The sequence below is a fragment of the Plasmodium sp. gorilla clade G2 genome, assembly GCF_900097015.1.
Source record: "Plasmodium sp. gorilla clade G2 genome assembly, chromosome: 3".
In the NCBI taxonomy this organism is placed as follows: Eukaryota; Apicomplexa; class Aconoidasida; order Haemosporida; family Plasmodiidae; genus Plasmodium; species Plasmodium adleri (nom. inval.).
Genome location: NC_041695.1, coordinates 499,102 through 560,049, shown reverse-complemented (window position 1 = coordinate 560,049; position 60,948 = coordinate 499,102). Strand labels below are relative to the sequence as shown.

The 60,948-nt window shown below is 18.2% G+C and overlaps 15 protein-coding genes across 15 annotated transcripts; 6 read left to right on the top strand and 9 right to left on the bottom strand.

Moving 5' to 3' along the window:
* Positions 1-1,661: 1,661 nt before the first annotated feature.
* On the top strand, positions 1,662-8,864 carry PADL01_0315100 (conserved Plasmodium protein, unknown function; the record flags this gene model as incomplete). The annotated part of the gene is made up of 2 exons (XM_028684448.1): positions 1,662-5,679; positions 5,806-8,864. The coding sequence occupies 2 exons, from the start codon at positions 1,662-1,664 to the stop codon at positions 8,862-8,864; spliced, it is 7,077 nt and encodes a 2,358-aa protein (XP_028536565.1).
* A 247-nt stretch (positions 8,865-9,111) lies between these two features.
* PADL01_0315000 (mitochondrial ribosomal protein L27 precursor, putative) lies at positions 9,112-9,819 on the bottom strand (the record flags this gene model as incomplete). Its single annotated transcript, XM_028684436.1, has 1 exon — positions 9,112-9,819. The coding sequence occupies one exon, from the start codon at positions 9,817-9,819 to the stop codon at positions 9,112-9,114; it is 708 nt and encodes a 235-aa protein (XP_028536564.1).
* Positions 9,820-11,541: 1,722 nt separating this feature from the next.
* PADL01_0314900 (microneme associated antigen) lies at positions 11,542-12,573 on the top strand (the record flags this gene model as incomplete). The annotated part of the gene is made up of 1 exon (XM_028684425.1): positions 11,542-12,573. One exon carries the CDS (start codon positions 11,542-11,544, stop codon positions 12,571-12,573), a length of 1,032 nt encoding a protein of 343 aa, XP_028536563.1.
* A 600-nt stretch (positions 12,574-13,173) lies between these two features.
* Positions 13,174-14,111, bottom strand: PADL01_0314800 (conserved Plasmodium protein, unknown function; the record flags this gene model as incomplete). The annotated part of the gene is made up of 2 exons (XM_028684414.1): positions 13,174-13,689; positions 13,794-14,111. The coding sequence occupies 2 exons, from the start codon at positions 14,109-14,111 to the stop codon at positions 13,174-13,176; spliced, it is 834 nt and encodes a 277-aa protein (XP_028536562.1).
* A 1,497-nt stretch (positions 14,112-15,608) lies between these two features.
* Positions 15,609-16,631, top strand: PADL01_0314700 (zinc finger protein, putative; the record flags this gene model as incomplete). The annotated part of the gene is made up of 1 exon (XM_028684403.1): positions 15,609-16,631. The coding sequence occupies one exon, from the start codon at positions 15,609-15,611 to the stop codon at positions 16,629-16,631; it is 1,023 nt and encodes a 340-aa protein (XP_028536561.1).
* A 119-nt stretch (positions 16,632-16,750) lies between these two features.
* On the bottom strand, positions 16,751-19,823 carry PADL01_0314600 (conserved Plasmodium membrane protein, unknown function; the record flags this gene model as incomplete). Its single annotated transcript, XM_028684392.1, has 2 exons — positions 16,751-16,833; positions 16,970-19,823. 2 exons carry the CDS (start codon positions 19,821-19,823, stop codon positions 16,751-16,753), a joined length of 2,937 nt encoding a protein of 978 aa, XP_028536560.1.
* An 835-nt stretch (positions 19,824-20,658) lies between these two features.
* PADL01_0314500 (conserved Plasmodium protein, unknown function) lies at positions 20,659-22,350 on the bottom strand (the record flags this gene model as incomplete). Its single annotated transcript, XM_028684381.1, has 2 exons — positions 20,659-21,587; positions 21,879-22,350. 2 exons carry the CDS (start codon positions 22,348-22,350, stop codon positions 20,659-20,661), a joined length of 1,401 nt encoding a protein of 466 aa, XP_028536559.1.
* Positions 22,351-24,277: 1,927 nt separating this feature from the next.
* Positions 24,278-24,979, top strand: PADL01_0314400 (mitochondrial ribosomal protein L29/L47 precursor, putative; the record flags this gene model as incomplete). The annotated part of the gene is made up of 1 exon (XM_028684370.1): positions 24,278-24,979. The coding sequence occupies one exon, from the start codon at positions 24,278-24,280 to the stop codon at positions 24,977-24,979; it is 702 nt and encodes a 233-aa protein (XP_028536558.1).
* Positions 24,980-26,396: 1,417 nt separating this feature from the next.
* On the top strand, positions 26,397-27,167 carry PADL01_0314300 (conserved Plasmodium protein, unknown function; the record flags this gene model as incomplete). The annotated part of the gene is made up of 1 exon (XM_028684359.1): positions 26,397-27,167. The coding sequence occupies one exon, from the start codon at positions 26,397-26,399 to the stop codon at positions 27,165-27,167; it is 771 nt and encodes a 256-aa protein (XP_028536557.1).
* Positions 27,168-27,413: 246 nt separating this feature from the next.
* Positions 27,414-34,205, bottom strand: PADL01_0314200 (conserved Plasmodium protein, unknown function; the record flags this gene model as incomplete). The annotated part of the gene is made up of 14 exons (XM_028684348.1): positions 27,414-27,470; positions 27,663-28,355; positions 28,487-31,629; positions 31,772-31,891; positions 32,005-32,078; positions 32,180-32,234; positions 32,402-32,447; positions 32,517-32,707; positions 32,796-33,189; positions 33,307-33,382; positions 33,475-33,527; positions 33,676-33,730; positions 33,812-33,879; positions 33,993-34,205. 14 exons carry the CDS (start codon positions 34,203-34,205, stop codon positions 27,414-27,416), a joined length of 5,238 nt encoding a protein of 1,745 aa, XP_028536556.1.
* Positions 34,206-34,900: 695 nt separating this feature from the next.
* On the bottom strand, positions 34,901-41,155 carry PADL01_0314100 (circumsporozoite- and TRAP-related protein; the record flags this gene model as incomplete). The annotated part of the gene is made up of 1 exon (XM_028684337.1): positions 34,901-41,155. The coding sequence occupies one exon, from the start codon at positions 41,153-41,155 to the stop codon at positions 34,901-34,903; it is 6,255 nt and encodes a 2,084-aa protein (XP_028536555.1).
* A 2,941-nt stretch (positions 41,156-44,096) lies between these two features.
* Positions 44,097-44,780, top strand: PADL01_0314000 (translation initiation factor 4E; the record flags this gene model as incomplete). Its single annotated transcript, XM_028684325.1, has 1 exon — positions 44,097-44,780. One exon carries the CDS (start codon positions 44,097-44,099, stop codon positions 44,778-44,780), a length of 684 nt encoding a protein of 227 aa, XP_028536554.1.
* A 672-nt stretch (positions 44,781-45,452) lies between these two features.
* Positions 45,453-46,113, bottom strand: PADL01_0313900 (zinc finger protein, putative; the record flags this gene model as incomplete). Its single annotated transcript, XM_028684314.1, has 2 exons — positions 45,453-45,952; positions 46,044-46,113. 2 exons carry the CDS (start codon positions 46,111-46,113, stop codon positions 45,453-45,455), a joined length of 570 nt encoding a protein of 189 aa, XP_028536553.1.
* Positions 46,114-46,717: 604 nt separating this feature from the next.
* Positions 46,718-48,628, bottom strand: PADL01_0313800 (conserved Plasmodium membrane protein, unknown function; the record flags this gene model as incomplete). Its single annotated transcript, XM_028684303.1, has 1 exon — positions 46,718-48,628. One exon carries the CDS (start codon positions 48,626-48,628, stop codon positions 46,718-46,720), a length of 1,911 nt encoding a protein of 636 aa, XP_028536552.1.
* Positions 48,629-49,499: 871 nt separating this feature from the next.
* On the bottom strand, positions 49,500-52,565 carry PADL01_0313700 (conserved Plasmodium protein, unknown function; the record flags this gene model as incomplete). Its single annotated transcript, XM_028684292.1, has 2 exons — positions 49,500-51,350; positions 51,555-52,565. 2 exons carry the CDS (start codon positions 52,563-52,565, stop codon positions 49,500-49,502), a joined length of 2,862 nt encoding a protein of 953 aa, XP_028536551.1.
* Between the last annotated feature and the right edge of the window lie 8,383 nt (positions 52,566-60,948).

Below are 60,948 nucleotides of genomic sequence, written 5' to 3'. Positions count from 1 at the left end.
AAAATTAAAAAAATTAAAAAAATTAAAAATTAAATGAATAAATAAATAAATAAATAAATAAATAAATAAATAAATATTGATATAATGAAAAGATAATATGTGTATATATATATGTAAATAATTATTCATACAAACATATATTTATTTATTTATTTATTCATATGTTTCTCATATGTAAATACAATTTGGATTAATAAAAAAAAAAAAAAAAAAAAAAAAAAAAAAAAAGTCGTTTTATTTTAATACAAAATAGGGAGGGAAAGCATATCAAAAATAGTTACACATAATAAGTAAAAAATATATATATGCAATATATAAATATATAAAAATATATAAATATATAATATATATTTTATATATATTATTATTATTATTAATTCATACTTTTACACTTTTATTAATAAAAGATCTCATCTTCATTGGAGTTATTACATTATGCTCTCGAAACATATTACTCAAACCTTTTTAAAATAAAAATGAAAAAAAAAAAAATAAAATAATTAAAATATAAATTATTTATCTATACAAATATTATATATATATATTTATATTATATATATAATATATACATTATAAATATATTATATATATATATACTTTTTATTTTTATTTTCATTTTATTTTTATAGTATACTTACCCATAGACATACATAAGAATATACAAAAAAATATATATATATACATGTTTTTATAACAATAAAATAAAAACAAAACAAAACAAAAAAAAAAAAAGTTTATAAATATATAAACATTTATATTTTCATATAATTACATTGTTAACATGTAAACTAATAAAATGGTTACAATAAGGAAAAAAAAAAGAAAAAGAAAAAAAAAAAAAAAAAAAAAAAAAAAAAAAAGAAATTTATTTTATTAATTTTTTTTTTTTTTTTTTAAATGTGTTATATTAAATAAATTATATATGATATATACATATATAAAGTATATATTATTAATATATATACAATATATATTTATATATATGATATTTTATTTATTTATTATTTTTTTTTTTTCTTAATAAATTCTAGTAAATAATATAACCAAAAAGCACATATATGTAAAGATCAATTCCCAGTTTTATCAATTTTTTATATTCTTATTTTTTTTATATTTTATATCAACACAAATATGAATAAAAAATATTAAACATAAATAAATAAATATATATATATATATATATATATTATAATTATATATTATTTTTTTTTTTTTTTTTTTTTTTTTTTTTTTTATAAAATGAAATAATTATGTTATAAAATTCTCTATACAATAATTAGGATTAATTGTAATGGATAGGGAAAATAAAAAATGAAAAAATAAAATATAAAGAAAAAAAAAAATAAATATATACATTTATTTATTTTTTATATGTATTTATTCATTTCATAGAAGTGTGGAAAAAAATTATTGTTTGCATACCTACCCTATGAAGAATTTGTCAACAGATTATTTGTTTAATCGTTTTATTTTTTTTATGCTTTTTATTTTTTTTGTCTTTTAAAAAAAAAAAAACAGAAAAGGTGTATAACATGTTACACAACTTGAGAAAAGGTTGACATATACAATATGTATATGATATATATATTTATTTATTTTATTTTATTTTATTTTATTTTATTTTTTTTGTGAATAAATAGGAAGAAAAAAAAAAAAAAAAAATGACAACGTTCGATATTTATAATAAACGTTTAAACAAGGGAAAACCTTGTTTTAAATTAAAAACAGATTCTTCTTTATCTTTTCAAGAATGTATTGAAATATGGTGTGATATTGAATTAATTAAATATAATATACATGATGAAAATCTTTTAAAAAAGTTAAGATACGAAATAAAAGAAATAATTTATTCAAATATATTATATAAGACAAAAAAGAATTTTGAACTTTTTCATATGTTTTATAATTATAAATATAATTATAATGTAGAATATGTAACAGGTCAATGTATTCTTAATATGAATGCGAAAGGTGATGGTAGTTATTATGATTTACTAAAAAGATATTATGGAGAAAAAAAAAAAAATAAAATAAAATATGGAAATGTAGATAATAATAACAATAATGATAATACTTTTAATTGTGATGATAATTATTTTAATTGTAATGATAATGATGACAAGAGTAATATAATCCCATCATCTATATACAATAATAATAATAATAAAAATTTTTTTATTTTTGATATAGGTGAATATACAAATGATTATAAGAATAATAAATTATTTTGTTTAAGTAAATTATATACATGTATGATATATTGTTGTTATATATTAATAAAAAATAAATATTATCTTGACTTTTTGTGTTTATATTTATTATTGAGATCTTATTTTTTCATAGATAGTTTAAAAATAAACAAACATTTTGTGTTACCAAAATTTACTTGTCATAAAAAATTTCTACGTCTTTTATTTTTATTATCTGATATTTATAATTATAAGGATACAAAAGAAAATTATAATTCATATAATGAAGAAAAAATACAAGACCCACATAATAATATATACAATGATTTATATAATTATAATTGTAGGCATAATATAGAAGATTGTTCTAGTTATAAGAAAGATATGAATAATATCTCATATAATTATGAGAATAATATAATGAATAGAAAATATTTTTATTTAATAAATAAAAATGATGATGATATTAATATTGGAAATATACAATTATTATCATTTAATTTATTATTATATATACCAATAAAAATAAATTTCAATGAAATGAATTTTATAAATCTAGATACTTTAAAATATAAACCATTATGTAATTTTATTTTATCATTTCAAAATTCTTATACAAGAAAATTTTTATTAAATATAAACCACTTAAATAATATAACTTCAAAATGTAAAGAATATTTTTTAAAAAAAATAAATATATTTACAACAAAAAAAAATAAAAATAATATATATGATGAATATGATACTATTAATAATATCTTAGTATATAATTATCAACAAGCTATACGTTCTTCTAATATGAATATGGAAGCTACACATTTTAATGAATATGAAAACAAATTAAAAGAAGACACATTTAATAACTTGAATACTATATTTTCTTCAATAATATCAATACGAAATGATAACAATGATAATAATATAAATTTGGATTATAATAATTATATTAAATATAATAATTATAGTAATTATTGTAACAGTGTGAATAATATATATATTAATAGTAACAAAAATAAATCCATCTTTTTATTAAACAATAAAGAAACAGGAAACCCTTTCTGTCTTAATAATGATATTATTCAAGATAGATCTTTTAATATGAACAACAAGCAAATGTTGTATAGTTTTATTTTTAATTATTATTATAAAAATAAAATGTTGTCATTTCATAAAAATGATATATATAAAGATGATGATGATGATGATGATTTTATAAAAAATATTCTGTGCATAAATTATTCACCTACAGATAATACGAACATGCTCACATGTTCTTCTTATAATAATAAAATAACAACAAAAATAATAGAAAGAGGAAAAATAAAAGAAAGAACATTAAACAGTTCTAATAAATCTCTAATCTCAACTTTTAAAAAAAATGAAAATTTTGTCTGGAAAAAATCATTTGATAACGATATTAATGTATTAAAAAAATTAAAAAATATTATCATGCACACTAAAAAAGAAAAATATAAAAACGCTTTCTTCACAATAATTAATAGCATATATGTATCTGTACACGCTAATATTGTTAATAGTCTTAATAGTAGAATTAATGAATACAGATTTGTAATATTCAATAGATTCACAAGCATATGTAATTTTATATCAAAAAATTACAACAAGAAAAATGAAAATATTAAGAAAGATTGCCAAATGTGGAAAATGGATATTTTAAATTGTCTTCTTGGATACGAAGGAAATATATTTGTATCTGGAATGAAATCAGACACGTTTAAAAGAAAAAACGCAGAAAGGGGGGACAAGGGATATATTAAAGGTGTAGAGAAAAAAAATAATGTGGAAAAAAAAAATATTCTGAACAAAAAAAATATTATGAACAAAAAAAATATTGAGGAAAAAAAAAATATTATGAACAAAAAAAATATTCTGAACAAAAAAAATATTCTGAACAAAAAAAATATTCTGAACAAAAAAAATATTCTGAACAAGCAAAATATTCTGAACAAGCAAAATATTCTGAACAAGCAAAATATTCTGAACAAAAAAAATATTCTGAACAAGCAAAATATTCTGAACAAGCAAAATATTATGAACAAACAAAATATTGTGGAAAATATAAACATTTTTGAGAGTGTAAAAAATGTGGATGGATTCCAGGGTAAGGATTCCAAAAATGAACTGAAAAAAGATGGATACCTATTAGGAGAATCTGCCCAAAAAAATATGCATTCTTTGAATTATAAAAAAAAATCAGCGTGTATTTACATAAGTAAAGATATCATTTGTATTAATAGCAAGCTAGCCATATGGTTAAAAAAGAAAAACAGAAATAAACTACGTCTTTATTTTAAGCCTTTACAAAATTATTTCTGTACTTTTTATTATCAAAAATATTTGCATATCCTTATGTATTTTTCAAGAATCGGTAGTTTTATAAGATATATAAAAATATTCATATATGTGTTTACGGGTATAATAAATAATGAAAGAGTTACATTTGAAGAGTTGAACAGAGTTAAAAAAGGCACAAGTAATAATAAAAAAGCTACATATGAAAAAGAAAAATATATAAAAAAAAAAAAAAAGATGAAAATAAATTATAAAAATATTATAGAAGATGAACATATTCCATTAGGTAATATTTTTTTTACATATATTAATTGTATTAGAAAATATTTATTAATATATGAAAATGAAATAAGAAATATTATTAATGATAAAGATGTAAAGAATCCTTTCCATATATATATACGTATAAAAAAATATTGTGATTGTATTGAATTTTTAAATTTTCTTTGTTCATCTTATATAAAAGATAAAGGAAAGGGTGTGTTTTTTAAAGAACGTTTTAATTTTTATAATGCAAATGATAATAATTTATCGTTTTCATCATCTGTTAATAATAAAATGTGTACAAAGAATAAACTCATAAGAGATTATAATAATCTTTCGAATGCTATATATGGTTTGTCTCGTTATAAACATAATAATAATAATAATAAGATTAATAATAATAATAATATATATAGAAATGTAAATTTATATAAATATGAAAAAGATGAATCTAAAAACGTTTTAAACGTGGATAATAGAATGATGATATATAATAAACATAAACACATTAATAAATTAAATAAAGAAGAAGAAAATAATTTATTAAGAAACCAAAATTATATAAATAACAATTCTTTATTTTTTTATCCACGTGGTAATGAATTATTAAATTATATTTATTTTTATTATCATATTTGTGTGAATGCTGAAAAAAAACACCTTACTAAATTATGTAAGTTTCTTTTTTTAGAAATGATGAAACCATTATTACATTTTCTTTTTACATATGTATATATGGGTATAAATAAAGATTATAATTTCGAGTATATAATTAATTCAAATGAAGTTTCTCATTTCTTTTTTATTTATCATAATGGAAACAAGTATTACGACCCTAAATATTTAATGTCGGATGTGTGTATATATCTTCCGATCTTTTTGGGTTATTCTATGGACATGATATATAATACAGGTATGACAACACAAAAATGGGTTCACACAAATGTAAATGTATATATATATATATATATATATATATATATATATATATATGTATGTATTTTATTTTATTTTATTTTATTTTTTTATTTCATTTCAGCGTTGCTATCCAGCATTTTACGTGTAGCTAGCGAAGAGTATTTTTTTCTTGCCATTCCAAAAAAAGACAATTCAGAAAATGACAAATGCACAAATATATATGAAAATAATAATAATAATAGTTATAGAAATAATGTGATTAATATTACTAGTACATGTAGTATTTCTAATGAATATGCTGATGTTGTGAATTTACTATTTTGTAGCTCGATGAACAAAATAGCTAGCTTCTTACAACTTCATAATAACCCCAAATATAAAATAAACAGAACAAAAAATGATAAATGCGAAAATGTGTTCATCAAATATTGGAATAATGAAAAGGAATGTGAAGCTGCTTATGAAAAAATAAAATCGAATATTAATAAAAAATTAAAAAAAGATTTTGATATATTTTATAATATGCTAAGTAATCATGTTACAGGCATGTATATGTATGAACAGAGAGAGTGTGAACCTTCTTCTGAGGAAAGACAAAAAATAGATCCAAAAAAAAATGAAGCAAATGATATATATGAAGTTCAAACAAGAAAGAATAAGAAGGAAGAAAATAAAAATAGAATAAATAAATATTCATATAATAACAAAGAATATATTTTAAAAGATTTAAAACATTCCCAAAAAAAAATTAAAAAAAATAATAAAACAACAATTATAATAAATAATAAATATAATTTGAATATTATGAATAATAGAATATTAAGAAAATGTTTTAATAATAAAAACATAAAAAATAAAATAAAAAATAAAATAGAAAAAAAAAAAAAATCCTGTTCATCATATTTAAATATATTAAATAATAGTTTATATACAAATGAAAAGAAAAATATGAAAAAAAAAAATAATTTGACTTATAAGGACAATATATCGAATTATAATAAAGAAAATAATAATAATAATGTAATTCAAGATATAGAACAATTGTATTCATTATCGAGCGCTCATAATATGAGAGATATAGAATGTGGATATGAAGAAAGAATGAGAAAGGAAATGTTAAAATTTGATATGGTATATGAGGACACTAATAAGTTAATAAATTCTTTTAATTTTAATTGTGTAGATAAATTTTCATTTGGCTTGCATAGTAATAATAAAGCATGTGAAAAGAAAAGAAGAAAAGATGGATACATACAAGATGATAGTAATAAAAATGAGAGTAATAATAACAGTGAGGATAATGAATATATTTATTGTAATAATGATTATGATAATATGAAATATGTTCATAATAATAAAAGTGAAATTTTAAAAAATGCGACTGATGATTTTCAATATAATAATGAAAAAAAAATTTTATATAAAGAAGAAAGATATAGTTTTATAAGAAATTTGGAAATAGAAAATATAAATTATTTTATTTATAGAAGTATATATATCCCTATAAAATATCACTTTGATATAACAAATAAAATATTGGTAAATTCTTATTTAATAAATATGAATTTATTAATATACTTATATTTATTGAAATGTATATTATTTGACGATATGCTTGACAATCATTATTTTTTATGTAGTCTATTATATAATAATAAAAAAAATAAAATAATGAACACAACAATAGAGAGTGAGGATCATAGTGATATTTGTTATGATAATAAATTTTTTAATAAAAATAAAAAGATTATACAATATTTTTTAAACAAACAGTTTTATAAAGCATGTAATATGAAAAATAAATGTATGAATAAAGACAAAATATTTTTTACAGATATATCAACAATATTTTTTTATATACATTTTAAAATTAAGGTACCTAAATATTTGAAAATATTTTTTGATCAAAATGTGGTTAATTATTATAATAACATTTATAGATTAACATCCTTATTATATTTTTGTATATCAAATTTGAATAATATATTTTTAATATTCTCAACTTTATCTCATCCTACAATTTTTCAGTTTAAAGAATTAAAAGGCCAGTCATTCAAGAGGGAGGGCTTAAATATACGTGGAAAAAATAATAAGGTTGCAAGGTTAAAAAATAATAAGGTCAGAATATATGAAGATAAAAATGATAATGATAATGATAAGGATAATTATTTGATTAGGAATGATATTTATAAAAAGGATGATGTATATTCTTATAAATATAATGATGTATATTCTTATAAATATAATGATGGGCATTCTTATAAATATAATGATGGACATTCTCATCATAGTAGTAATAGCACTCTAAGCAGTGAGAATTTGCTAATGAAGGAAACGTTTAAAGAAAAGGATTTTAAATATATGCATATAATTAATAATATTAGAGCTAATAATTTATTTGAAAATGAAGATTATATAAATTCATGTGCATGTTATATAACAAAGAATACATGTAATGTTTCTTTTATGACTAAAGAAAGATATATAAATGTAGGATTTCATAAAAATTTTATACATTATAAGAAGATAAATAGATTTCTTGAAAATATAAAAATATTTAATGACATTTTAAATGATTTATATAAAATAAGATCAGAAATGCATTTTATAATAAATGTTATATATGATTATTTAATGTATATGAATATTTGTAAAAATTATTTTATATTTTTTCAAAAAATTTTAAGGATTCAAAACTTTTATGATTTAATAAAAATTCATCAGTCATTTATACAACATATATTTGAATTATCATTTTTATCACCAAAGGATTATGCATTTATTCAAATAATATTTAATATTATAAATAAAGTAGATACATTTAAATATATAATGAAGAATATTATTCCTTTTTCTGAAAATATAAATGAAACAGATGTATTTAAACCATATAATATAATAAATACATATAATGAACATATATTATTAAATAGTGAAGAATCTAAACAACATACTTATAAGTCTTTTTCTTTTATATTTGAACATAATTATAAAATCCTAGAACATAATATTATTCTTCTAACATCTTCAGAAACACAAGATTTTATAAAAAATTTCTATATAAGCAGAAATGATTTCATACAATATGTAGACAAATTTAAACATACAAAGATTAATTATATATATAATAAAATTTTTTTTAATGAATACTATTATGATTATTTAAGTGACGATAATTAAGAAACATAAACATAAAAATAAAAATACATATATATGTATATATATTTATATATATATATTTATATTTATGTTTATATTTAATTTTTTTGAGTTGTTTTTTATAATGAGAAAAAAAAAAAAAAAAAAAAAAAAAAAAAAAAAAAAAAAAAAAAAATTTTTTCACTTTTAACTATACATAATATTTATTACACATTTCACTTGTTTGACTTGTAAATATTTTTTTTTTATTTTATTTTATTTTATTTTTTTATTTCCTTTTATGATATAATACAGGAACCTTTTGTAGTGTTGGGTTATCATATATATCATATTTTGTTAAGAATTGAGGTTTAAGAGGTGGTCTAATATATTGTGTTTGTTTAAATTTTGGAAATGAAATAAGATTTTTCATTCTAAGATAGATTAGACTTCTATTTTCTTCATAAGATTTTACATGTTCAGTTCTATATCTATATAAATCATGTTCTTTTAATTCTTCTAATTCTTCTGGTATTATATTAACAAGAAAAATATTATGTACAACATGAAAAGTATATTTAACTCGACCATTGGTTAAAGCGATGAGACTAGTATTTTTAGCAACTTTAACATTTTCTCCAGGATAATATTTAAAATTTCTTCTTCTAGTTTTATTTTCATAATTAAAACAAATAATTTTTCTTTGTTTAACAAGCATTTGTCCAGTTCTCACATATTCACCACTTAATCGTTTAATTCCGATTTTAGCTTTTTGACCTTGTCCGTTAGGTGAGCTCCTTGCTTTTCTTCTATAAGAGCTAGTCTTCACCATTTTATATCTTTTGAATGTTTTTATGAAATTATTATATCCATCATAATTACAATTATTTATTTTATTACTATTATAAATATTTTTTATCATATAAGTAGAAAAAGTATTACCATATATATTATTAAACATATTTCTTTTCTTTAATGATGATAATAAAGTCTCCATTTTATTTACAATATAACTTTATATATATTTATATATATTACTTATACATTTGAACTTTACGTATGACAAAAAAAAAAATTTGAGATATTTAATGGACTCAGAAAATTATTTATAAACTTATTATATAAAATATTATTACACAAAGAATTACCACAGAACAATCTTTTATTCATCATATATAAATATATATATATATATATATATTTTATAAAATCATAATACCTTATACATTTTAAATATATATATACTAATAATATTTACTTAACCCGATCCAAACATATAATCTTTATATTTTTACCTTGCAATAATATTAAAAAAAAAAAAAAAAATCTACATTTTTGAATTATAAATTTTGTTTTTTCTTTAATTATTTCATTCAAATAAATTATTATATATATATATATATATATATATATTTAATTGATGGTACACATTATTTTTTTTTTTTTAGATACAGTTCTTTTCAGAGGAATTTCTACATATTTAATGATATAAAAATGGAAACATATACATAATATATATAATATTACATATACATCCTTTTTTTTTTTTTTTTTTGTTTTTTTTTTTTATATTTATTTATTAGATTCCATCTGATATTTGTATATGTTTATATTTTATTTTTATTTTGTCAATGAGCACACATACAAATATTATAAATATTAAATATATATATATATATATATAATAATTTTGTGCGTGCCCCTATTTTTCTTTAAACCCCAAATAAAAAAATTATAAATACACATATATATATATATGTATTATATATATATAAATATGTGGATATATATTTTTATTTTAATACATGAAAAACAATTCTTCATTAGATTTTTTTTTAATGTGTGTATAAAAAAATAAATATGAATAAATAAATAAAAATATATACATATATATATATATATATATATATATATATTATATATATTTTTCCTCTTTTCATATAAGGAGGAACCAGTTCTAGCCTTTTTTTTTTTTTTTTTTTTTTTTTTTACAAAATCTACATATATATAATATATATATTATATATATATATATTTTACATATATATATTTTTTTTTTTTTTTTTTTTTTCCATAAGGCATTATTAAAATTAAAAAAAAAAAAAAAACCTAGAACTGTTCGTTCTCAAGAACATTTTGTTATTACATGTATATTATATATATATATATATATATATATATATATATATATATATATATATATATGTATATATTTATATATTTATATATTTATATATTTATATATATATATATATTTTTATTTATTACCATAAACCTATAGAGTTTGTCGTTTTAATTTTTTTTTTTTTTTTTCCCCCCCCAAAAAATATATATTTATACATATAATATTATGTGTATATTTATTTATATGTTTTATTTTTTTTGGTGTTATTATTTGAAGTTTCTCTTGAGATGTGCTATGCTTAATAATTAAAATATTATATATATATATATATATATATATATTAATTAAATATTCAAAATTCTATATCATATTTAATATGTATTAATATTTATACATATATATAACCATTTAAATTTTATTTTTTTGTTTTTCTTGTGTAGTGTTTAACTGATAAATAATTCACTCTACATTCTTCACACATATAAATATATATATATATATATATATATATATATATATATGTGTGTGTTTATATATATTTTTTTTTTTTTTTTTTTTTTTTTTTTTTTTTTTTTTTTTTGTTGCTAAAAAAGAATGCAGGATTTTTTTTTAAAATCCAAATTCAACTTTCTAAATAGCACCTTATTCAACACTTTTTATAAAAGAAATAACGAAGATGAATATTTTAAAAAAGATAAAAATAATATTGAAGATTCAAGCATGATCGAAAATTATGATTATGAAAATGAATGGAGAGAAAATAATAAGAAAAATAAAATGGAAAGACCAAACACTGAATTGAATGAACAACTTATTTATTCATATTATAATCATTTTAATAATAATTTTGAACAATATAATAAAGGTACACAAAAATTAAAAGAAAAATTAAACGAAAAATTAAAAGACAAATTAAAAGACAAATATAATCACGATGAATATAATCAAGATAAATATAATCAAGATAAATATATTTACGATGAATATAATCAAGACAAATATATTTACAATGAATATAATCAAGAAGATAAATATGAAGGAAGTACTATATTTCAAGATAAAAATAAACTAAATGACATGAACAATTTTTATAATAATTTTAATAAAAACAATTTATTTAATTATAAAAATGTTCAAAATTATGATAAAAATTTTTTATATTTATTAAACAAAAAAAATAATAACAATTCAACAGATGAAATTATATTAGTTGATGAATTTAAAAAACTTAAAAACCATGTTCTTTTTTTACAAATGATGAATGTGAATCTACAAAAACAAATTCTAGCCAATAATTTAATAAATACTCCTAAAATTATGCCTCATCATATAATAATAAATAATAAAACTGAAGTTTCTTCTAATGCTGTAAGTGAAATTCAAAACAATAAAGATAAAAAAAAATATACAACCTTTTATATGTTATTCAAAAAAATATTAAGTAGCAGATTCAATCAAATGATCTTTGTATCATCCATTTTTATTTCTTTCTATTTAATTAATAAACATTGGAAAAGGGCTCTTAAAATTTCACAGCTACAAAAAAAAATTAATTCAAATTTTTTATTAAGAAGTGTAAGATTATTTGAAGAATCTTTGGGTATAAGGAAAAATAAATATATATAAACACATACCACAAATATGACAAATGAAATAAAATATATATATTAAGAACATTTTCATAAAAAAATATGAATATTTACATACACACAAATATATACATATATATATATATATATATATATATATATTAATGCACCTTTTATTTTTAATGGTTATTTTTTTTTTTTTTTTTCTACATTTTAATAAATAATTAAATAAATATTCATACATTTATATATATATATATATTAAATATTTCATTTGAAGTTTTTTTTTTTATATATTATTTTTTAATATTTTTATATCATGCGACTATAAAATTAATAATTAAGAAACGATGCCTACCAAGATACATAACATATATATATGAATATATGTATATGTGAATATATATATATGTGAATATATGTATATATGAATATATGTATATATTCATATGTTTTATTATTTTATTTTTTTTTTTTTTAATATTTAAGGCCAAGTTTATTATTAATTAATTATCAAAAAAAAGAAAGAGATAACATAAAAGAAATATATATATATATGTAATATATATATATTATATTATGTGGGTCGTAAAAAGTTGAGGGGTAATATATAACCCATTTCTATCTTATTGACCATTTAGAAAAGATAAAAACATGCAATGTATGTATGATTTACTGAGTAATAATAATATAATTCATCGAAAAAAAAAAGAATTTTGTCTTTTTCTATATTTTGATTAAAGTTATCAAGAAATGCCTTTAAATAATCTATATAATTAGACTTATGTGGTTTCTTATATGTCTTCATAAAGTTTTTAAATAATTCAGTATGTTTAACATGTTCATCAAAAGGATTAGTAATTTTCTGATAAAATTCTTCTAAACAATGTGTTATTTCATTAAATCTTAAAAACATTATATTAGGTTTATTTTTGTAAATATTTACAATTGTTGTTATATCATTTAAATGAAAAAAAAAATAATTTTCTATAATTTTATCAGTAGTAACTCCTCTACATTTTTGTATTTTTATTTTATATTCATCATCTATATCATTTAAAAATGAAAACATTTTTTCAAGAGACGAACAAAATTCGTTATACGTCGTAACTTCTTCAACAATTGCTGGTAGGGATCGAAGCATGTGTAATATCTATGGAAATTAAAAAAACGACACACAGATATATATATATATATATATATATATATATATATATATATATATATTACAATAAATGCATTATATTTAATTCATACCGATTCGCTTAAGCAATTCAAAATAGATGTTTTAATATCTATTATACTTTTTAGCTTTTCAAATTTCAATATTTTCACTACTTCATCATGTATATTATTCACGTCTATATTAGATATTTTTTTTTTTATATCATCATAAATATTATTATTAGGTTTTAATGCGTTCAAAGATAATTCTAAAAAATTATTAGACGAAGATATTCTGCTTATATTTAATTCGGTGTTTGAAAATATATTTTCAGCTCTATTTAATAGGATCCAATGCTTATTTAGAAGGATGCATATGAAAAAGAAAAAGAGAGAATATACACACGTCATTTAAAAAAAAAAAATTAAAATGAAAATATTAAAATATGAAAATGTGAAAATATTATATTTATTTGTTTTTTTGTATAGAAAGTTTTGTCAGAAAGAATAAATAAATATTTTAAACAAATATATATTTTAAACAAATAAATATTTTAAACAAATATATATTTTAAACAAATAAATATTTTAAACAAATATATTTTTTAAATAAACATATTTGTATCTTTTAACAACCTTGGTGAGTTTAAATTATTATTATTTTTTTTTATAAACAATTTACAACTTTTCAAATGATAATATTACTATGCCTGTTTTTTTATTTTCATTATACAAGTCATAATAATATTATATATATATATATAATTAAATAGATGCAAATAATAAAAGCAGACAAACATTTTGAACCTTCATAAAAGCTTTAAATGATATAAGTCTTATAGAAACATGAACTAAATAAAAAAATTGTCTCACAAATATATTTTTTAAAAGATAATACGATAGTTCAAAAAAAAAAAAAAAAAAAAAAAAAAAAAAAAAAAAAAAAAAAAAAAAAAAAAAAAAAAAATTTACATATAATATATATATATATATATTTTATATGATTATTCTTAGTGATAGATCCCTTTTTGTTTTTTTTTTTTTTCAACCAATACAAACATGCATTTGAAAAAATATACAACTGAACCTAATTTTTGACATATATATAATAAATTGTTTATAAGTGAGGTATATTATTTGAAGACTTTAAAAAAGGAAGAATTAAAATTTTAATTATATCATAATAAGAATCTTAAAAAAAAAAAAAAAAAAAAAAAAAAAAATTATGGAAGGTAATAAATAAATATAAATATATGATGATAATATAATATTTATTAGTAGGCACCTTTTTTTATTTGTAGAAATTAATTTAAAGATATATATGATCCATAAAAATATATATATATATATATATTTATTTATTTATTTATTTATTTAAGAAATAAAGATCTCATTGTCCTATTTTAAATATTTTTAAATGATCATATATAAAAAGCACAAAATTATATATATATATATATATATATATATATATAATATATATTATAATATGCAATAGGGAGAAAAAAAAAAAAAAAAAATAAATATTTATTTATTTATTTATATATATAACATCTTTTATTTTTATAGGTTTTATTTTCATTTTATTTATTTATTTTTTTTAAGTAATAAAAATTCTTTTCTGCACGATAATGTAATATTTTTAAAAACAATTTTTTTTTTAGTATCATTATATAATTATATATATATGAAATAATATATATATATATAATAAAATATATATATCATTTATATTATATATATGGTTAATTTGATTTTTATATATAAGTTGTTTTAAAAAATATTTATAAATATGTCATTTATGTTGAGAATTTATAAAAAGTGATATAAATGAGCACATAATAATATATAATATATATATTTTTTTTTTTTTTTTTTTTTTTTTTTTTTTTTTTTTTTTTTGTAAATATGAGTACTTTTATCAACAACGCAGGTAACTATAGAAATAAAACTCTAAACAGTACCAACAAAACATTAAATATAAATTATAAAGTTCAGAGTATATCTCCGAATTCTTCTTTATTTTGTCCTGCATGTAATATACCTTTCACTTATAAGATAAGAATAAATCCATGTTATCATATAGTATGTAAGAAGTGTTATAAGTTAAGTTTAGAAGATCAGAAATGTTTAATGTGTAATAATGATATAAATGACATAGAGAATATATTTATAAAAGATAAAATATATATATGTCCACATAATGATTGTAAGAAAGGATTTATTAATGAAAAAAGTTATCAGTATCATATATATTTTAAACATAAATTTTTAAAAGAGAAAAATGAAATAAATAGAAAAAGTAGTAATAATAGTAGTATAAATGGTGATATAAATGATCATATAAATGATGATATAAATGATACAATAAATTTTACTACACCTGATCAAAAAAATAATTATTTATTAAATTTTAATAATAATATGAACAAGGGGGGTGGCAACATTGGTCTTTCAACATATGCATCTCAATGGCCTAATGAACTGGTAAAAAATAGCATGGACGGTAATATAAACATAAATATGATCAATATGAATAATGTGAATAATATGATTAATGCAAATACGAATGATAAAGACAATATTTCCAATAATAATATGAACCCATTTGATATAAAAACAAAGAAATTACAAGAAGGAAATGAATCCCTTTTTACAAACATACCTACAACTAATACATTTATTAATACGAACAAATTGAGTACATCAAATATATTAACAAACAATAATAATATCACAAGTAATAATAACTACAAGTTTTTAAAAAACACCCCAGGGACTGATACATGGACTAATTCTGTTTTTTCCTTCAAATCTAATATTAATAAAGATATTAATACAAATAAAAGTGAACAGAAATTTACAGATGTGCAGCATAATAAAAATAATGAAAAAGATGATGAGTTAGATAATTTAGAGGATTTTATGTAGGCCACATGTTTTTTCTAATATTACATAATAATAGTTACAGTGGGTCATAAAAAAAAAAAAAATAAAGTCATATGTATATATATATATATATATATATATATATATGTGTGTGTGTGTAGTTATTCATAAAAAATGTATCTCTTTTTATCTTGGCAAACCATAGGAATAGGTGGTATTATAATATTTTGTGGATTATAATTATCTGTAAATTATAAAGGATGAATTTTTTTAATTAAAATGTGATGTCTCTTATGTAAGCATCGTTCAATATGAATATGTATATAAATAAATAAATATATACATACATACATACATATATATATATATTTTTGTTTCACCTGTGAAAATATTTTTTAACAACCAAAAAAAAGCAACTATGAAGATGATAACAATCAATATAAGCTCTATATTAAAACTAAAGGATGTCTCAAAAATATCTAGCATATTTATAAAATATTCTTTTGTGTTAACAATTATGATTACTATTAACATTGAGGAATTAATATATTTAAAGAATATAACCCAAAAAAAAGGTATATATTTTTTTTCATTTCCTGATATTGCTATATTCATATTTTTTCTTAATATATCTATATTTCCTATATAAAGCCAATAAATACATTTTTTTAAAATATTTATTTTATCATATTGATATAATATTTTTTTATACTTTATATTTATATTATTATTCATATGTGTTATTTTAAGTTTATTTTTTTTTAATTTATTTATAACTTCAATATATGAAATAAATATAGTAATTATATTTAAAAGAATTCCTATGATCATTATATGTAAAAAATAATTTTTATTCATATATATTAAATATATTCCTGGTAATATTATGATCCATGTTATAAAATGTAATAAACATGCAAAAATTCCACATTGACTACATTGAAGTCTTAATCCAAAAATCCATGAAGAATAAATTATTTGACATGATATAATAAGTATTAAAAAACTTCTATACATTGAATATAAAATTATTTCACTTATTATATTATTATTTCTTTTAAAATCTATTATATGTAATATAGTAAATATATAAATAATAAAAAATAATAAAAAGTTCCCATATTTTTTTATCCTTATAAAATTATTCTGAAGGACAATTTTTTTTTGTTCTTTTTTTTTAGTAATCTTTTCTTTATTCATTCCATTGATTTTATTGGATATATCTTTTATATTTTTTTTTCTCATTTTATAAGTATGATCATAACCATTGACCTTATCATTACTGTTATGGCTACTACAACTATAATTTTTATTTTTTTCATTATGTGTTTGTTTTTTTGGATGATCATATTTTATTATTTCCATACTATTACTATGAGATGAGGAAGAAAAGGATGTGTTTTCATTTTTATAACAAGATGATCGTTTAGAATTTATATTATTAGACATATTGTGTAAATCATATTGTTCATCTGATTTGTCATAGGTACTATGATAATTTTCTTCGACTGTATTATAATTATGAGTATATTTATTTGTATCGTTATTTTTACCTTTATATTTATCTTCTCCATTATTTTGATTTTTATATTTATCTTCTCCATTATTTTGATCTTTATTTTTACCTTTATTTTTACCTTTATATTTATCTTCTCCATTATTTTTACCTTTATATTTATCTTCTCCATTATTTTTACCTTTATTTTTACCTTTATTTATACTTTTACCTTGACTTACACCTTTCATAATTGTTGATAGAGAATCGTGCAAGTCATACTTTTCATACCTCTTTACTAACGACTTGTAACTATAAATTTTTGTATCCTTTTGGTAGCGTCTACTACTTGTAGAAATAATTTCATTTATAATATTGAATGGACCTAATAACTGCATTAATACAATAAATATAGTAGAGAAAAGAAAAGAATAGGTACTAAAGAATAAACATAATTTTTGCCATACAGCATATTTTTGTTTATATTTATATAAATGAAAAAAATGATTGTTATCGTTTTGTTTATTTATTTGATGTAACATATTAATATATGTATTACATTTAATAAAATTGAATTCATCAGTATTATTATGATTAAGACTTTTATTATATAGAAAATATTCATAAGCTTCATTTTTTAAATAAAAATACATATTTAATATATAAAAAGCAAAAGTATAAATACTAATTTTAAATATATTTGTATTTATATTAAAGTAAGATGCGAATGTACTTAATATAAATATAGATGAACTTCTAGCTAGTGTTCCATATAAAAAAATTGTTAATTTTACATATCCTACTTGTTTAAATATTAATAATATCTCTTCATATATTTGTTTATTCTTAGTAGGAATATAAAAAAAAAAGGTATTCATTATAACAACTGATTTTGTTGTTATCCAATTAATTATTATAACAAATATAAAAAATTTGAAAACACGGAAATTTTCTTTTAATAATAGAAAATAAGAAAATATTAAAAATAATGTACTTATTATTATTAAATAAATATAATTTTTCTTATTACTTATAAACCATATATTTTCATAGAAATTTACAAATACTTCATCATTATAAGATATACATTGTCCTATAGATTCAACATATAAACTATTAGGAATATAACTACAATCAATATTTCTATGTAACAAATCTATAAATATTTTTGTCATACCATATTTCAGTTCTTCATTTCTATCAAATATTCTAAAAATATTCTGTAATAATTCAATAGAAAAATTACATATTTCTTTTGAACAAAATGTTATAGTTCCATATAAAGAAAATAAACTTAATATACTCATATGAGGACATAACAATCGACAGGATTTTATATAATTCCCTTGTGATATTAAACCTAAACATTGATGAAATATAAATAATGGAACTCCATATATTATATATAAAAAAGAATATACTATAGTTAAAGATTCAGGAGAATAAAATATATTATTATTATAATGATTACAAGATTGCCAACCTGAATTATCACATATTACTACAACACAACATAATAAAAAAAAAGTACCACCCCATCCTAATTGTAATCTACCTGTAACTATATTTCTTGTCTCAGTCTTATTTTCTATATTTGAATACTTATTCTCATTCTTTAATTTTACAAAATAATCAGTATCCTTAAACCATTTATAACTCTCTTTTAATAAATTCTTTTTAAATAAAGCAATCGATTCTTTCTCGATCTTTTTCTTCATCTCACATTCGTCCTTCCTCATTATTACAGCGAGAAATTTCTTACATTAATTCATAAATACAACCTTTTTTATAAGTTCATATGATATCCACATAAAAATGTATATATATATTAACATTTAATAATATATATATATATATATGTATTCATATTTTTTTTCACGTCATACATATAACTCTGCATGAAAATATGCTTGTCTATATTATGGACATTTTTTTTTTTTTTTTTTTCCCCCTCCTATTTTATGATTTTTGGGTGTTAACAAATAGAAACATAAAAATAATATATATATATATATATATATATATATATATATATATATATGTATGTATGTGTGTATATACATATTCCTTTTATGTTATATCACCTTTCTATTTAAAAAAAAAAAAAAGAAAGTAACAAGGAGTTATATCAAGTTTAGTTTTTTTTTTTTTTTTAATATAATTATAAAATAAACACATATATATATATATATATATATATATGTGCATACATACATATAATACATTTTTTATTGATAAATTTCATCAACAATGATATTTTTTTTACACTATTCAAAAAAAAAACTTCATTGGAACGAAAAATTATATAATACATAACAATAAATAATTTCTATTATTAATATCTATATCCTTTTATTTATGACTCATAAAATAAAAATGGTAAAAGGATATAAATAGGTGACATACTCATTATTTTTTTTCACATTACATCAAATGGAAATATGTACTTCATGGTGGGTTATATAAATATTTATTGAATGAGAAGTCACAAAAAAGGAAATATAAAAAAAATATATATAAATAAGTAAATGTAAATATATATAAATATATATATATATATATATATTTTATATTCTAGTATCTCAACATGGGCTTCATGTTGGATTGATGTATATTCATAAGATTAACAAATAAATCAGAGTCAAAATTATTCAAGAGTTCACATTCTTCAGAAGTTTTATCTCTTTCAACTATTATACCAAAAATTTTGTATAACTCGTTTTTTTCTTCGTTCTCAAATACATTTGATATGAATGTATTATAATAATAATTAAAGAAATAATCTTTATAAGGAAGATAATTATACTCGTTATTCCAAGTATTTAATTTTGAGTAACCATTATAATTTCTTTTTCTTCTTTGATTTCTACGTCTTTGAAAAATTCCTATATTTTGAGGGTTCCTTTTATTTTCAGTGTCATTCATTTTTTGGGATTTTTTATTCTTTTGATGATTTATTTTATTTTCTCTTGAATAGTTATTTGTTCTATGTTCCTTTGTCTGGTTATTTGTTCTATATTCCTTTGTCTGATTATTTGTTTTATGTTCCTTTGTCTGGTTATTTGTTCTATGTTCCTTTGTCTGATTATTTGTTTTATGTTCCTTTGTTTGATTATTTGTTCTATGTTCCTTCGTTTGATTATTTGTTTTATGTTCCTTTCTTTGGTTATTTGTTTTATGTTCCTTTTTCTGGTTATTTGTTCTATGTTCCTTTTTCTGATTACCCATTTTTTCTTCTTCTTTCTTATCATCTATTTTGTTTTTCATTCCCTTGCGTTTCCCTTTGTTTTCATTCTTTTTATATTTCCTATTCTTTTTATTTTCATTCAAAATAGTTGAGATAAAAATATTCTCGGGTTTCACTCTGCTAATAGCTAAGTCTTGAGGGCTGGGAATAACTCGTTTAGTTCCTGCAGGTACATGAGATTGATCATGACAAAATCTGCAAAACAAACCCATGTGACATCCACGTGTCCATTCATATTTACAAGGTTTGCACTTACCTAATGTAAAAATATATATATGTATATATATTTACATGTGTATATATGTATCCAATTGAAATTATATATTTTAGGTACATTTTTTCATTTAAAAAAAAAAAAAAAAAAAAAAAAAATCCTGAACTGGTCATAATTTTTTAACACAAAAAATGCATAATAATGTTACATATATGAAAAATAATATAAAATATTATGAACAGTACAGAATTTTTTTTTTTTTTATGCTATTATATATTTCAGCAATTTATTAAAATGTAATCACATATATATATATATATATATATATTTTACCCTTATTATGGAATTGAGTTCCAAAAGAAGACGTGCTATTTAGATATTCGAAGTTATGTGTAGGATATCTTAAATTAACATCCTTTGTGTTATTGTGTGTAAATCTATCATTTTCCTGCACATTGCAAATCCTATTTTCATGCAAATCTACATTATTATTATTACCTTTGTCTTCATTTTGTGCAGTATTGTCTTTTTTTCTAAACATTGTACATAAATTCTCGATTTTTGGTAATTCACATGGATATTTGTCAAATACATCTTCTGTATCAATTGTGTACAATTCATTTAATCCTAAATAATAATTTTCATAAGGGATGTTTATGAAAGTTTTATTAACAGAATAATTTAGAATGTTTCTTGTTTCTGGTGAATCGACCCATTCTTGGTCTCTTTCAGGAATATCATTGTTTATGGATCCAGTGGGTGTATTATCTGAGTTATTGTTTAGCATGTTATTATTTGAGTTCATGTTATATATATATATAAAGAAATGAATGAGTAAATATATATTCAATGAAAAAAATAAAAATAAATAAAATATAGCATAAAAGAATATATTGTTAATTTTTTTAGCAATTATCCACAAAATTGTATTTCTTCTATATCAATTTGTATAAATGTATATTATATATATATATATATATATTTTTTTTTTTTTTTTTTCTTATATTTCTATGAAATAGAATAATATAATTTTCATATATATTTCTTATGAAATTATCAAAGATCTTAAGAAATGAAGGAAATAAAAAAGATGATGAAATTTATATAAAATATCCAAGATATTGTTATAGATGTGTTATGAGTAAATATTCTTTAACTTTTTTGAAAATTTAAATTATAATATGTTTTACACATTATTTTATTTTTTTTTTTTTTTGTTATTTTTATTTTTTAAATATAATATTAAAATGTTAAAAAAAAAAAAAATAATAATAATAATAAAATAAAAAGAAAGAAACATTATTACTATTTAGAGATAGAAAATACGTACACAACACGTAATTAACACACCTTTAGAAGTACAGCGATTTTTTTTTTTTTTTTTTTTTTGTGAATGAATTTAATTATAAAAAAAAAAAATATTAAATTAAAAACGAAGTAATAATAATATTACATATATATATACATATATATATATATATATATATATATATATATATATATTTATTTATTTTATTTCCATATGTTCTCAAATGTCTATATTATAATATATTCTTAATAATAAAAAATTACGGTTCTGCTTTTTCTATAATATATGCACCATAGGCTAATATACGAGCATTAAAAAAAAAAAAAAAAAAAAAAAAAAAAGCATGTAAATATAGTATGACAAACATACACATTATATATATTTTTTTTATAAGAATAAAGGTTATACAATGTGTATTTTTTTCTATAATTAAAATAGTTAAAATTCAAATTAAGATAGCTCTATATCTTATATATATATATATATTATATATTTATGTTCTAATAAGTACATATGTTCATAATAAATGATGATGTATAAATTGATGAGGAATATTTTTCTTATGTACTCATTTTTTAAATGTTTTGGAATTGTACATACATATAAGTATATATATATTATATATATATACATATATATATATTTTTTTTTTTTTTTTTTTTTTACTCCTTTAAAGGGAATGTAGTATAGTACTTTTAAATGTGTTAGGTTATCTGTAAGCTTTATTAAATTCTATAAGCGTATGCACAAAAAAAAAAAAAAAAAAAAAAAAAAAAATACTATAAATTTACAGAACAATTGAATGATAATAATTATTTGATTTTCACATATATGAAATGAAATCTCATAAATAAATAAATATATATATATATATATATATATATATATATATATATATATATGTATATCTATTTTTTTCTTTTTTTTTGGCCTTCAAAATATTGAGGCGTCAGGTATAATATAAGAGGTTACAAAATGTTATATATATATATATATATATATATATTTATATTTATATTTATATTTATATACACTGTTTGAAAAAATAAAAAAAGAATTATATAATAAATACAGGTAAATTAATAAATAATTAATTAAATAAAGGCATATGAATAAATGCATTTCATATTAAGGCTAGAAAGGGATATCAAATGAATTAAAAAAAAAGGAGAAAAAAAAAAAAAAAAAAATACACACATAAAATAAATAACAATAATTATTTTTTTCATTAAATATATAAATGGGATAATTATAATATATATATATATATATATATGTGAAAGGTATATTCATTTTCTTGCTCCTAATTTATATATTATTATGTAGGAAAATGATATATTTTACAAAACAATTATAGTTAACATAAATATATATATATTTATTTATTTTTATTTTTATTTTTTTGTGTGCCTGTTATTTTGTTATGTCATTTTTTGGTGTGAATAGAAGATTAAATTTTGTGGTGAAGCGAGGAATAGAAGAATTATGGAAAAATAGTTTTCTTGATAATAACGTGGATATGAAAAAGAAAGTGGAATATAGCAGAACAGGAGATGCTTGGCCTTGTGTTTTATTAAGGAAGAAGAGTTTTGAAGACTTACATAAATTATATTATATATGTTTAAAAGAAAAGAATAAATTATTAGGAGAACAAAATTTTCATTTACAAAATAATACAAAAATGTTACAACATGGTAGATTAAAAAAAGTAAAGTTAACAATGAAAAGGATTTTGACTGTTTTATCAAGAAGAGCTATTCATGATCAATGTTTAAGAGCAAAGGATATGTTAAAAAAACAAGAAGAAAGAGAATTTTATGAAATACAAAAATTTAAATTAAATGAACAATTATTATGTTTAAAACATAAAATGAATATTTTAAAAAAATATAATTCCTTTTCACTTGAAAAAGTCTCTTTAACTTTATCTATAAAAAAAATAGAAAACAAAATACAACATATTGATATAATACTTAATCCTTTAAGAAAAGAAACCATGTATTTATTAGTTCCACATTTTAAATACCAAAGAAAATATTCTGATTTACCAGGTTTTATATCATGGAAAAAACAAAATATAATTGCCTTAAGAAATAATATGAGTAAATTGTATAGGCTTTACTGACACGCATAAATATGTACCAACATGTGTGCACATCAAAAAAAAAATATATATATAAATATAAATATATATATTTATTCATTTATTTATTATTTTTGATTTTTTTAAGGTTTTCTTTTTAAGTATACAATGTTATTATTTTTGATTTATTTTGTTTTAATTTTGTTTTATTTTGTTTATTTATTTTATATATATATACCACCATTTATATAAGAATAATAATATTCATATAATATGTGTATAAAAGCTACTTATAACTAATTTAAAAAAATATAAAAAAATACACACACAAATATTTATATATTCAAATAAATATTTTTGAAATATAAATCATACAAAGAAAACATTTCAACTTAGTCATTTATATATCATATTCCATATACGTTAAGGTATTACAAAATAAAAAATAATAAAAGTGTTTTTTTTTTGAGATATTTGTATGATTATTATTAAGGATAAAAAAATATATATGATCAATTATTTTAGGCATATTCATATATAAATAATTAAAAAAATAAACAAAAAAGGTTGTGTATTATATTTAGAGGAAATAATATAATAGCTAGTACATAAGAAGAGAATATTATTATATATATATTATAATATATATATATATATATATATATATATATTTTTTTTTTTCTTTAAAATTATTAAAATATGTGATATTATATATATATATATATATTAATTATCAAAAATAATGGGGTCATTCTTGTGAGAATGAAGAGTTATAATAATATATATAATAAAAAAATACATAAAATTAAACTGGCAAGATATAAAAAAATATATACAATATATTAAAATAATAAATAAAAATATATGTATATTTATATATGTATATTTAATATATATATATATTTAAGTACACTTATTATTTTTTTTTTTTTTTTATTACATATTTAAAACAATCCATAATATTATTATTATATATATGTACATATAAGGTACCATCAATATATTTTATTTTTTCACCTAAAAAAAAAAAAAAAAAAAAAAAAAAAAAAAAAAAAATTATTTTACACTAAAGGAAACCTTGAAAAAAAAAATATATATATGTATATATATATGCGAAAAAATAAAAAAACACAAAAATAATCATATAATATAATATTATATATTTATATATTTATTTATTTACATATTATATGACTTGAAACTATGGAAAAAAGTGAATGGCTTATATATATTAATATAATACATTCTTAAAATTTTGTTATAAATTTTAAAACAAGAGAAAAGAAAGAAAAATATATTAGTTGATTATTAAAATAAATTTTTATTTTTTATTTTTTATTTTTTTATTTTTTCGAATGTAATATATACATATTATCGTATTCATATTTATACATACATATATATATAATAATTTATTTACTCAAGTTTGATTTTTTTTAAAGATTAAAAAAAAAAAAAAATGTATCATTTAAACTTGAGAGTCTTATTATATTTCACATATTTGATTCATTGTATATTTGTTTCTTCTTATAGCACATCAAAAAGTAAAGAAAATGGGAATACGTTATTTACTAACATTCTTATGAATAAAAATAGGAATAATGATTTAAGTGAATTGAATTTTAGTGAGGTGTATGATATGAAGAGACCTAAAGGAAGAAATATTAACAATTCAGAAATGAATAGTCATAATAATAGTCATAATAATATGAATGGTGGTTTAAAAATGAGAAAGAATGTAAATAAATTATTTAACACCTTATATCCAAATGATATAAATAAAGAAGAAAAAGAAATTAATAATGTAAATGAAAAGCAAAGTTATATAAATAATATAAATAATATAAATAATATAAATAATATAAATAACATAAATAGTGATGATAATAATAATAATAGTAATTATGGTGATATATTATATAAAAACGAAAAAGATGAGTTATATCATATGAATGATATAGATAATGTCAAAATAATTAATGATGATTCACAATATAATAAAACATCTTCATATGAAGAAAAACAAAAAACAACATTTGATATTGTAGGTAATAATGAAAAAATGAAAAGTGAATCTAAATTTGCTATTGTTAATTATTTAAAAGATTTTTTTCAAAATTCACCATATGTAAAAAATTTCCAAAATACTATTGAAGTTTTTTTTAATAAATATGATCAACGTATTTTGGAGTCTACTGTTTTTTTTAATTTTGATGAGACATTATTCTGAAGAATAATCAAAATAAAAAGTATAAATAAATACATACATACATATATGTATGTATATATATATATATATATATATATTTTTTTTTTTTTTTTTTTTTTATTTTTATGTACATATATTTTTAAGGGAATATTATCGAAATTAATATACCCTTAATATGTTATTATATTATTATGTCATTTTGTTTTTTTTTTTTTTTTTTTTTTTTTAAACGTTACACACTTATTAAAAGATTCATTGATAAATGTTTTAAAAATTATAATTATAATCCATAAGAAAAAATAGAAATATATCTATTACTCTTATCTGATAAAGGTAAAATATGTATTATATATATATGTATTATATATATATGTATGTATATTCCACTTTATTGAGTAGCCATATCATTCATCTTATAATAAGTATATAAATATATAAATATATATATATATATATATATATATATATATATATATATATATTTATTACCATTTTTGTTTTTTCCTCTTTTGATACTTTATACGTTTGAGATATTTCTACTCTTTCATTTTTTAATCCATCCACATTTTTATCATCTTTTACAAATATTTCTTCGGAATTTACCTTTAAAGTATTAACTTTTTTTTCCATTTTTTGTATTTTCTCCTCTACCCATATTTTTAATGATGGAAGGTAATCAACAATAAATTTAAATAAATAATTCTTCATGTATATACAAATATTTTTATTAAAATGAGGGAATAATTCAAACATCAAAAAAGTTTTAAATAAAAATTTATTTAATAAACGAATTTCATAGTTTTCATTTTCTTCTTTTATATAATATCCTATGTGTTTATCTTTTATAAAATTAAATAGTCCCAATGAAGCAAACTCGTTATATGTTAAATGTGTTATATTTTTAATATTTTCTATATTTTTAATATTTTTTATATTTTCCATATTTTCCACATTTGTTAATTTCTCAGACTTTGAAGTACATCCCCCCTTCAACAATTCAATCTGTTCTGAAGTTTTTCTTTCTGAATCTTTTAAATGATTTAATGCGACATAAAAATAATCACATAATATTTTTTCTTTACATTCATAAGTATCTTCGTCAAATTGTAAAAAACAAAATTGTGTTTTGATTGTTTCGATTTTTTTCTGTTCGTCTATTCCTTGAGCATTCATTTTTGTTTGCATAACATGTAAGTATCTAAAAAAAATCTAAAAAATAAAAGTAAAAGTAAAAATAAAAATAAAAATAAAAACAAATATATAATTATATATATATATATATATATTTTTTTTTTTTTTTTTTATCGTAATGTTTAAGGGTGAACACTTTTAGGAGTGACCTTTTTGAGATGATTTTTTTTAGGTTTTGAATAAAAATAAAAAATCAAGAAAAAGAAAAAATGCAAAATGAATATGTGTTCCTCTTGTTCTTTATTATTTTTCATTTTATGATCGTAATTATATGCATGATACATTAAATCGTTTGGTAATATGAACAAATTTTTATTTACAGAATATATTTTTACATATGAATTTAAAATATCTCTAAGAAATATAAAAGAATTCATTTTTTTCTTTCTGTCTTTTATAAAATATAAACTACTTATCATAACATTTTGTAAATCTTCTTTTGATATGACTAGAAAATATTGTGAAATATATATATAACTTAAAATATGGTTCAAAAATTTTCTTATATTAAATATATGTCTTTTTTTATTAATTCTATTATCTATTAAGATATTCATATTATATATATTTTGTTTCATATATAATTGTTTCTCCTCATTGTTTATTTCTTGCATATTTAATATTTTAACTTGTAGTTTCTTCTTTTTTTTCTTTTCTCTTTTTGTAGTAAGAGCTGTAGTATAATAAAAAGGAATACGTCGATGGGCTCGAACATATTTTTTTAACCTTTCAAAAATATAATTTATTTTTTTATATACACAAAAATAATGTAATGTTATAAAATTATAAATATAAATATTTAATTCTTGAAAGATGAAAAAATATGTTCTTAATATTATTAATAAATTATTAAGTAGATATTTCATTTTATAAAAGAATTTATAATTATTTATAGAACGAAATTCTTTTACCCACATATGAATATATTTTTCTCTTTTTGAAAATATGAGATTTTCCACACTATCATCATTTTTAATTTTATGTGTCATATGATTATTATTACTATTGTTACTATTATTATTATTATTATTATTATTATTATTACTATTATTACTATTATTATTACTATTATTACTATTATTATTATTATTGTGGTGTATAATATTATTTGATATAATTGGTATAAATAACTTATTCATATTTATCAATATTGTATTGATGAATGGAAAATCAAAATAATTTTGATCATGATCATATGTAAATAATTCTTTTGTATTTTTTGGCATATATGTAAATATAGAAGATATATTTGTTTTATTTTTTTTATCATTTTTTAATGTATTTGTTATTATATTAATGTGTATGATAGAATATAATAATTCGTTTACAAAAGAATCTATATCAATATATAATTGATGTTCTATATTAATTAAATAAAATTCATGATATAATATTAAATATATTTGTATATATATCCATTTATATATATATAAAATATCTTTATTATGATAAATATTATAATTTCTTTGTTCTATAATATCTGACCATATAATTTGCTGTATTTGATTCAATTTTTCAAATAATAATAATTGAACCTCATCATTTTTAATTTCTAATTCACAATATTTATTATACATTTGAATAAACTCATTTATATATTTTATAGAATTTATAAAGTCTATAAATCTTGTAATATTTTTATATATATACTTTATACCTTTCTTTATATTTTTTTCCATTTTTATTTTCCATATAAATAAATTAAATAAATGAATAATATATCTTTTTATTATATTACAATATCTAAGTTTAAAATAAAAAGACATGGTATTATCTATATTTATTCTTCTCATAAAATATTTTTCATCATAAATATTCTCATTCTTATTATCTTCATTATTTATAAGATTATCATAATACGTATTGCTACTACTATCATTATTATAACATTTTTTATTATAATAATTCATATATTTCTTATGATTCAAATTTTTTTTTGCTTTTTTCTTTTTAATTAAAAAAAAAACTTTTGATAATAATTTACTTGTATATATATATATATCTTTTATATTTTGTTTTTTAATAACATAATATCTTTCATATAAGCGTCCAAGTTTTTTATTATAATTTTTTAAAAAATGTTCGATCTCTATAAAATTTTTATCAAACTGGAATATTTTATTTACAATATAAAAATTGGAATGATATATTTTTTTGTCCTTCTTTATATTCTTTTGTTGAATGTAATCTAATTTGGATTCATTATTATAAAGTTTGTAATATTTAATTTGTATCTCCTTATCTCCTATTATATCCTTTATATTGTATGTATGATATAAATACTTTGTATTTTTAATGTTACATTGAATATGAATTTTCTTCTTGAAATAATTTTTGAAATTATCATTTTTTTTTCTAAATATATATTTTTTCTGATATAACAATATTTCGTTTTCTATATTTTCTTTTTCTTCATTGTTAATTTCTGTTGTATATTCCTTTTCTTTATATATTTTATTATCATTTGTATATTTATGAATTTGTTTTGTTATTCTTTTTTTTTTTTCTTTCATATGACATGAACAGTTATTATTAATACATTTATATAAAATTGAATTTATTTGTTTCAAACTTTTCTCAATGTGAAAATGGAAATCTATAGCACCTCCATAATTTTTTTTCATATAAAATAAATCATCTACTGGACATATAAAATTTGAAAAAAATAAAATATTATTTTCAATATGTTTATTATAATTATTAATATCTTCATGATAAGATATAATATTATTATCATTACTATTATCTTTTAATATATTTGTATCTTTTTTTATAATATTCTCATCATTCTTGTCTATTGAATTGTTCTCATTTGTCATTGTAACATGTTTTTTTTTTTTCAAGTTTTTTTTTTTCTTTCCTTCTTCTTCTTCTTCTTCGATTTTTTTGTTATTCTGTTGTGTATTCATTTTTTTAATATCTGTACTTTGCATAGTATCTTCTTCAAATGGTGAAAAATTAATCGATTGAATTTTCTTTTCTTTTTTCACATGCCCTATATGTATGTATTTGTTGTAAAGAAAAAATTTCTTTGCTTTATATTCATACATTATATAATCTTTTAATGAAAAAAAAAAGTTTATAATAATGTAACCATAATATTTTTTCATCTTTCCATTTTTCATAATTTTCTTATTTCTTTTTTCTTTATCTCTATAAAATATATCTTCATCATATTTTATACGATAATATAATAAATCTACTTGAAAAGTATTCTCTTTCTTTTCATCAAGTTTTTTTAATATCTCTTTTAGCTTTTTTATTATGTTTATTTTGTTTGTTACATTCTCGTCTGATGTTGTTAGACATATATTCAAAATATATATATATATATATATATATATATATATATATATAATATTTATGAATATATATATATTCATATGTTTTCTTTTTATGTGTAACCCTTATAACTATTAATTATTTATAATTACCGTTTGATATATATCTATTATTATTACTACATATATGTTCAACTTCCTTTTTTATCTTATTAAAATCGTATATTTTTAATGTGAACTTTTTTTTCAGGTATCTAGCTAAAAGTAGCGTTTCTAAAAAGGAAAAAAAATAATAACACATATATAAATATATATATATATATATATATGTTTATATTTATACATATAAGTGCATTTTTTTTTTTTTTTTTTTGAATATATGATACCTCTCTTTATTTTTCCCGTAATAACAATTTTTAATGGAAATGAGAATTTCCTATCACAATGTTTTGATTTACACCTATGATGAGGAGAAAATGGAATATACAAGTTGAAATTATTAAAATATAATTCTAAATACATACATACATATATATATATATATATATATTTTGACTTAACCTTTTTCTAAATAGTTTCAACAATAAAAACTTTAAAATGCGTAACTCCTTAATATCTGAACCATACATATTATAAACACAAAGTAAGAAAGAAAGAAAGAAAATGTTTTTTTTTTTTTTTTTTTTTTGTTTAAACATTTATCACATTAATTATTATAGGAACATATGAATACATCTACAAAAAGAAATTAATAACATTTCAAATTTATTGAATATAGCTAACTTTTTTCTACATCCTCCTTTGGTAATGGAAGAAAATATTTTTCACCCTAAAAAAAAAAAAAAAAAAAAAAAAAAATGTATGAACATATATATATATATTCCCCTTTATAACTAACCATTTTCTCTATTACAGAATTATAATCTACATCTTCCAACTTTTCAAATATTTTCTTTCTTTGATCATAAGGGAATTCATTTCTTTCCTTCTCCTTTTTTTCCTTTCTATAAAAATATTCATCAAAATTACTTAAATATTTGATTAGACATAAATAACCATATTTTTTCTTCCCCCTGATTTGTTTTCCAACTTGAAAAGGAAATAACACATAATAAATATATATGTATATATATATATATATATATATTTATGAGTATATAACTTTTTTGGAACAGACCATAAATATTTTTTAAATCTAAGAGAAAAAAGGAATCGATATTATGAGGTTTTAAAAATAAACAATCTTCATCCAACTTGTATGTATATAATTTGTCTGGATAATTTTCTTGTAAATATTTCTCATTCTTTTCATTATTTTCCATAGGTTCTTTAAATATATTTTCTCTTTCAGTTTTATCAATAAATTTATTCATAAGAGCATTGTTTTGTGTAAGTTCATTCATATCTTCTATTTTTTCAAGCAAAAATTTTCTTTGTAAAAAACATAAATGATCATAACTAAAAAATGAATTCCCACACTTTAGATCTATGTTGTTTATTTCTTTTGCTGCATTTATAAAATATTTTATTATAAAATCAATTCTTTTCCTTTTCTTTAAATATTCTTTTTCCTTCACAAAAGGATAAGAAAAAAAAAAAAAAAAAAATATACATACATATATATATATATATATATATATATATTTTTCTTTCAATTATGCTTAGTAGTACATAAATATATATATTACCAAATCACATTTTTCACAATTTTCATATTCTCTATAGTTCCTTTTGTTCATAACTTTTTCTGCATCCTTGTCATAACTAAAAAGTTGCAATGAAAAAAACACAATCATAAATAAATAAATAAATATATATATATATATATATATATATATATGTACAATTTTGTATACCTAAGTTTCAATTTATGATTTCTCAGATCATTTTCTATCTTTAACAAACTCTCCTGATGGTCAATTTATTAGTGAAATATTTTTTAAAATGAAAGACAAACGTATAATTATAATTATAATTATAATACAACAAATTGCAAATGAATAATATAAAAATATATATATATATATATATATATATATATATATATTGTGAACTACCAAATATTTATCCTCTTGACGCATCCTATTATTCTCAAGCAACACATATTTAAAACTATAAAGACAATATAACATATATTAAAATGTATATCCAGAAAAAAAAAAAAAAAAAATTTTACTCATTTTTTGAATGTACTTGTAAGCACGTGCTATTTTCTTATTGAACTCTTCTATATCCACATTTGGTTCATAATATGATAAAATCTACAACAATTAAATATTTTACATTCTTTATGAAATGTTCAATGTTGTACTGTATATATACATATATTTATATATTTATATATTTCTTCTTTTTTTTTTTTTTTTAAATTTACTTTCTTCACATTATCCTCGTTATGAGCATTAAAAATATGATGACACGTATATATGAAATCCTTATTAACAGTCTTAAAATAAGTATCATAGCTTTTATCAAAATTTTCTTTATTATCAGCATCCACGATGAATTTCTCAAAGTAAGAAATATCTAAATGCTCCTTTTTTTCCTTTTGAAAATTATCATCGTCCGAACATATTTCAAAATCCATTTTTTTTCTCTATATATATATATATAGAATTAAAAATACAAAAATATATATATATATATATATAATTTTAATATATTAGATAATATTAAATATCATAATAATCCCTCAAAATGTTCCTCATATATATAGAATATAATATATGTATGTATTTTTTTATTTTTTTATCTTCTAGACATAAGAAAAGAATTTTTTTTTAGCTTTGCATTTATAAAATTGATGTACTTATTAAAATAAGAATACGCATATTACATTTATTTAATATTTTAAACTTATTCGAACTAAAAGTTTATTCCCCTCATAAATACAAAACAATAAATATATATATATATATATAAATATATATGTATGTATCCAGTGGGAATGATATTTTTATAATGTTTATTTTGTATAGAACCAATGAATCTTAACAAAATTTAAAATATATATAAATAAATAAATAAATATACATATATATATATATATATATATATATATATGTTAGTCCGTATATATAATATATAAATATTAACAAAAAATAAGAAAAAAAATCCAAGAAATATTATTATTACAAAAAGGGCTTTCTATTCACCAGCATATATAACATATATATTTATTTATTCACAAACGTAATTTTCTTTTATTTTCTTTTATTTTCTTTTATTTTCTTTTATTTTCTTTTATTTTATTTTTTATTTTTTTTTTTAAAGACATGTGGATTAGTTCCACATAGGGTCATCCGCGTCCACTACCTCAAAATCCTCATTTTCTTGCTCTTCTGCACCTGTATTGTTCTCCACATTTTCAAATTCCATATTAGAACTATGAGGGGGCTCACCACCATTTAACGTATTGTATCCATATATCAAACCTCCTGCTGCTAAGGCTACTAATCCTATTACTCCAGCAGCTATCGAAACCTTTTCACCTGTTCCCATACCCTTTTTATCATTTGAATCTCCTGTATTATTACCCGATGAGCCATCATTATTATTACTGTCAGATGGAGAAGAAGGAGTAGTAGATCCATCTACTACTGTTCCTCCGTTTGTAGATTCATCTTCACATGCTGGAACTATACAAGCTTCTCTTTCCTCAACTTTTATATTTTGTTGTGCACATGTCAAACCAATATTTCCATTTATATCTTGAGATGCAGGTATCAATTCTAAAGGTGCTTTTCTTTTTCTTATTTTAAATGACCCCTCTCCACAAGTACTGGAACAATCTCCCCATTCTTCCCATTCATTACATAATGCATTTATACATGTATCATTTAATTGAGGACAATCTTCTTCTCTAAATAATGTATAGTCATTACAAACATCAGATGTATTTTTTGATCTTGTTATATCTTTATTTTTCAATAATTCCAACTTTCTAGTTAATATTTTTTTATTTGGTTTATGACAATTGTTTCCAATCATATCTTCTTCTTTACATTCTACCCAAGTTTCCCAATCACTACATTCACCTCCGTCACATGGTGGTAAATGCAAACAATCTTCCGTTTCAACTTTATTATAATATTCTAAACATTCCTTTTCATCTTCATCTGAAACCATATCAAACATGTGAGATATAAAATGTCTTATTCGAACACCAACATTACATGTCCTATCACACTCAGACCAGTCTGACCAATCACCACAAGGGTTTTTATTTTCACATGTAGATTCCTCATCATATTCTACTTTATTTAAATAATGTCGCACTTCTTCTTCACATAAATCAGATTTTTTATTATTATAAGAAGTAAATGTAGAATGTGTATGCTCCATCCCTCTTTTAGCATTATTATTATTATTATTATTATTATCGCCACTACTATTAATAACACCATTATTTTTTAATACTCGAGCTTTCTGAACTCTTTTCCTAGGACTACATGGAGAAGACCATTCATTCCACTCTTCCCATTCAAAACATGTTTCATCAGAACATGCAGGAATAAAAGCACATACTTCTGTTTCACTCCTTTCAAATGTTTTGCAGTTAGGATATTCTCCTATATATTCTGGTAAAATACTAAACGTTCTACTTCTTGTTGAATATCCACAAGTTTTAGAACAAGAGGACCAATCACTCCATTCTCCAATATCCTCACATATATCTACATTATTATTATCATCACATTCTTGAATATTACATGCTTCCATCTCAGTTGAATTAAATAATTTACATTTGTCATCATTGTCTAAAGAATTATCTCTATTTCTTACTCGTATACCTTCTCCACATGTTGCACTACACTCACTCCATTCACCAAAATCTCCACACATATCATTACAACCTGCATTTATAGGGCATGATCGATATTCAATAGATTTTAATTCCATACAAGAACTTCCATATTTCTCACCCATATATTCTTCTCCTTTTAATGTATATGGTCCTTTCCTTTCCCGTTTGCTTAGATGTGGAAAATATGTTCTATTATTATTATTATTATTATTAATTGTTGGACAATTTTCAGGGCAGGGACTCCATTCTTCCCATTCAGAACATTCGGCATCTTCAGGATAACCATTACAAATATACTTCATATGTATATCTGTTGAAGATAATAATGTATCCCATGATACCTTAACTATATTTTTACATGGCAAATAAGAAGGAGATGATGGTGAATTCCCCATAATTCCCATGTCTACTGAACTTTCACAATCTCCAAGTATTTTGTATTCTGTTTGGTCTATATTATCTATTGCGTATGCAAAAAAATCAATATTATTTACTTTTAATAATCCAACTTCTTTTCTCAAATCATTCATATTACTGTTTGATTTTCCTTCAACTAACATTATTATTAATTTTTTTCTATTTGTTTCACTTTTTTTAAATACTTTTGTCCTTACATACTTTAAGCTCTTTGCTATATCCTTCTTCTTTGAATAAGATATTGGTAATTTGTTTATTTTTTTAATAATCTTCTTCTTTTGATAACTAATTTTTTTGTTTAAACTCCATTTTTCTTTAGTACTCTTTCCCATTTTTACAATAGTTATATGACTTCGATATTTTGACAAATAGTTTTGGTTCACTGTATTTATAACAAACTGTTTTACATATACATTCCATTGATCTTTGGATATATTACTAGACTGATCTAATACTACAGCTATATCTAAAACTTTAGTACATATTATATTACTGTCATCATTATTACATTTATCATCATCATCATTATCATTACATGAAGGTGTATCTGGATTTACATTTCCTTCTGTCCCATTCCCATTGTCACCTCCATTATTATCACTACTACTACTATTATCACATTTGTTTACTTCTAAAAATGTATCAACACCACCAATATATGAAAAACTTTTAGATGCATATACATGTGGACAATTATTCCCATTCATATTACATCCTCCAGCATGAAGTAATTTTTCCTTATTCGTTATACCTATACCTATAATTAATAACTTAATTGATCTCTCTTTGTAATTTAAGTATATATCTTGTAATGCCTTCTCATCAGATAAATCACTATTACTATTTGTTAATAATATAGTAACTTTTGGCGCGTTTTCTCTATGTCCTTTTCCAAAAGATTGTTGAATACCATATACTAATGAATCTAATATATTCGTTTTGTTTAAAACCATAGAATTCTCTAACTTTCCTAATGTTTTTACTAATTCATTTTTATTATAAGAATTAACATCATCAAAGCCTTGGTGAACAGACTTCTTTTCTAAAGATATTATCAAGGAAACATGTACCTGATTTTTATCTATAACAAAACTATTCATTATATTTTTTGAACAATCCATAAACTCACTTTTCCATGTATAAGTACTATTTAATGTTGGAACTTCAATATATGTCAAGTCAAAATAATTCTTACATATACAATCATCCTTAGAATTACATACAGATGAACTATCTCCTGGTTTTTCTACTGGAGTATCTGTATGACATATTTTATTAATAATTAAATTTGATGTATATTTTAAATTATTCCATTCTGCTTTTACAACATATGGACAATCACCATCCGATTTATCACAACCACCTAACAATCTTAACTTATGTATAGTAGGACCTCCAATACCAATCAATAATAACTTTACGTTTTCTTTCTTATATAAGGAACTCACTTCAGTTAAAATAAAATCAGACGTATTTGTATTATTCCCATCAGTAAGCAAAATATTTACTTTAGGAACATCTAATCTAGTAGATGTACTTTTTGCATATGAATATAATCCATATTTCAAAGCTTCTACTATATATGAAAATCCTCCTGATTTATAATATTTTTTCAAATCGTGTATTCTTCTTACTAAGTTAATTTTATCATAACTTTCTTTTTGTCCATATTTAATGAACTCTCTAATCTTGTCAGAAAATAATAATATTCCCATGTTTACTTTCTTTTCACTTATTTCTAAATTACTTGCAATTCCTACAGTAAAGGGAACTACTTCCTTTTCCCAGTTAGAATATCCGATACTTGCAGATTCGTCTATAATTAATGTTAAGTCGTAGGTATTGTGACATAAACATTCGGTTCCACTGCAAGAAGGTGTTGATTCGGAGGGACTTCCTGGTGATGATTCAGAGGGATTTCCTGGTGTTGATTCGGAGGGACTTCCAGGTGATGATTCGGAAGGATTTCCAGGTGATGATTCGGAAGGATTTCCAGGGTTTGATTCAGAGGGACTTCCAGGTGGCAATACCACTCCAGTGTCACATATTTTTTTTACAAACACTTCTGATACACTTTTCAATAATCCCCACTCCGTTTTAATAACAAATGGGCAAACAACATTTGTTGCACAACCAACTAACATTTTCAATTTATTCTCACTTGCTGTAGAAACTCCTACTACCAATAATTTCACATGTTCTTTTCTATATAACAATGCAATGTCATTTAATCCCTTTTCTGATTCATTGGAATCATTTCCATCTGTAAATAACATGGTTACTTTAGGTGCTTCTTTTCTATTTGAAAGTTTGCTATAATATGTTAATGCATATCGTAGAGCTTGTGTTATATATGTCTTCTTTCCACTTCTATAATCTCTTTTTAGATCATTTATTTTTGTTTGTAGTGTCCCTTTTTCATATCTTGCATTATCATAAAATCTAACAACATCTCTAGTGTATTCAGAGAAAAGCAAAACGCCCATGTGCACATTTTTATAACTTATATTTATTCTTTTAATAATTTCCAAAGCAAATGGAATAACTTCGTTTTTCCATATTAAATCAGATATACTAGCTGATTCATCTAAAACTAAAGTTAGATCATAAAAATCTTTACAATAGCAATCTTCCATGTTTATACAAGGATTCTTTTCGGGTTCGGGTTTTTCCACTGGATTAGGATTTTCTTCTGGATTTGGTTTTTCCACTGGATTAGGATTTTCTTCTGGATTTGGTTTTTCCACTGGATTAGGATTTTCTTCTGGATTTGGTTTTTCTACTGGTTCAGGATTCTCTTCAGGTTTTGGTAATTCTACCGATCCTGTATTACATATCTTATCCGTAAGTATTTTAGTTATATTTGTTAAATCATTCCATTCGCATTTAATAACTCGTAGACATTCTTCATTTTCAGTACAACCAGCTAATAATTTTAAACTTTTCTCCGTAGCTAAATTAACCCCTACTACTATTAGCTTTACATTTTCTTTTCTATATAATAATCCTATATCTCGTATATCTTTTTCCTTTTTAGAAGTTTCATTACCATCCGTAAATAATATTGTTACCTTAGGTGCATCGACTCTATTATTGGGGTGTCTTGTAAAAGTTTTTAATGAATATTGTAAAGCATCGACAAGATGGGTAGCACCACCAGATCCATATTTATTTTTTAAATCTCTAACTAATTTTATCAAATCGTTTTTCATATATCTTGTTTCCTGCTCATAACCTGTATCCGTTTTCATAGATTTAGCGAAACGCATAATTCCAACATGTATTTTATCTTTGTCGATATTTAAATTATTCAAAACTTTTTCGGCAAATGGAACTACGTCATTCTTCCATTTGTTGAGAGTTATACTTCGTGACTCATCTAAAATTAAAGTTAAATCGTAATAATCCTCACAAAAGCAATCATCACCTTGGCAATGTGTTGTTGGTGTGGAAGGTTCTGGCTGTGGTTCTGGTTCTATTTCCGATTCTGTATGACATATTTTATTTGTTAATCTCTTTGTTATGTCATTTATAGTTTCCCATTCTGCTTTCATGGAATATGGGCAGTTGGTATTTTCTTCACACCCAGCTATTAATTTTAACTTTTTATCTTCAGCAGCTGCTACACCAAGAACTAATAACTTTACTCGTTCTCTTCTGTATGTCAAACCCATTTCCAAAAGTTGTTTATTAGATGCAGAATTTTCATTACCATCAGTAAATAATATTGTTACTTTAGGTGCATTATATCTAACATTTTTATGTTTTGTATAATTTTCCAGAGAATATTTCAATGCACCTAATATTTTTGTTCCTCCTCCACAATAATAGTCTTTTTTTAATTTTTCTACCTTTTTTAGAAGCTCATCTTTTTGATATCTTAATTCATCACCATAAGTGACGTAATCTCTATTTTTACTAGAAAATAACAAAATTCCTACATGTACTTCATTTTTGCTTATTGTTAAATCGTTTATAATTTTATCAGTAAATGGAATAACATGGTTTTTCCAATTTTTTGATCCTATGCTTGCAGATTCATCCAAAATTAATGTTAAATCGTAATAATTTTGGCAGAAGCAATCATCTCCAAGACATGGTGGCGGTGGTACAGATCTAGTTGATACAGTATGTTGTACTTGAAGAAAGGATTTGTTTGTTAATTTTTTATTGAAAGTTTTGGAATTACGTTTCTTTTTCAATTTAGTATCCTTATTATTTGTCTCTTCATTTTTGGCATAATGCGTTCTTACAGTGTGCAGATGCAAAAAAAGTAAGAGACAGGAAAATATTAATACAAATGCTTTCTTCATTTGATATTTGTTTTATTTTTTAGATGAAGAAATAGGTATGTATGTATGTATGTATGTATGAATATATATATTTTTTTAACTGACGGTTTAAAATAGATAAAGTTAAAATGTTCTAAAACATATAACAGAAATTGACAATAATAATAACAAATATTTCAGGTAGAGAAACAGGCGTAATGTGTTATAAAAGACAGTTTCTAAAAACGTATGAAAAATATATTATTCGCCTTAGATCTTAAACTTGTAAATAAAAGAAATGGCGACACACAAAAAAAAAAAAAAAAAAAATATGAATATAATAAAAATATAACAAAATACAAATATATATTTAAAAGAATATGAAAAAATACATAAAAAATAAAAATATCATTGTTATGAAGACATATGAAATATTATAATAAAAAAAAATATATATATATATAAAAAAAAAAGAAGAATTTAAAAATATGTAGATTTTATAAAATTTGGTCGTAATATAATATGTATTATTATATATAAATAAAAAATAAAAAAAAAAGGATAAAAATAAAAGATAACAATTATAAAAATAATAAATAAAATAATTTATTTTAATTGGGGTATAAATGTCTTTATTTGTTTATTATTATTATTATTTATTTTATTTTATGTTGTTTTTTTTTTTTTTTTTTTTTTTTTTTTTCTTTTTGAAAAGCTACCTAATCAACCATTCTATGGCTAACTAGGAAATAATTTATGACATTTTCATAATTTCCATTATCTTATAAATAATTAAAACCTTAACATATTTAATTTAATAATATATTCTATATATTTTGGTAGTATTCTCCATATGAACAACAGTTTTATGCTGAACAACTATTAAAAATGGCTTTTCAAAAGTTAAAAAAAAAAAAAAAAAAAAAAAAATTATGACTCGTTCATTTTTTAAATATTTTGTCATAATATATTTTTTTAAAATTATGAACAAAAAAAAAAAAAAAAAAAAATTAGCTATTTCAAGTATATGTAAATAAATTTTCGTATTTTTTTTTTTTTTTTCCAAATATTATATGATCGAAAATTACTTTTCGTCCTTAATCTATAGCTATTTGGAAAAAAAAAAAAAAAAAAGACAATATCATGAACAAATGACAAGATATAGAAAAAAAAAATTGTACAATCGAATTATTTAATTTTTTAAAAAATTTAAAACCTGATAATAACCAACATTTTTCTTATTATTATTATTTAAATGATTTAATTATGTTTAATCAAGTTTTCTTTTTTTTATATATGAACATATATAATTTTTATAGATTTTCAAGATTTCTTTGTATTAAATGAATATAAAAATGTATATGTTATAAAATTCAAATTAGATAACATTCTAAAATTGTTCATAGTATAATATATGTGAATAATTTTTTTAAACAAATTATTTACATGTTGATAAATTTTAGGTACTTTTCATAAGAAAAAATTGAAACATCATCTGACATTATTTACTTATCAATAAAAAAAAAAAAAAAAAAATATACTTATTTGGCTTATTTTTTCAATGAATATTATTTTAAAATAATTATAAGTAATGATATGGTTATGGGCTTTTTATTAATATTTTTTTCTTTTATAGACATAATGAAAATGTATTTCACTTAAATTTTCCATATTGAATTATTTATATAACCTAGAAATTTATTTTAATTACGAAATTTTTTTTTCTATAATTAGTCATTTTTTTTATTTGAAATACAAATTGAATTTGATAGGAAATTGGTAATAAATTAAAAGGTAATAAATATATATATATATAATTAGGTTTTGAGTTTTTTTTTATTAACAATATGTTATGAATTTTATTTTATATGACAAATATTCATTTTTATAAAGGTTTTTTTTATATATATAGATGCATGCAATTACATATAATAATTTCGTATTGTATTACATATATTTTATTATATGTAATAAATATAAGTTATATAATATTATATATATAAATATATATTATATATATGAAATATTATAATAAATAATAAAATATTTATGAATTGATTATATATGATACATATTATAACAATATACTTAACTTTATTATGTATAATATATTATATATATATATATATATATATTATATTTATTCATATAATATTTTTATTAATAACTTCCACGAATTCATACTTATAAAATATATATATATATATTAATATTTATATAATTTTTTTTCTTCTTTTTCACCCTTGATATAATTTATTCATATATATATTATTCTTTTAAAAAAAACAAATGTTACTGGTAAAAAAAAATTAATTTTTTCTATATTAAAATTTATATATTTTTAAAATTAATTAAAACATGTACAAGAATTTTTTTTCAATATATATTTCTTTTTAATGAAAATATTTATCATCATTTTGATTTGTAATAAATAAAAAATATATATTATTATTTATTATTACATTATATATATATATATATATAATTATATTTTTTTTCCATTTTTATTTTTATAGTATTATCATTTTTTGTTTTAAATTAATATATATATATATATTATAAAGTATAAAATTTACTGCTCTTAGCATAAATTATATATTTATATAATATTAAATAATATATATATGTATATAATAATATGATACCTTTCTTGAGTAATCTGTAAACTTGGTATTTTTTTTTTTATTATTATTTTATTGGTATTATAATATATTATTTTTATACATAATTAAGAATAATCGTTTACGTGTAAATAAGAAAGGTACCTTTATATATACATATATATATATATGTATTTTTTTTTTTTTTTTTTTTTTTTTCCATATATTTAATAGTGTTTTAAAGTGATACATTTGTTATGTATATATTTAACAAAAAAGGACGTAAGGGAATATAATTGATTATATATTCGTTATATATAAATATCTTATTATATTGTTTAATTTTAATTTAATTTTTTTTTTTTTATATACATGTTTATAAGATGAAGTATTTAACATTTAATAAAAACAACAGAGATGCTATTGATTTGAGTGAAAAATTAGAAGCTACTAAAATAGATTTATCGAATCCCTTATTATTACAATATAATTGGGTGATATGGGAACAAGTATCAGATAATAAAATAAAACAAAGTAATAATTATAAAGATTATACAAGACCACTAGCTAAATTTAATAGTGTTCAAAAATTTTGGCAATTATGGAATAGATTACCTCAACCAAGTGATTTACTTGCACAAAGAAGTATGACAAGATTTTCAGAAGATGGAATATTTCGTATTGTTGATGCTCTTATGATATTTAGAGATAATATACAACCTATGTGGGAAGACCCAGCAAATTCAGGCGGTGGTCATTTTGAATATAAAATATTACCTAAGGATTATCCATATAGCCAAATTGATGAATTTTGGAATAATCTTGTTTTAGCTATAATTGGATGTAGTTTAAAACATTATGATTTAATAACTGGTATTAGATTAGTAGATAAATTAAGTACTACAAGATATGGATATATAAGAATAGAAATTTGGTATACTACCATAACTGATGAAAGTGTTAAAAACTATTTGAGAAAAGATCTAGAAGAACATATGTGTAATCGTATTGATGGATCTACTATATTCCCACCAAGGGTAAAAAGTCTTAGTCACATACATAGATAAGTTATATAAAATAAATAAATAAATATATATATATATATATATATATATATATATATATATATATATATATATATTATTCGAAATGTAAAATATTAAAAATATACCAAAAATATACAAATTACTTTTTCCATGAAATATTTTAACTATTATTATATTTATTTATATAATTAATTAATTGCCAAAAAAATAGACTACAACCATATGATTATATTTTGAGAAGATTTATTAATATACGTATTTTAGAAAATATAAACCACATTATGAAATGTAAAATATATAATTTTTTTTTTTTTTTTAAATTAAAGGGATATATATATTTAATGTGTTAATATTTCATAAGAACCCTTGTACATTTAAAACATCAAAATGATTAGAACATATATTTTTTTATAAATCCATTTAGTAATATACCTTATATTTATATTACGTTTTACCATTTGGTTATATGTATAAAATAAATGTTATTTTATTTATTATTTAGTAAATATTATTTCATTTATTATATATATTATTAATTTTTTTTTTTTTAAACTAATATAATTCATATTAAATTTGTATTTAATATTTACAAACTTAAACTTTTATATATATATATAGTTAATTAAAAAGAGATGAAAAAAATAAAACATATTACATACATGTACTTATATAAATGTACATTTATTGTACAGATTACTGGTTTGAGATATTTAATTTTTTAAGGTACCATTCAAAAAATAAATCGGAATTTAAAAAAATATTCCTATAGTTATGAAAACATTTTGCTAAAAAAACGGATAAAAGATGTTTACATAAAACATCGTTATTATTACATAATACTTTTTCTTTAAAATAAAAACATGAACAAAAGTTTTGAAATACAACATACTTTCTTTTATTTCCACATAGTACAAAAAAATGTATACATGTCTTTTTATATCTATTAGATTTTATAGATGATAATTTTCTTTTGCCTACTTTCTTCTTTTTCTTACATATAATAGTAGTGTCACTAAAGAAACTTTCTTTTTTTTTACTGCTAAGGATTTTATGTCCATAATATTTACAAGGTTCTGGTGAATCATTTTCTTCTATTAATGTGTATTTTTTTATGCTCGATTTTAAGCACAGCTTTAAGCTTTTTTCAGCGTGTGCTGGGAAAAGGGACAACAACTCGTTTAACAACAAAATATCTACAAAAATTAAATAAATAAATAAATATATATATATATATATATATACATATGTCATATATATTTTTATGTTTTAAAAAAGAAATATTACATTTATTTTTATTTTTGCATCTTTTTAAAGAATATATTATAGAATTTACAATTTCTGAACGAATGTCCATGTTAAGTTTTTTTGTGTAAAATTGTTCAGGTGATTTTTTGAAATTTTATGCTTTTTTTATTCAAAAAAAAAAAAATACTCAATGGTGACTTTTATACATATATATTATATATATATATATATGCTTGGTGAGGTTTTTTATTTAAAATTTTATTTGAAGGACCTTTTTCAAATACCAAACATTATGAAAAACAAATTATACATATGTATAATCTTATATATATATATATATATATATGTATGTATGTTTAATTATACACATATATAACATATATATTCCTTGTCAAAAAAAATAAAATTTTTATATTATTTTAAACACAATCATAAAGGGATATATTATATAATAACATTATTTTTATACAAAAAAAAAAAAAAAAAAAAAAGTTTCCTTTTATAATCATGTTTTAATAAAGTAAATATATAATGTGCAACAAATAATATATATAAGTTATATTAACATATACGGCACTATTTTTTTACAAAAAAAAAAAAAAAAAAAAATGAGAAAAAATTAAAATGCGTGTACTTCAAAACCCTACACTTTTCAAAATAATATAACTATATATTAATAATAAATTGTTCATATTTTTTTGTATGTATTTCTTTTATTTGGAATTACTATCACTTGATTCATAAAACTGTGCATTTATATGATTTTGAAATGTTTGAAAAACTCTGACCATGTAATAAAAAATAAAAGAGGACGTTTTATAAATTAAAGTTAAAAAATTATCTAAACTAATATGTGATTTTAAATTCTTAAAAATATCTTCACAATGGAAAACTAAATATTTATAAAAAAATTGAAAGAATAGAAAATACAAAGTGATGATAGATTTATCGCTTATGAGTACAAATTTGATATATAAAATGAAAAAGAAAATAGGTATATTTAAAATAACAAATATTCTAAAGATAGTAATAAATAAACATGATAATAAATAAAAAAAAATGGGTAAGGTAACTTTGTAACATATTTTAAAAAGTACTATTATATATTTAATAATTCTATATATAGATTTAATTGGATTTTCATATATATTGTAACATTTTCTTGTTATAACCATATAATCAGAAATATTTTTTGATAATGATAAAAGGAGAAGAAATAAAAGAAATAAAATTAATTTATATAATTTCGTTTCAATTTTTATTTCAGACATTAGAAATTTTATAAATTTGTTATTATCGTTAGAATCATAAAATAAAGAATTCTTATTCTTTTCATTATTTTTTTTATTTATTAAATATTTTAATTTCATTAATTGAGACATACCATTTGATAATTTCCTATTTCCAGATGATGCATTTTCTCCACAATATCTTAAATAGCTTCTTTTTATCTTAAGATTTTCCTTACAAATATTATTTAATTTGTTCATTCCTAAATATAAGCATTTCTTTTTATATGTATTATTATATTTTCGTTTACTAACAATAGAATATATATTTTCATTTGAACCATCTTTTAACAGATTGAGTTTAAATCGTTTTTCATATACATACCTTGACAGACTGTTTTTATCATCAGATATATTATTATTATATTCGTCATAATTTATATAATTATCATTCCTTATGTTATCATCATCATTTTTATTATCATCACTGATGTTATTATCACCACTTATGTTATCATCATCACTTCTATTATCATCACTTATATTATCATCACATATATTATTATCACTTATATTATCATCACTTATATTATCATCACATATATTATTATCACTTATATTATCATCACTTATGTTATCATCACTTATATTATCATCACTTCTATTATCATCACTTCTATTATCATCACTTATGTTATCATCACTTATATTATCATCACACATATTATTATCACTTATATTATCATCACTTATATTATCATCACTTCTATTATCATCACTTCTATTATCATCATAATTATCACTACCACTTTGTTTGTGCTCATCCGAACTTTTGATGTTTCCCTTTTTCAAATAACCAATATTATTAATATTTTTCATTTTTTTTTGTAGTCTTTCTAGTTTCTTTAAATTTAAATTTATATTTGATTCTTTATGGCATTTCGATTTTAAATAAACTGAACTTTTATTAAGTAAATAATTTTTATATTTATTTTTAGAAAACTCTTCTGAAAAATAAGAGGAAGAACTATCAACACTTTTTTTTTCCACAATGGAATTTAAAATGTTGCTACATTTTCTTTGTTCTTCTTTTTTTTTTAATTTATCCATTATTGTGTTATTTATTTTACATGTCTTTATATTATTATTTAAAGTATTAAATGACGGATATTGTATATTATCATTATTCAATATATTTACATTAGTTATATTATATGTATTTTTATTAAATATATCTTCAATTTTAGTTTTGCTTTTTTTTTTAAGCTCTTCTTTTGTCCTAGAAAACAGTGATATGTTTTTTAAACTTTGAATTTTTTCTTCCTCATCCCTTTTCAAAATATGTGTATTGCCTGAGCATTTACTTAATTGCTGTATCATTAAATCTTCCTTCATTTTATCACAATCATATTTCTCTTATTTTTATTTTTTCTAAATATATATATATATATATATATAATATAGTTTAAAACTTTATAACAATGACAAATAAGTATATGCAATAAAAAAAAAAAAAAAAAAAAAATTAAATATAACAATATAAATATAAAAATAACATTACAAATTAAAAATATATTTATGCGTACAAATATATACATATATATATATATTTATTTATTTTATTATTTATTTGTTTAATTCAATATTTTAAAATATGCACATGATTATTTTTTTCACATGTATAAAAAAATAAAAAAAAAAAAAAAACTCCAACATGAATTTTTTATATTCAGGACAATTCATATTTTCCTTTTAAATTGATAATCAAAAATGATACACATAAATATACTTTTAATATATATTATTTTTTTTTTTCTAGTATAAATTTTATTTCATATAATATTATATGTTATATACTCTTACACGTTTGCACACTAATATATATAATATATATATGTATATATTTTTTTTTTTTTTTTTTTTATTTCCCTTTATAATTGTGATTTACATCTTGTTTCCGAAAAAAAAATATTAAAAATATAATATATATATATTTTGTCTTCATCTATAATTTTTTTTAAAAAGATATACAAATTTTAACATATATATAATTATTTTTGTCATAAAAAGTTACAAATTCGATAGCCAAAAGAAAAAAAAAAAAAAAAAATAAATGCACGATAATGAAAAGAAGAAAACAAATATTTATAAACATATAAAAATGTATATTCATATTTCATACTCATAAAATTATGTAAAGAAAATTAATTCAAATATATATAATATATATATATATATATATATATAACATTTACAAATTTTTGTTTTATCTAACTTCACATTTATTTTGGTTAAGAAGTAAGAATGCATAATGATCATATAAGCCTGGTAAATTTTTGGACATTTTCTTTTTATATATATTTTCTATATGGAAATTTTTTTTCATATAAATATTTTCCTTTTCATTTGATAATGGTAAAGATGTTGTTTTATCTATTAAATAATTTTCTATTATATTAATAACTATTTTATTTCTTTTATTTATTCTTTCAAATTGGTTATTAACATATATATCACTATTTATTATTTTTTTAATATTTCTTACATTTTGCAAATCAAAATTCTTTTTTTCTTTTTCTGTTTTTCCTAAATTGGATGGTTCAAAAAACTTAGAGGTGGAAGAATTTACAAAATTATTATAACCAATATCATAATTATCTTCTTTATTTTTACAATAAGAATTTGTTAAATTATTTATATAGGTTTTATTTATATATTTGTTATCAAATAATGATTCATTATTTTTGTTTGTAAAACTTAAGCTTGTCTTATTATTATTCATATTCATTTGATTATAGTAGTTATAATTTTTTTTATTCCAAAAAAATTCGTCCAATGTATAACTCGTATGAACAAGATTAGGATATTTATTTGTTTCATAATATTTTTCTTTACTTTGTTGTATATTTCCATAATTTATTAAGGAATTAGTTTTCTCATTATCAAGAAAATGAGAATCATATTCCTTTTTATTATAATAATCATCATCATCATCAATATTATGTTCTTTTAAATTATTATTACTTTGCATTATATTTTGTTTATATAAGTTATTTTCATTTTTTGTAATATTATTTTTATATATTTGTTTAATTCCAAAAAATTCATAATTATTGGACTCACTAAAAATATTCTTTTTTTCTTTTTCTTTTTCCATATTAGTTTCAACAAATGAATTATTTTGACCATTATTATTTATTACAATATTATTTTTGTCTTGCATTTTTTCCAATTTTTCTTCATATATAAGATTATCATGGTGTAATTTTATATTTTTATTTTCATTTTTGTTATTCAAATTATTGTATAAAATGTTTATATTATCTTCTTTTATGACTTGTCCATATATATGTTCTTCTTCTTTTTCTATATCATATTTTCCATTTTTTTTCTTTTCATCCTCATCATCATCATTATTATTATCATTATTATTGTCATATTTTTTGTTTTTTTCATTTTCTTCTTTGTTATACTCATTAGACTCAACTTTTGTTCTTTGCAAAAATTTATCACTAAACAAGGAACATATACTTTTTTTTAATTCATTATGTTGTATAGTATTATCTAGAATTTCTTTTTCTAGACAAAATTTTAGTTTATAATTATTCCTTTTAATGGTATTTAAACTAATCAATGCAGTTTTTATTTTATCTTTTATTTCTTTCATTTCTTTATTTGGTATAACAACCTTTTTATTCAATAAAAGTATATTATTATCTTTCTTTGTAATCCTTTTTTCTATATATTCTTTCTTCTTAATCAATGTTCCATAATAATTAATATTATTACTAAGGAAATGAAATCGTGTACGATCATTTTCTTTCAAATTATTTTTATTATTACAATGATTGTTAGTACTAAATCTTCTGAAAATACTTAGATTGAAATTTTTCAAATTTGATCTACTTTTGATAGAATCTCTTACTTTATTTAATTCATTAAGTTTTCCATTATTCTTTTCTTTTTTAACATAATTATTTCTATATTCTGCATTATTAAGTTTACTAAAATGAGAATTATAATAATACTTGTCACTTTTTTTTTTATTATCTTTTTCATGGTTTGTCTTTTTCATATCACATATGTTTAAATAATTAGAGCTTCCTACTTTGAATTCCTAAAGAGAACAAAAATAAAATAAAATAAAATAAAATTAAAGATTATATATTTATTATTCAAAAGTTAATAAACATACATGTGTCTATTTTTATAGTGCCTATTATTTATTTCACAATTTTTGTTTTTTCATTCGAAAAAAAAAAATATTATATATATATATACATATAACATTATTATTTTATATGATTAAAAAAGTTATTACCTTTTTTTTATACATCCATGGTTGGAAATAATTTGTTTTTGCTTCCATACAAATATCATTAATATTTTTGTTAGATTCCTTTTGTGTTTTAATCAATATGACATTTTCATTTAACAAACCTTCATTATTCTTTGTATTATTATCTACATAATTTTTTAATTTATTATTTAGGTTGCTTTCATCTTTTCTTAAATATAATTTTGCCTTATTAAAACAATATTCATTTTTGTTATTTTCAATGAAATTTTCATTAAAAAAGGATCTTTTGTATTTCTCATTTAGTTTACTAAATTTTATTCCTCTTTTTATTAAACATACGTTATAAAAATATCTTTTCTTTAAAGAGCACCTTAGATTTTTAATTTCTTTTTTTTCTAAAGAATATTTATCACCATAATAATAATAATAATAATAAATGTAAGCATTAGATTTACATCTTATTATCTTAAAGTTACATATGTTAACCTTTTTATTAGGATTTTGTTTATTATATATCTTACAATTATAATTTAATATAATTTTTTTTAAAAATCTTCCTTTATTTAAAATTTCATTCTTATCTATTTTTTTAGACAATGTTTTACAAAACGTACTATTTGATAATAGTTTGTTTATTTTTTTTTTGTATTTACCACTATTTTTAAGTATTCCTATAGTTTCTATTTCTTTTTGTTTATAAATATTTTTATTTTTCTCATTAACATTATTTATTTCGATAGCACCTAAATCTGGTTTGTCATCATCACTCAAATTTATTATTTCATTTAAATAGCATTTTAAAGTATTAATTCGTTTTAATTCTTTTTGAACACACGACAAGGTACTTTCAGAATTATTTGTTGAATTTATATCTAATTTACTGCAAGTTGATTCTTTATATTTTAAAAAATTAAATACTTCATTCTCTTCAAATGAACATAAGTTATCGTTTGTGTTTATTTTGTCTCCTAAATCAAGCTTAATGTCCTTGAAGTTGTCGAAATTTAATGTCTTTCTTAAGAGAAAATACATTATATAAAATTTAATCAATTTTATGCTTTAACGAAAAAGAAAAGAAAAAAAAAGAAAAAAAATACAATCAAATGATATAATACACTATATGTATTAACCAATGAACAAATTGTGGAAAATACACAAATTATATGTTATAATTTAATTTTTATTTTTTTAATTTTCATTTATCAAATAAATTTTTTTTTTTTTTTATAAGTTTGTATTAATATATGTATATATATTATTTTTAATAATAGTAATTTAAAAATACTAACCAAATAAAAAAAAAAAATACAAATATATTTGTAGCAAATATTATATAAACATGTCTCTTACAAATATTCATATAAATTTGAATATATATTTAAAATTATAACTATTTATAAAATGGTAATTTTTTTTTTTTTTTTTTTTTTTTTTTTAGATACCAATTCTTTTTGTTTTTATATTTATTTTATTGTTTTTAATGTTATATTTTTTTTTTTTTGTATTTTTAAAATACTTAACATTGGTGCACATTTGGAAAATTATTCTTTTTGTTTACTAAAAAGAATAAATCTTTATTGTTCTTGCATGTATGCCAATAATATAAAAAAAATACATTTCAAGATTATAAATTTAATTAAATACACGCACAATGTTAAAATATATTTTTTTCTGTTTCTTTCATGAAAAATAAGAAAGGAATACATATATAAAATAATATAAATTTTTATAAAACCATGTTATATGAAACGGAACTTATGACATGAATATTTATATATTTATACAAAAATATTTACATTTTTACTATAATATATATGTATTATATAAGACACTTTTTTTTTTTTTTTTTTTTTAATTTAGTATAATAAAATTCATTGTATTTATATATGTATTTTCTATTTAATAAGACATAAATTAGAAAAACATAAAAATATTTGAAAAAATGTGTATGGCTAATATAGTTGTTATTAATAGTACTATTTTTATAAATTCAAAAATCCCCCAAACTGAGATTTATTATTACAAGTATATAACTACTTTATTATATATAATATAAATGAATATTTTAAATGAACAAATACCACTAAATATTTTGTAAAATTACGGTATAGATTAAATTTAAGGATTAACTCTTTTAGGATATATTTTTTTAATAAATCAATTACACCTTTCAAAAAGATATATTTAAATTCTTTTATTAAACATTGTGTTATAATGTAATCATTCTTTATGATATATATAGAAACTTTTAATTAAATAAAAAATTTATAATATATTATTGTTTAATACACACTTTAGTATTATATATGTTTAACAAAAGTTATTGCAATATATTCATATATATATATATATATATATATATTTATTTATTTTATAAACATTCTAATGAAAATTCTAAAAAATGTTCCATATATAAGAGGGTTTTACTTAAAAAACTTTTGAATTTTTTTTTTTTTTTCTTCAATAGAACATTTAACAAAAAATAAAAACATTTCATTATATGATAGCACTTCAAAGTTTTTTATATCGTTTCTATTAAAAATGTCTTAAAAAAAAAAAAAAAATTATATATGTAATATATATCTATAAAATTACTTTATCAAATGCATACATATATTTATATAGTTCCTTTTTTAAATTTAATTATAGTTATAAATCCATAATTGTATAATGTATATTAAATAAAATTACACTTTTCATATTATGGAAATAATTAATAATGAAAAACTATCTTAATATAATGTATGAAAAATTGTAAAAATTGATTTATAAAATATCAAAATTTTGTCTGATATTTTTAATTATTACAAGAATAAAATGTGCATATTAATAATAAAGACATTTTCTTATAAACATATTATTAATATAGAAATTGTAGATTTTATGGTTTCCATATTATTGACATGTTAATTTATGCGAAATAAATTTTTTGTTCTTTATTTTGAAATAACGTTTATAGAATAAAGTAATATAAAAAAAAAGTTTGTAATATAACTTGAAAGATAAATAATTGGAAAACATATTTCATCATATAACAGTAATCAAAAAGACAAAAACCAAAATGAATCTTAAGAAATCAGAAAATTAATGTACTATGAATATTATGATTTTATAATTTAAAATTAAAGAGGTAGAAATAAAATATTACAATTTTCTAATTAGAAACTTTTTTTTTTTTTTTTTGCTTAATTACATTAAAAAAAAATTGAATGTGAATATTGAATATATGAATTATGACATGTAGGCAGAATTTAAGAAATTCGTTATTCTGAAGATACATTAATTCCATTTATATTTAAAATAATTACGAATTTTAAAATTAGATTATTAAAATTTGTTTCACCGTTCTACATAATAATATAAACATGAAAAGGTGTTAATTTATATTTATATATAATTAATAAAAAAAAAATATATTAAATATATCTTTAGTTAATTCTTATTAATATAATTTATTTCTTGTTTTATAGTTCATGCAAAAATAAAGTGTATATTTTAAAAATGTATCTATAGTTTTGTTCTATGTATATATATTTCTATATATTATATGTAATGGTAATGTTTTTTTTAATATTTCTTTAACATTTTACATATGTTCGAAAATGGTAGCATATGGTACGTATTATAATATTAATATGGAAGTAACTTTTAATAAAATTATATGTCTTAAGTTACATATTTATCATTGAAAAATTCCATTTTTATGTATTGGTAGCATTTTTTTCACCATTCAATTTTTTTAGGGTAACAGAAAACATTTTTTTTTTTTTCACAAAATTCTCTATGAATTATATTCATTTTATTATAATGAATATGAATTTATAAATTACATCAATATAATAATAAATATATACCTAAATGTGTAATAAAACATTTTCATTTATAAAAATACGAAAATGTGTTATTTAAAATATAAAATATATCTTATGTTATAGCCATTTTTAATAACTAAAATAAATTAATATATATAATTATATATTACTTCTTTTTATATATGACAAGTTCATCAAATTTATTTCTATAAACTTATGAAGAGTTTAATAAGTTCGTTAACATAAAACAATAAATTATCATAATAACTTGTTAGACATTTTATTCACAAAATATTATTTTAAATAAAACTTATATAGAAAAAACTATTAAATCATTTTGCCATATATCCTTATATTACGGAATATATGACAAAAAATTTAGTATTTTCTTCAACACAATAAAATATAATTCTTTTTATATTTTTATAAGTCTTATTATTTATATTTTGCTTATTCTGAATTAGACATAAATTAATATAGATTTACTTTATAATATTTTCAAATTATAATATCAAGAATTTATTAATGCATATTTCAATAATAAAAATTGTTTTTTATACTTTAGACTACGTTAAATGACATTCATTTATATTCAATTCAAAAGACTTTTTTTTTTATGGAATAAATTGTATGTATATATTTTTTGATGTAAATTATAATCGTAAATATTTATTTAATAATAATACTTTATCGTTTCATACATATGAAATTTATCAAATAATTATAAAGGATTCCATAACTATTGGATTGTAAAAACTTTTGACAACTCTTATATTATTCTATAAAAATGAAAAAACTAAAAAGAACATATTTAATTCCATATTTTTCAATAATAAATGGGCTTTTATGCATATAAGGACAACTTACAAGTTATCTTTGAATGTACTTATAATGAAAAGAAATATATATAATTTCATATTAATTATATTATGTGTTCTTATATGTTTTTTCACTAAATTCATAAGAATATACTTTTTCTTATATTTGGAACGAAATTATGTTATGTGTTATACCATTTAAAACGTGCTTTCTAAACAAATTTATAAGATGTAGAAATAAGAATATATGTTTTATATATACAAAAAAAAATGTTCTGTCTTATTCCATAAGTATTATATTGTAATTTTTAATAAAAGTACTTTTTGTTTAACAAAAAATATAAAACATAAATATATATTTCAAATGCCTATTTAATATTTCTTGTTAAAACAAGTTATCCAATTGTCTTTTTTAATAATTAATATATATATATATATATGTCAATATTTATCTAACCCATTCAACTTTTTTAAAAATATTATATTATTAATTCTTTTGAATATATTATATTATTAAAATGAAATTTTTTTTTAATTTAAAATATTTATATATGTAATTGAATAATAAGAATACTTATATAATTTAAACATATATTTTGTATAATAAATAATATATTAATTTAACATAAACAATATAACACATAAGAAATTAATTTAGAAATTATATAATTAAAATTATATTTAATTTAATATATTATAATATAAATAATAAAAATACATCAATAAAATAATAATTTATTAAAATAAATATAATAAATTTAATTGTATAATAATATAATTAAATATTATAAAATAAATTAAAATCATTTTCATAAAAATAATTAAATATAAATATAATAATTTAAATTAAATAAAATATAATATTAATAATTAATTATTAATATATATAATAAAAATTAAATATTATAAAATAATTAAATATAAATATAATATTAATAATTAATTATATAATATATATAATAAGAATTAAATATTAATATAATAATTTAAATTAAATATAATATTAATAATTAATTATATAATATATATAATAAGAATTAAATATTAATATAATAATTTAAATTAAATATAATATTAATAATTAATTATATAATATATATAATAAAAATTAAATATTATAAAATATAATTAAAATAAATTTCATAAAATAATTAAATACACACTTAATAATTTTAAATAAATATAATATTAATAATTTACTATATAATATACATAAATTAATTATTATATAATTAAATTTAAATATATTATTAAATTAATTATATTAAATTAAAATAAATGTAATAAATATTATATAATTAAATTTAAATATATTATTAAATTAATTAAATTAAAATAAATATAATAAATATTATATAATTGAATTTATATATATTATTAATTAAATTAAAATAAATATAATAAATATTATATAATTAAATTTAATTATATTATTAAATTAATTATATTAAATTAAAATAAATGTAATAAATATTATATACTTAAATTTAAAAATATTATTTAATTAATTAAAATAAAATAAATATAATAAAATAATTATATATATATAATAATAATTAAATTAAATAAATATTAATTAAAATAATTATATATATATAATAATAATTAAATTAAATAAATATTAATTAAAATAAAATACTTAATAATATATTAATAATTAAATTAAATATATTAATTAAAAATAATTATTTAATAAAATAATTTTAATTTAAATATTAAATTAATTAATTAAAATTAAAAATATATAAAATAATTAAATTAAATATATTAATAAATTATAAAATATAATTATATTATATATTAAAATAAAATAAAACTTAATAAAATATTATATTATAATAATTAAATATATTAATAATTAATTAATATTAATTAAATTAAAACATTATTTAATAAATGTGTGTATTATATATATATATATAATTATTATATTTATTTTATTTAATAATATATTTAATAAATTAAAAAATATATATATGTTTCATAAAATAATAAATAAATAATATTATATATTTTTATAAATTAATTATTTAATTATATTATTAATTTAATAAAATAAATAAATAATATTTTATATATTTTTATAAATTAATAATTAAAATAATTAATTATTTATAAATAAACATTTAATTTATTTTAATTTAAATTATTTATTATAATTATTATTAAGAATAAACTATATATGAATTAAAATGTTATTATAATATTATAAATAACATTAAATTAATTTTTATTTAAAATAATTATACCCAATAATAAATATTTTTAAAATAGTAGACACATATATTATTATATATATAATAATAATTGTTATATTCTGAAAAAAAATAATAATAAATTTAATTTAATTATTAATTATATTTAAAAATATTATTGCATTTAATTTTTTAAGATTATTTATTAAATAAAATTAAATAATAAATTATTTATTTATTATATAAATATTTATTTAATTATTATTATTTATTTTATTTTATTAATTTAATTAATATATATTTATTTATTTGAATTATTAATTTTAATTAATAATATATATTAATTAATTATTTATTTTAATAAATAATATATATGTATTTATTTAAATCATTAATTTTAATTAATAATATATATTAATTAATTATTTATTTTAATTAATAATATATATATTAATTATTTATTTATTTTAATTAATAATATATATATTAATTATTTATTTATTTTAATAAATAATATATTTTATTTAATTAATTTATTTATTTTTGTTATTATTATTTATTTAATATTATATATTTTACTATTATATATATTTTTTATATTATCTTATTAAATATTTATATTATTATTTTAATATAATATAAATTAATATAATGTTTTTTTAATAAATGTGTAAATTAATTATAAAAATATTTTATTAATATTAAATTAGAAAAAATAAAAATAAAATATATTATAACACACAAATAATAATTATATTTATATATTAATAAAAATTATAATGTATATTCATTTGAAAAGCATTATTTATATTTGTATATTAAATATTATGTACATATTAATAATTAAATAAAAATATGTATATATAAATAATATAGTTCTTAATATTTCTTTATACTATATTTTTTTTTTTATTTTAACTTTAATGAAATGAACTTATGGTATAATAATTTAAGTAATTTCTTTTGAATGTGGAAAACTATTATGGATAAATAAAATCTTACATTTTTCCCTTTATCTTTGTAAAAAGTACCTTTTGAATTTTTCATTTCAGAATACATAAAAATGTGTATAGTTTTTGTTAATATTGTAAAACCATAATTATATATATATCCTAAAAATTATGAAAAGCTTATTAATATATATTTTCCCTTTTTATATGTTTTTGTATAAAATATTATTTATATTAAGTTATTATTTTTATCATGATGATGTATATCATTTTCTTTATATTATATATAGTATATTCTTTTATTTATTTAATGAACATTTACAAAATGCCAAGAACATGGTTACCTTTTAGGAGATATTATCCACGAATGCTTTTTATATAATCGGTTTCCTATATTAAAACTTTATCATTATATTATATATGAAATCCACTTTTTTTTTTTTTTTTTCATGTTTACAACTATATATTCGTTTTATAGAAAAAGTTAATTAAAAATGTTATATTTAATAAATATAGGAAATTTTCATTGTTAAAACTTTTAAATCGTTTTGACTTTATTTAATAAAATAAATAGACCTAAAAAAATAAACGAATTCTTCAAATTGATTATCATGTCTAAGTAAATATTTATGGTTATATTTACCATATATATAAGATAAAAATTAAAATATGATAATATAAATAATAAATGTAGAATTTTTTCTTGTTTCTATATTTGTCTAACTTCTATATATCACATTTTAAACATTATAACCTTTGTATCCTCATTTATAATAAAAATATTTCACACCATATCATTCCTATTTAAGAATTTCTAAAATATAAATACATATAATATATATATATATATATAATTTATTCATATTGAAAAAATTCCATTTATCTTTTCATGTTATTAAATTAATCATTAATGATTATATGATTAACTTAATTTGTGTATTTTTTTAAATATAATATATGTATTATATATAAAATATATATTCATTTTAAATATTTTTGTTATTTTTCATTTGGAATAATTCAAATAAGAAGAATCTAAGTGCTGTTATTATAAAATATATAGTATTTATAAATGTTAATCAAATATAAACTATGTATTTTTTTGACACAATTATTAAATATATATTTGTTATAATGAAAATTATAGAAATTATAAAAAGTACATAATAAAAATGAGCATTCATGTAATATATAAATAAAAAAACAATTATAAAAGAATATATCAAAATGATCTTAAAACATTTTTTAAATGTTGAAACACTATTTCATTTATCAGAGAGTTTCATACCTTTTTTTCATCTATTGATTAACATAATCATATTATTTCTTTTGTTCTATTAAGATAAAAGAAGAGAATGAACAGTTAAATAATAAAATAGAAAATATTGAAATACACTATTGTATATATTTATTTATATTTTATGATTCATTTTAAAGATTTATTTAAAATATATTTATAGTTATTTTATGTTTCCTAAATTATATTTTTTGAAATAAATGCAATTGAAATTCAGAAAATAAATTCTAGACGTTATGATTGAATTTCACAATCAATATTCTTAAGAGGAAATTAAAGGGAATACATTTCTATCTTTTTTTTTTTTTTTTTTTGTCAAATTTTAATAGTATATCACATATTT